The sequence below is a fragment of the Ipomoea nil genome, unplaced genomic scaffold (genome assembly GCF_001879475.1).
Source record: "Ipomoea nil cultivar Tokyo-kokei standard unplaced genomic scaffold, Asagao_1.1 scaffold3030, whole genome shotgun sequence".
Taxonomy (NCBI): Eukaryota; Viridiplantae; Streptophyta; class Magnoliopsida; order Solanales; family Convolvulaceae; genus Ipomoea; species Ipomoea nil.
This window is the reverse complement of record NW_017619458.1, coordinates 3886902-3958990: the sequence shown is the minus strand read 5'-3', so window position 1 is coordinate 3958990 and position 72089 is coordinate 3886902. Positions and strand designations below refer to the sequence as shown.

The following is a 72089-nucleotide window of genomic DNA, read 5'->3' as shown; positions in this document are numbered from 1 at the left end:
CTGCCCAACTTTGACGCCACCGGCAACGGGCAGCCGGCGGGCAGACGTCTGCCCACCGGGCACCCGCTGCCCGGAGGTTCTTCATTGGCGGGCAGCTGGCGGGTGGCCCTCCACCCGCCGGCCACCCGCTGGAATTTGCCCACTTTGGGACTTCGGCTTCCCCGTTTGATGTTACCTATATTGTATTTCAACGCGTTGGAGTGGGTTACCAGCATCATTCCCTGAACAGATATATTTTGCTTTCAGGCACAGATGATTAGCTTCCGGAGCGCGCTAGAAGAACTTGGATTAGATAGATAGTTTTCCTTTCGGCCTGCATACCATGATGATGTATTGAAGATATTTAGTTAGTTTAGCCTGTGCATCTGAGTTCTCCAGCTCAGATGTGGCATAGCACCCCACACTCTTATGTTTAGTAATGCTCTGTTTTGGGATTTAATGAGAATTTACCTTTACTATATAAGTTTCAAAAGTTTCGAAAATCTGGGGTGTTACATATGGTATCAGAGCCTAAGTTTGACCCTAGGATAAGACTCTTAAGACCATACTTTAGGACATTAGGCTTGGACTCTATGTATTTAGGTACATAGGATACAGAAATCATAGGACACGCGGTGAGATTGTGAGTATACCCATTATCACATAACCCTCCCTCACTCTACCCTTCATTTAATTTAAAGAACTTCCCCCTTCGCTTATCGCATCAAGGTAAGGGTGCAACACTCTAACCCGACATTACTATAAACATTGGCTCAGTAGATCAGTAGCGTGGCACCAAACAGAAGACAATCAAGAACTCCGGAACCCGCCACACACGATCCCCTGGCTCAAACTCTACAGCAACTAACCCAAGTCGCCCAAGCACTGAGCGACGTAGCTCTCCGCAACAACAGACCACCCCCACCAAACACAAACTCAAAAATCGCCCGACAAGTTTCAAATCATCGACCACCCACTTTCTCAGGAGAAGAAGATCCCGCAATCCTTGAGGAATGGATTCGGATCTTCGGCAAGATTCTATGGTTGGTAGAATGCCCAGAAGAACGTCGTGTAGAGATAGCCTCATTCTACTTCGGGCACGAGGCAGACCTTTGGTAGATCCACGAGGGACCCACTTACAGACAGGAACCAGGGTTCAACTGGGAAAACCTAAAAACACGACTGCTAGAACGATTCTATCTAGCACACGTAAGAGCATCCATGCACGAAGAGTTCCTCCACCTAAAACAAGGAACGACTACCGTCATGGAATACCATAAACGGTTCCTCAAACTGGCACGCTTCGCACCAGAACTAGTCCCCACGGAGGCAACCAAAATAGAAAGGTTTATATCAGGCCTTAACTTCGAAGCCCGAAAAGCACTAGTAGTAAGCGGACCCCGGACCCTCAACGAGGCTTACTCTAGTGCCGCCAATCTCTATCGAATCCAACTACTACAACGTGGGGTTCAGGAACAGATTCGAAAAAGGAACACAGGAGGGGGAGCACCCGCTATAAAAAAAAAAAAAAAAAGAAACGTCGCTAACACAAGACCAAGCAATCCAGCCGGCCAGAGGCCACCCCTAGGAAACAACGAAGCTAATACAAGGAGCTTCCCTTGCCAAAGATGCAACAAAGACCATAGAGGCAAAGACTGCATGGGAAACCCCTGGCGATGCTTTAACTACGGAGGAGAAGGACACAAGTCCTTCCAGTCCACCCAACCCTCGAACTCGCGTCCTACAGTCATGGGCCAACGCGGAGGCACAAACAATCAAGGGAATTACGTGCCCCCGGAAAGGTGTTCGTCATGAGCCGCACACAAGCTGAACTCGAGGACGAGGGCAACCTCGACGAAGGAAACACGGCCCCAGGAGACAAAGATCCCGCAAACCCACCAGAAGAAAACCAAGGAGACGAGTTCTGTTTAGGATGACTAGCGAATCCCCTGTAACCACCCTCGTAGTAGAATTACTTGTTTAGATTAGCTACTTCAGAATTATTATAAATAAAGAAGCAAAATCAAAATAACTTAGCATAAAGAAAAAGGACTAGACTACCCCGAAAACCCGCATCAACAACAAGAAGGAAAAAACCAAGGAATACACAACAAAGGAAATTAATGTTACTAATGGGAATTGAACCATAAACCTTATACTTATAAAACCAAATCCTTAACCACTAGACTATGAGTGTTTCTTGAAACCTCAAGGGAGCACTCCCTTCTTAAACCCCTACAAATCCCTAAAACCCACAAAATCCCCAAATCAAAAACCCTTCTTCTTCTTCCACACTCCCTCACACTCCCTCTCTCTCCTCCTTTATCCCCACTCCACACCGCCGTCAGCCACCCGAAGCACTTCACCCCGCCGGCGACCGCTATCAACAGCCACCGCCCGCCACCCGGCCAGCATCACCACCCTGTGCGCCTGCCGTCGACGCCCCGGAAACCGCCGACACCGCACCCGGCCGCGACCCGCTGCCATGCAGCACCCGCAGCTCGACCGGCCACACCCCACTGCCGTACGCCGCCCAGGCCAACCGCTCCCCCTCGCCGTCCAAACCCAGCAGATCGCCGCCCCATCGCCGGAAAATCTTCGCTGGAGCTTCGCCGGAAACTCGCCGGAAAACATCATCACCAAGGGAAGAAACACCACCACCTAAGGAGACCTCGCAATGCTGAAAAAGCCCGTTGACATCCGAACCCTGGAATGGAACGACGCCGATTACACGATAATCGAAGGTAAAGCCCTCGAACCCGACCAATTCTCTCCAGAGTTGGTCGATATACTTAAGTTTCAAGGACTCTTGGATACGTATCTCACCATCGAAGGGGATACATACCCCGAATTGGTGAAAGAGTTCTATCACCATTTGGTAGCCGTCAAGCGGGGTGATAAAGTGGAAATCACCACTAAAGTCCGAGGCAAGAAGATCATACTCTCCGAAGGTCGCTTGGCCAAACTCTTGAGACTGACCACCACGGGTGTGTCAGACTACGACCGGAAAGGGTGGATCGGTACCCAAGACACGGGGTGTAACACCCCGTGTTATGGCCTTTAATCCCGAATTAATTATTTAATTAATCCCGTTAATAATAATTAAAAAGGATTTAATTTGGTTAGGGTTCCCTTTAATTAATTAATATGGTCCACCATGGACCATGGACCCTTATCCCTAAACCAAGCCCTTAGTCCTATAAGGAATAGAATTAGTAAACCCATACCATTCAAACCCTAATTTGGACTCCTATATATATATATATATATATATATATATATATATATATATATATATATATATATATATATATATATATATATATATATATATATATATAAGGACATAGGAGGCACCTAGAAGTCACACCACAGTAGATATCACTACACAAGAATTCCCAAGGGACTCCCCACCACCAAGCCTAGGGAGATCAAACGGATGGAAATCTTAGGGAAGAACCTTAATAGCCAAGGGAGGATTAATTAAGGCTAAGAGGTAACCCATGTCTCAAAAAAACCTATTTTCCTTACTATATTCTCCTTCTTTGGCTCCCTCTATATGCTTGTGTCTTGATGAATTCCTTTATGATATTCGTAATATTATCTTGTTGATTGATGTGATGATTTTGTGTTTGATCTTGATGTTAAAAAGAGATTCTTGATATTTATGTGATGATTCTTGATGATAAAGATAAAATATGATTTTGATGATTTGGATGGGATTAGAGCCCTAGGTTGGGTTGGGAATTTGTATTATGATGTTCGTGGTTTATACTTGGGAGGGAATTCGCATCTTCGGGCGTTATTTATGTTTAGAAGTCATGTTAAGATGTTATTCAATATGATTCTTGCTTTTGATCCATTAAATGCCTACATGGTGTCGTTATTTACGTTTAAAACTGCCTAAGCATGGTTTCGGGTTCCCCAAGGGATCCCGGGACGCGTATTTGATGAAAAGAGTCAGTGGGGGATAGGTGGGGGTAGGGGTACCGCCACCTACCCGCTGCCCGAGAATTACCGCCAGGCAGCGGGCAGACGCCTGACCGCCGGCCACCCGCTGCCCGGAAGATCATCGCCGGCGGGTGACCCCCACCCACTGGCTACCCACTGGTCCGTTACCCACCCTAGGTCCTCGGCTTCCCCGTTTGATGTTCCCCATTCCCCGTGGTGTCCCAACGGACCCCGTTTGTCGTGCTTGAGTCTAGTTTGATGTTTTGGGTGTCATTCGTAGGATAAAAGAGTCTTAGGAATTGCATGCTAGTGAATCGGTAACCCGTTGGCCTAGGAGAAGAATGCATGAACCCCTTAGGACTACTCTTAGTATGTGAATGATCACACGTAAGTTTATTTATTCACATCCCCCTTCCCAATGTGTTATTATGTGCTACGATGTGTTATGTGATGCATGATTCCCTAATTTGGTTGCGATCAAATTGGCTATACGGGCAGTTGGATGGGTTGAGAACCATACCAACTGTTAACCAGGCCGGTTGCGATCAGTCAGGTATATAAATATTATATAGGGCTGCGGTCCACCGTTTGGTTGTGACCAAACGTTTTGCATGAGCTGCGGTTCATAATCTGGTTGTGATCAGAAATACACTTTTGGGCTATAGCCCACGAGCCTCGTGTGCAGATGGTCCACCAACTGGACGTGCCAGCGGTGTGTAGGGCTACCAGCCTGAGGAAGGCTATAGCCCACCGAATGAGTGATCAGGCGGTGTATAGGGCTATGGTAGGCTGCGATCCACCGAATGAAGGGCCAGCGGTGTGTAGGGTCGTAGTCTCCGAGGATCTTCGCCTACCGACTGAGTCCCTCAGCGGTGTGTAGGGCTTGATTCGTTACGATCTACCGACTGCGCTCGTCAACGGTGTGTAGGGTCGTAGTCCCCAAAAGAGGATCACAGTCTACCGACTGAGCGCGTCAGCGGTGTGTAGGGCTGTGATCCGCCGTCGAGCTTTCGGCGGTCTGTACGGTTGGTTGCGATCAACCCCTTCATGCTGCGGTATGAGGTAGGGTGCTGCGGGGCCTGCTATACGCACTAACCCTCATGTCCGGGGTATGAGATTGGTCCCGTGGCGCCACCAAGGTATGCTTGTGTGATTTGAATGATGATTTGAATGATGAGTGAATGATGATTGATGATGACGTGGATGATTTGAAATTAAATTGTGACCATAGATACATGTTTTTAATGATGTTGTCTCTGTATAACTGTTTATCATGATTGAATGTGCTTATCCCTATTTGCCGAGTCTATCCCTGGATTTAAAGCTAGAGTCCCCTAAGTATATCTCTTCCTGCTTCAAAATGGTTTTCGTATATATATATATATATATATATATATATATATATATATATATATATATATATGCTAGAGATCCGGAGCGTAGATTAGTTAGTTTTCCTTTTCGGCCTGCGTGTCATGATTATGTATTGACATTGGTTTGAGGTTGTTTAGTTAGTTTAGCCTGTGCATCTGAGTTTTCCAGCTCAGATGTGGCATAGCACCCCGCACTCTTATGTTGATTTTGGGATTTAATGAGAATTCACCTTAATTATATAAGTTTTAAAAGTTTCAAAATTTGCGGGTGTTACAGTGGAGGTCCCTCTAATGCTTAACGCGTGCTTTGTCTATCATTTGCAAAAAGGGGGGTATTTGTGATTGTGATGGTGGTTGAAGTACCTTCTGGCCCTGTCTGGGCATTTTTTTTTATGAAGAAAGGGTCTGATCTATGTCTTTATCCAGCACGGGTTGTGTGCTGAAGTTTTTATGGGTTGTAATCAAAGAATATTTTCTTTTGCTATAACTGTTGCCAGTACTGGCTCTTTTATTATGCTCTTCTCCATCTTTACTTGAGATATTTTATCTTTTAGTTGAGTTTTTTTGCCAAATAATAGCCAAAGGGAGAGTTTGTTAATGTTTTTTTTTCTTTAAGAAAAACCCCAACATATAATTGGCAATATTTTTATGGCAAATTAAGATAGGGTTTAGCTTGGTGTCTGTTTGTCCTTGAAGAGGACTGATTGATCAGTAAACTCAACAGACGCACCTCTAGATCAAGCCACCGAAGATCTAATAAAGGAAAGTTTCTAAAAGCTGGAACGCGGCTATGAGATGATGGTTTTGGAAAGAATATCAGTGAATCAGCTTGAGAGGTATGGACAAAATCTTAAGATTTCTTTCTTCACAAAAAGTCCTACCATCTACAATCAGAGATATATTTGGAAAGTGTCCAAATCAAAGAAGTATATATATTCTTATTCGCTCAGAAGTTAGGTTTGCATTGATTGAAGCCGCAACACTCTTACTAAACAGAATAAACATCTCTAGTTGTCATGCCTCTTCTCAATACAATAAGTTCTTGGTGATTACGAAGAAGAACTTGAGAAGTACCAACGTTGCTTAAACAACAGGATGCGAAGATCACTCAGTTGTGGGAACAACGTGGGACTGCGTCATTGAAGCGGACTGCACCAGAGTTAGCTCTCCAATTGAAGGGATTTCATTGGACTTCTGAATGCGTGGCTCTCCGACTTCAACAATCCACTAAACCTTTGTAGACTGGGTACTGACCTTGTGTGGGGCACTTGGGTGAGATTGTTTTTTCTCTACCTTTGTACATTGGATTATGAGTTAGTGGATTGGACGCATCGGTGATCGTCCCCCAGACGTACATACACACTGTATCGAACTGGGTAAACAATCATATGTGTTGATTTACTTTCTTCTTTAATCTTCCGCATTAAGCTTTATCTGCCTCTCTAACTGAATGTTTGTTTAAACGAGAATCTAAATCAGTTAATCCTTGTTCAATTGCTAGAAACTAAATCATTATTCAGATTGAGAGAATATGCAAAATTACAAGTTTTCAGTTAGTAAACAAGTTTTCTAAACAGAAACAGAGAATGAAAACTAAAAAACTAGAAAAACAGAAAATAGAGAACAGTTTTCTATTGGTAAACAGGCCCTAAGTGTTTCTTTCCAAATGTGCAAAATGAAATGTAGTCTTGTTAGAGTAAGGCTTGAATACCAAGTAAGGATGGAAAGACTAGAATGCCCTCCCTTATTCAAAAAAGGTTAGGAAGACATCAAAAGGTTAGGTACAAGATATAAAGCTCAAGGTCTTTCCCTTTGACTAATTCAATTGACCAAGGGATTGGTCAATTTAAGTCCTCCAACTATTTAATTAGGAAATTAGGAAGGAATTTTACAAAGAAGGTTTAGAATTAATTATCTAATTAATTCCATTTTAAAGGATAGATTTTCGAGGTGTCACACCACGTGTCCCATCCACCTTAGAGTTGAGGAATGTCCCTACATGTCGGGCATTCTAGAATACGGTTAAGCTCAAATGGTGTACCATTCCTTCAAAAGTTTTTCTAATCTTAAGCCTAAGGAACAGGACACCCAAATTCTCTTCCACCCCTTCTTTTATCTCTTCTTCTTCCCTCTCTTTTCCAATCATTTTCCTCCTCAAACCCCCCTCATTTCCAATCTTTTCAACATAGAAGTCCACCCCCTCAACATAAGTAATGTTGCCAAAAGTGACAACATTAGACATTTTCAAACTACCCTTTTCAATTTTACCAACACATCCCTCATCATCACCATCAATACTTCTGATATGAACCTAGTCCAAGGTTCAAATAAAGATGGAATATTGTCTTAAGGATGCTCTCAAAACTAAAGATAGAGATGGATCAAAATACCTTAAACCTCATGAGAAACCCTTTGTCTCGAATCCTCAAAGACTTGGAAGAATCCCATTGTAGCTTCAAGTATCTCGATGATGCAATCTTCAATCAACTAGAGTCGGATCTAGTTTCCTTCGATTCAAGAACGAGTCTACGAATCTAAATCTAAGGTTGAAGAAAGGAAGATTGATTCGAGTCCACGAATCAATTTGCTAGTCGAGTCCACGACTAGCCACTAATTGAGTCTACAATTAGCCATAAGGTTTCTTACACAAGTGTAAAGAAAAACTTAAGAATTTTATTGAATTAAATCCTGCATAAAACTGGTATGGATGTGCCCTATTTATAGGTATAGGGCAGCATTGTAATCCTAAATACAATGGGAAAAAGAGTCATAAACCTAATCTAGAAAGCAAGTAAATAAAGTCCTATTTAGAAAGAGACTTAAGGAATCCTTTCTAAATACAAACTAGTGTTTTCTCTTTAATTCCAAACAATTTAAAATAATGATGACCACAAATAATAAAGCTGATTTGGGCCTTGGATCTTGTGATTGGCCCAATTTGTACTCTTAATGGATCTTCATTATGTTGGGCCGCATCATCCTCCCCTTCTTGAAAAATGATTCGACCTCGAATCTTCTAAACATTGTCTTCGATCTGTGACATCACTTGAAACGGGCCACTTATAATACTTTCCTCTATCGAATGGAATTTTTATTGGACTTTCTTGTTTCTTCCACCATTGATGCTTTAAGGATGTAGTTATGGGCCTTGTGATGAGCCCACTATTTACCCTTACTAGATTCTATGTGTACTGGTTCCTATTAACTTCTTACAAACATCATGCAAATCCTCACAAGAATAAAAAGACATACTATCAATAGAATCATCCTCCCTAGAATTAAAGCAAACATTATCACAAACATTGGCAATATCATCATATGGTTCACGGGAGTCATCTTTACTAGCATGCAAGGAAATATTTCCGTCACACAATTGAGCACAAGAATTTGCAAATATCATGACACAAGGAGGGTTAGAATTGTTACCACAAAAAGTGTCATCGATTGGCCTTTCATCCTCCCACACCACCTCGATGTCTTCATCACTCTCCTCTTCATTTTCTAGCCCCCTTTGGTTTTCCAATTCGTGGATCGGGACTTCTTCAAGCACCGGGGCTTAATCTAGCATGGGGTTATCCTCGGCCCTCTTTGGTTCTGGGCGTGTATCAACGCTCCTCAAAGTATGAGCTTGGGCCTCCATCTCCATGTTCTTGGTAAGCTCTTCCATCAAGAGGTTAAGAGTGTCCTCCACCCTCTTCAATGGTTGGGTGAACTTTTTCTCCATTTCTCTTTTATGGTTCCCTTGAGAGTAGGTGTGCCCTCTATGGCTTCATATGTAAAATTTTGGCTTTTCCTCTCAAGGTGCTCACATTCTTGATCAAAATTGTCATTTGGAGGGGTTGAGATTGATGGTTCTTCCCAATAGGAAGGGTAATTGGAATAGGATAGGTTCCTTTCTTCACAATAATATGGTGTGCGTGGGTATTGGGTGTAAGAATTTGGAGAGTATGTTTGGTTTGGACAAGAGGTATAAGATTGGAAATCATTTTGGCCTCTTTGTGAGAAATAATCTTCATTGTTCTCAAAATGGTTTGAAGAATAGGATTCGGGATTGTAATCTTCATAAGAATTGTAGGCATAGGCATTTTGAGAATATGGTTCTTGTGGTGATGGAGTGCAATAATGATTTTGGAGGTGAGGATTTTTGTAAGAATACGAATATGGTTGGGGTGGTGGTGGGGTATGTGTTTGATAAGGATAATAGCAAGGTTGGTAATAGAAGGATTCATAGGATTCATCATGGAAATCATAACATTGATAGTCATTTTCAAAGATTAATCTAGCATCAAAGCACAAGACAAGAGAAAGATTTTGCAACTAAAAGTAATTGCAAGTTAGCTTGATATGCAATTTCAATTCAATGTGCAAGAAGAGAAGAAACAACTATTCTAACACCCCGTGTTACGACCCCTAAACCAAATTAATTAATTAATTACTCACCCTAAAAAGGGAATTAAAATACATTAATTAACTAAAAAAAGGGTCCACCATAGTCCATGGGCCCTTATCCCTAAAGCCAACCATTAGTCTTATAAGAAATAGAATTAGCTAATCCATGCCACTTAGACCCTAACTGGGACTCTTAGATAAATAAATAGGGACATAGGAGGCACCTAGAACTCACACCACAATAACTTTCACCACACAAGAATTCCCAAGAATTCCCATAGGAGAAATCAAGAAAGAAGAAATCTTAATGGAAAAGATCCTTCATAGCCAAGGAATTTAATTAAGGCTAAGAGGTAACCCATATCTCAACAAAACCTATTTTCTTTGCTATGATCCCCTTCTTTGGCTCCCTCTATATACTTGTGTCTTGATGAATTGCTTTATGATATTTGAGATGTAATCTTGATTGATTGATGTGATGATTTTATGAGTGATCTTGATGATTAAAAAGAGGTCCTTGATATTTATGTGATAATTCTTGATAAATCTTGATGGTTCTTGATAATGAAAATAAAATATGATTTTGATAATTTGGTTGGGATTAGAGCCCTAGATTGGATTGGGGGTATTGTGATGTTCTAGATTTATATTTGGGTGGGAATTTGCATGTTCGGGTGTTGTTCGTGTCTAGAAGTCGTGTTAGGATGTGTTCAATGTGATTCTTGCTTTTGATCCATTAGTTGCCTATGCGGTGTCGTTAATTGCGTTTAAAAGTGTCTAAGCATGGTTTCGGGTTCGACAAAGGATCCCGGGACGCATATTTTGATAAAAGAGTCAGTGGGGGGTAGGTGGAGGTAGGAGTACCCGCCACCTACCCGCTGCCCGAAAATCACCGCCAGGCAGCGGGCAGGCGCCGGGCAGGCGTTCGCCCGCCGGCAACCCGCTGCCCGGGCGATGATCTCCGGCGAGCAGCCGGCGGGTGACCCCCACCCACCGGCTAACCGCTGGTCCGTACCCGCCCCGGGTCTTCGGCTTCCCTGTTTGATGCTCCCCATTCCCCGTGGTGTCCCAACGGACCCTGTTTGTCGTGCATGAGTCTAGTTTGATATTTCGGGTACCGTTTGTAGGATAAAAGAGTCTAGGAATTGCATGCTAGTTGAATCGGTAACCCGTTGGCCTTGGTGGAAGTCGTATGAATCCCTTAGGACTATTCTTAGTATGTGAATCATCACACGTAAGCTTATTTATGTGTCTCTCCCTTCCCAATGTGCTATTACGTGCTATTATGTGTTATGTGATGCATGATTCCCCAATTTGGTTGCGATCAAATTGGCTATATGGGCAGTTGGATGGGTTGAGAACTATCGCAACTGTTAACCAGGCCGGTTGTGATCGGTCAGGTATATAAATATTATATAGGGCTGCGGTCCACTATTTGGTTGTACATGAGCTGCGGTTTATTCTCCTGGTTGCGGTCAGTGATTCACTTCTTGGGCTACAGCCCATGGGCCTCGTTTGCGGATAGTCCACCGACTGGACGCGCCAGCGATGTGTAGGGCCACCAGCCTGAGGAAGGCCATAGCCCACCGACCAAGTGATCGGCAGTGTGTAGGGCTATGGTCGGCTGCGACCCACCGACTGAGGGCCAGCGGTGTGTAGGGTCGTAGTCTCCGAGGATCATCGCCCACCAACTAAGATCCTCAGCGGTGTAGGGCTTTCGCCCACCTACTAAGGTTCTCAGCGGTGTGTAGGGCTTGATTCACTACAATCCACCGACTCTGCTCATCAGCGGTGTGTAGGGTCATAGTCCCCGTAAGAGGATCACAGTCCACCGACTGAGCGCGTCAGCGGTGTGTAGGGCTGTGATCTGTCGTCGAGCTTTCGGCGGTCTGTACGGTTGGTTGTGATCAACCCCTTCATGCTGCGGTATGAGATAGGGTGCTGCGGGGCCATGTTAGTGCTATACGCACTAACCCGCATGTTCGGGGCATGTGATTAGTCCCGTGACGCCACCAAAGTGTGCTTATGTGTCTTGAATAATGATTTGAATGGTGATGATTTGAATGATGACTTGAATGACGAATAAATGATGATTGAATGATGATGTGGATGACTTGAAAGTAAACTGTGACCTTAGGTACATGTTCTTTATGATGTTGTCTTTATATAACTGTTTATCTTGATTGAATGTGCTTACCCCTACTTGTGAGTCTATCCCTGATTTTAAAGCTAGAGTTCCCTAAGTATATCTCTTCCTACTTCAAAATGATTTTCGTATCTCTCTCTCTCTCTCTCTCTCTCTCTCTCTCTCTCTATATATATATATATATATATATATATATATATATATATATATATATATATATATATATATACCTATACTGTATTTCAAACATGTTGGAGTGGGTTACTAGCATCATTCGCTGAACAGATATATTTGGCTTTCAGGCACAGATGAGTAAACACCGGAGCGCGCTAGAGATTCGGAGCGTAGACTAGTTAGTTTCCCTTTCGGCCTGCGTGCCACAATTATGTATTGACATTGCTTTGAGGTTGTTTAGTTAGTTTAGCCTGTGCACCTGAGCTTTCCAGCTCAGGTGTGGCATAGCACCCCGTACTCTTATGTTAATTTTAGATTTAATGAGAATTCGCTTTTATTATATAAGCTTTAAAAAGTTTCAAAATTTCGGGGTGTTACAACTATGGAATCACAAGGCAAAACAATGGAATGATGAAATAAACAACAAGATGGATTCACAAGGTAAAACAAATGGGCACAATGGATAGCAAGTAAAATAAAACGGGTAACCTAGAACTCTATTGACACACTCTTAGATTGTGATAGTAAGCACACTTCACTTGTCACTTATTGCCATCCCTGGCAACGGCGCCATTTTGATGAGTGTATTTTGTGTGGTGAGTGGATGGAATGAAGTGTAAACGGGAATTGGGGAACCCCCGAGTGTCGAACTCAAGGATGGTCGTTCGGAGCAAGTAAAGTGCAAGACAACCGTTGTCACAATGTCTCAACAAGAGTAAACTAGGTGCAAGATAGGAGAGTTGGTAATAAGGTTGTATGTACAAGAAGGAAACAAAAATAAGAAAATAAAGTAAAACAACTAAGAATGTAAAACGGGGATTTGGATGGGAAATGATTTGTGATCATGCATTCATTGGTCTAAAACTTGGGACAAAAGATGATGCAGAGATTGCATATGCTAAGGGAGAACCAAGGCACCAACATTAGGTTGCGTCAAACCTAAACTCTCATTCCCTACGTCGAGTGAGGCATTCTATCAAATAATTGGCGGGAGGTCTACTGTCTCCTCCCCTAAGCTCGCCCTCTTGGGTCATATGAAGGGGATTGCAAGGGCAAGACTAAGGAGAGTGCAACATCTTGCTAAACTCCCACTCTCACACTCATCTAAACATTTGGGTCCTTAATGGAAAGAGATCAATATGCACTCCCCTACAACATAGGCATTCAAGGGCAATCCATACATCAAATCTCATCATATAAACCATACTAAGCATGAATACATAATTAACAAATCAAATCCAAGCAATCTAAGCAGTCATCATCATTGCAAGGATAGCAAACACAAGATTAAATCTGAAATAATAAACAAGGAAGAAATGTTACCCAAATCTTCAATCTATTGTGCAAGCATCCAAGAGTTCATCAAATGTACAAAGGTAGAGAATAGAAATCTCACCCAAGTGCCCCACACAAGGTAAGTACCCAGTCTACACTGACTTAGTGGATTGTTGAAGATGGAGAGCCGTGCATACAGAAGTCCAATGAAATCCCTTCACTTGGAGAGCTAACCCTGATGCAGTCCACTTCAATGACGCAGTTTGACGTTGTTCCCACAACTGTGTGATCTTAGCTTCCTTTTCGTTTAAGTAACGATATTTCTTCTCAAGTTCTTCATCATAATCAACAAGAACAAATTGTCTTGAGAAGCGTCATAAAACCAGAGATTTATTCTCTTAGTGTATGTCTGAGTGTTTCTTTCTTCTCAAAAGCGTAACCCTATTTCTTGATCGAATAAGAGTACTTATAGATCCCATATACGAACACTATACATAGATATCTCTAATTGTAGATGGTAGGACAATATACGAAGAATGTAATCTTAAAGATCCGGTCCATACCTTTCCAAAGGAGATACGCTGATCTTCTTTCCAAAACAGACTTTTTAAAAACGCGTTCTGCAAAGACGAAACATCTTCGTAAAACAGATCTTCAGTGTCAATCCCTCTGATGTTGAATCTGATCAATCAGTCTTCTGTAGAACAAACAGACCCAAGCTAACCCTATCTTAATTTGCCATAATAATATTGCTAATTATATATTGGGGTTTTGTTGAGCAATTAAAACACTAACATATATCAAAATGATACTATAGTTGTGGTGAGATGAAACTGTAGTGTATATAAAATGAAACTGAATAACATTTCACATATTTGAGTGTATATTGTGCAATGAAGTTGTAGTTATATCCAAATGATCATATAGTTGTGTTTTAATGAAAATATAGTGTACATAAAATAAAATTAAATAACATTTTCACATAATTGAGTGTATAAATATCGAATGAAACTGTAGTTATATCGAAATGAAACTGTAATTGTGTTGAACTGAAACTGCAGTATATACAAAATGAAACTGAATAACTGAGTTACTTTTTGCGGAACGGCGCGAAACGAGTGTCGTTTCTTTTCATTAAACAAAACGGCGTCTTTTTGAAACTCGGTGCATAATCAATTATGCACTGCGGTGCACGATATAATTTGCCGACAAGAAGGTGGTCGTATTCTCCCGTGGGAAGAAGGCCCGGCTGAGAAGGCGTGGCTCGCCTTCTTGCCGGAGAAATCCGCTTACGACGGCGTTCACATCTTCAAATTTGTTAACGTTTCGACCCAAGAATAAGAGTATTTCAGCTACGCAATCACGCTCGATCCCTCCGATCTCCCATATTTCACACGCGAAGAACAACTTCAAACTTCGTCTCGCCGGGTGGAGATTGGACCTCCGAGGCCTTCTGTTCGTCACTTACAACGGCACCGTGATTGTCGATGCCAGCGAGTGCTACGGTTACGAAAATGAAACTCAGCAATCAAAAGGCTGCCAATTATAGCAGCAACCCAACTGTAGGGGCGGCGGCGGTCAGACGTTCAAGGAAAGATCTGGGAGTTTCGTGAATTACACCAGCGAACAACCTAAAACATTCACGACCCACAATTCTAGCGCTAGCCTCAGTGACTGCAAAGAGACTTGCTGGAAGATCTGTGACTGCGTTGGCTATGGAAGCTATGGTGATGAGTGTACGTACTGGAGAGGAACATCTCTGCAATTTCAACAGGACAACACCGGTCGAACAGTTAAGTATGTTTTAGACCGTCCAGTCCAAGGTAACATTGAATTATAACTTGTACATTGGACTTATATTTATTTTTTGATTGAGGAAAACCGCAGTCAGAGTATGCACTGTGTAAATCATGTGATGTTAGCGGAGTTGATCGTAAATTCACCGGAGGTAATCCGAATGTTATCGTAGTGGGTTACAAGGTCGCCAAAATTTTTGTGACCTGCAATAACAAGTCATTAACTGGTTGTTCGCCTTCAATGGAAAATTATGCCGGGCAACCATGTGCACCATGCATGGTGCACACGGTTGCAAAACGACGTCGTTTTGATTTAAAACGATGCCGTCCGACTTTAAAAAAAAAAAATATATCATTTTCGATTGCTGTTAACGGCGTTATGCTGTGCATAATTTGAACTATATATCCAGAATTTATGAACTATATATCTAGAATTAATAAACTATATATTCAGAATTAATGAACTATATATCCACACCGGTTACTGGTACTCTGTTTTGGCTTATGGCAGTTCGCTGCGTCTGTGTATTCAGAATGAATGAACTATATATTCAGAATTAGTGAACTATATATCCAGAATTAATGAACTATATATCCAGAATTAGTGAACTATATGTACATAATTAATGAACTATATATCCAGAATTAGTGAACTATATATCCACACCGGTTACTGGTACTCTATTTTGGTTTATGGCAGTTCGTTGCGTCTGTGTATTCAGAATTAATGAACTATATATTCAGAACTGATGAAATATAAATTTAGAATTAGTGAACTATATATCCATAAAATGTATAATACCTGAAGAAGTAGACCTTAGTTGACAATGGTGAGAAAAAAAAATTGATTGGTGGAGTTAAACGGTGCCACTAACGGCACCGTTACTCCACCATAGTGAAACGGCGTCGTTCGCAACCGTGTGCACCATGCATGATGCACACGGTTGCACAACATAACGGTTGGCCTTCAATGCATCAAAATGACATGTTTATAAGTCTAATTGCAACTTTATAATGTTTATGGCCTTAATTGACTTTATAGGTAAAATTTGAAGATTTATTTAACCCTTTTTTTTTTTTGTAAGAATTAAGGGTATTTTCGTTAAAAGCCCAAAACGTCAATTTGAAACGCTACAAATTGTAAGGTTTTAAATTTTGACGATTTGGAGCAAATTCGTTGCTTCAAACCGCCATTTATCAAACACAATTTTTAACATTTTGACCATGTCAAAATGCTGAAAATTGTGGCTCCGTTAAAATTTTTATCTGTCAATTACCAAACAAACACAGTAAGCAAAACCATGAACAAGGTTTCTTTTCTGTAAAGTGATACAATTCCAACAAGAAATAACCACAAGGAAATTTACAGTAAAAAGTAATAGAAAATTGAAAGTTGGAAACAATGAACACTATGGTGTATTGGGTAAAAGGGGCTCTATAGATTCTTGATTTCTATTTCTGCCACTCAAGAGTGACAAAATCCAATAAATAGCTCCAGCAGAAAAGAAGCTAAAGAACCAAGCATTGTTGTAAATTTCAGTGAACACCCTAGGAATGGACCTCAAAACCCCAACATTCTGCAAGAAGCCTGGAATCACAGGCAAAATCCCAATGACCAAAGCCAGGAATGCTGCAAAATTGTATCCATTGGAGTAATAGTATTCCCCTTTGGGATTCAAAGAGTATAGCTCCTTGATCTTTAAATCCATTCCCTTGATGAGATAATAATCTGTCAAAACTATGCCCCCAATAGGCCCCAAAAGAGCAGAATACCCCACCAGCCATGTGTACACAAAGCTCTCACTTGACTTGAGCAGCCTCCATGGCTGAAAAGCAATCCCAAGCAAAGCTGTCAACACTGCCCCTCTCCTGAAGGTGAATCTTGAAGGGCTAAGGTTAACCAAAGCGTTAGCGGGTGCGACAACGTTTGCAGCTATGTTTGTGGTGATTATGGCAAGGCTGATTCCAAGAATTGCAACAATCATAGTCCAGAACCCACCAATTTGTCCCAGGAGCTGAATGGGGCTGGAAATCACTTCCCCAAAGATCACTTTTGTTGAGGATGTCACTGCTAGACCTACAAATGTGAACAGCCCCATGAAAACTGGGAGACCAGCTTGCCCAATCACCTGATCTCTCTGGGATTTTGCATATCTTGTGAAATCAGGGATGTTCAGTGCTAAAGTTGCCCAGAAGCTAATGTTGGCTGTTAGGGAAGGGAAGAAAAGAGACCAAAACTGTGAAGATGTGAGCCTAGAGGACAAAGAAAGCATGTGGCCAAACCCACCAGCTTTCACATATGACCAAATGAGAAGGCAAGAAGTGAGTGCCATCAGTATTGGGGCTGAGTATTTCTCTACCTCTCTAATCCCATCAATCCCATTCCACACAAATCCCAACTGGGCTAACCAAAATGCAATAAAACATGCAAATTCAAGAGGAGAAGTGCCCAGCCATGTTAAAGGTTGAGAGAGTGATGATTCCTTTATGATTCTTGGTAAGAGCAGGAAAATGGCTTCCCCACCAATCCAAGTCTCAATCCCATACCTGTTAGATTAAAAAAGGCAATAGTGGTTTATTACTCACAAACTCTAATCATTCTGTTCAACAAAACTACTTAATAAATTCAGTTACACTAAGTAATTAAGGGTCAATTATATTAACATAGTTAGCTTAACAGTCTATTTTAACTTATTTCACAACTATTAGCTGTTTGACTTGATTAAACAACCAATATAACTATATAAGTGTTTTATTAATTAATTTTTTGTAACAGTTATTACTCCAAAATATCAAAATTCCAAAAAATTGCTCAGAACTGTTTTTTCAATCAGCTTTTTTAGAAAGTCATTTTGCATATAATAAGCTATCAACTCACACTATTTTACCAACCATCTTTCTACAATCAACTAGTACCATCAACTAGTCAAATCAATTAACACAATCAGCTAATACTACTTACCAAACACACCCAATACAAAATATATACTATCGGGAAAATCCAACATTACCATCCACATCCAACCAGTGCCCGCAGCAAGGTGGGGATGTGGGCCCCACGGATTCCGAAGGAGGACCGTGCCAGCACCGGAAAGGGAACGCCGTAGCGCGTGCCGGCGTGACCGGTGAGGACTAGCGCCACCATTGTGACCACATTGGCCACTACGACGGTGGCGATCCCTTGCCACCACGCCATGCCGAGATCGACTAGGCTGCCGGCGAGGTAATACGTCGGCACGCCGACAACCAGTCCAATCCACAGGCTGGCCATTTCCCAGCCGGAGAACGTCCGCTCCGCGGACGTCGTCGGCCGGAGGTCATCGTTGGCGAGAGTGGGATCTGGGTCAACGACGAGAGCATCGTCGGCAAATTGAGATGTGAACTGGGGAGGTTGACTTGATGGGGACGCCATGGGAGTAGTGGTGGGCTGACATGCTTTTTTGAAAGAACGGCGGGCTCCTTGTTCCGGTGTCGAAATCAATTTGGTAGGTGTAATGGTTTGGAAATGGCGTTTGGGTTTGGAGAAAATTGCAGGGATAGAGTCACGGTTGGGTTGATGAAGATGAAGATGGAAGCTGAGACATTTCGAGACCATGCTTCTTAAAAGAGATTCAGATTTGGGAAGATTCTATGGGATCAGTTCAGGCAATTAGAGATAGAAGATGAGTGGTCGCCTATCGCCATAATATTCTTGTTCAATAAATTAAAAATTTAGGAATAAGATATGTAGTATCAATGAGATTACTTTGATTTTATACTTGGCTTTGGATATGAAGCAATCTCTAGGCTTACAATCCAGTCACTGTGTTTAACAGTGAAAACCTTGGATACATCCATAACACCACCCAACTCCACCTGTCTATTTAAAATGGTAACAGAGATGTTATCACATTATATAGCAGTTGGTAATAAATACACTTGTGTGATACTATCTCAAAAATAATCGTGTGACGAGACAGATCAATATGAAAATGTTATATTACTTATAAGGAAAAATGTAATACGACAACAAATGAGATTACTTAATTATTAAAAAATATTAATTAATTAATTATTTTTAAAATATTCATAATTTCACCATCAAAATTTGTTCATATGACCACCTATTTAAAAGGGTAAGGAGATGTCATCACATTATATAGTAATTGGCAATTAACAAACTTGTGTGAGACTATCTCAAGCACAACCGTGAGACGAGTCAGGTCAATATGAAAATGTTATACTTATACTGAAAACTATAATATTAATTATGAATAAAATGTCTGTTACTTATATGGAAAAATGTAATACTTTGGATGACAAACATCAAAAGTATTACATTTTCCTTTATAAGTAATGTTGGCAAGTGTTTGTTACTCATAAGAAAAAAATATAATACTTTTAAGTAAAAATGTACGCCGTAATACTTTTAAATCAAAATATAAAAGTATTACATTTTTCTTTACACTTTCAATATAAGTAAGAAACATTTCATATCTTATTAATATTGTATCTACAAACTTAATTAGAGCCAACAAAGTTAGGCCACTAACGGGAACTAAAAAATGTTGGTGTAATTATTATGTATAAAAAATAAGTAGTACCCACTTGACCGAGTAATTAATGGGTCAAGAACCCGACCCGGACCACCAACAAACACCTGACCCGGTAACACTTAAGAGTCCAACGGGCAAAATGATTACTACACTCATTCAAGGCAGAAAAATAAGTGTTCGACTCCTCATTATAATGTAACTGTTACTTACCGTTAGGGACTTAGTTATAAGTAGAGGGTTCCTAGCTGAGCAGAGAGACGTTCTAATTCTGTACTGAAACACATAACAATACAACTTGTTACTCTTAGATTATATTCTCCGGTAACATATTTACCGTCACCACTTAATAATCTTATTAAATTAAATAAATTAGTAATTATAACAAAAAAAATACATATACATTTATTTAATTTACATTAGATGTCTACAATGCATTTATTCAAAAAAAAAATTATTCATTATCAAAAATTTAAAAAAAAATATTAGTTATATTGTTTTTATTTTCTACAATGTAAAGATTCCTTACCTTCAAATTTATTAATTTATTATATTAACTAGATTGTCCATTGTTTTCTTTTTGCACTATCTTGTAATTAAATATCAAAGTTATAATACAAACTAATGTTATATATTTATTTATCAAGTACTTTATTAATAACATTGAAAAAAAAAATAAAAAAATAACTTGAAGTCAAAGAGGGCATTCAAATAACCTAATAAATTGAAGTGGGAAACTTCCCCATAATATCTCTGGACTATATCACAGTTGTTCACTTTAAAGGAAAATCGTATATTTTTATTAAGATAATTTAAAATGATGTATAAAATTTTACTATCTTATCTAAATCTTATTCTTTAAATAAACTAGAAATTTCCTTATTCACAATAACTCATTAAACAATAATGGTTGAATCCAAAGTACCTTGAACATAATAGGTAAAGGACTGATATATTTTTATGCTGATAATAATATGTAAATGGTAATTAGACAATTATCTTACGTAACTACATTTAAAACTCATTATTAAAAATATCAATGTAGGGCAATAGAACACCGTGATACATTTGACGTATTGAAAAGATGTCGAGACTAGGATAATGTTGCAATTAATCTTGCAAATCCAAAAAATGAATAAATTTCAAAAATAGTCAACGTTGCCGCATCCATTGATCATGTATGCAAAATATTTATTGTGCATCCCAAGGCCGGATTTTTAGCTGTGCAAGCTGGGTTACCGCACAGGGCCCCAATTTTTAGAGGAGCCCCAAAGTTTAGAGGCCCAATATTTCATTTTTACCTAGCTAGTTTAGAAATAAAATCTAAACGTTTTCAATTAGCCTTAAAAAGGCTCCATGAAGAAATGGTAGGAATATGTGTTTATTGTATTTTAACTTAGAGGTTTAAGGTTTGAAACTTGCATGTTGCTCTAGCTTTGGACATTTCCTTATTTTTTTAAATTGTAATTTATGCCGTAATATTTTTTTTTTTTGGCCTTTTCTTTGCGCACAGTAACATTTTACCACCTTATTATTATTATTATTATTATTATTATTATTATTATTATTATTATTATTATTATTATTATTATTATTATTATTGTTATTATTATTAAAAAAATTACGGTATTAATTTTAAAGATTTTGATTTTGGTAAGGCCTCATTTATTTACCTGAATCGGGTCACAAAAATCTAAAAGTCAGTCCTGCCTTTAAATATATTAAAACTAATATAAATTTACAATTTATTTCATTTTCTAGACTCAACATGCTTGGATTAAAGGCAAAAGTAGCATCAAACCTTGACATCAAAGGTTTATGCACAAAGTGACAAACTATTTAACTGCATGCATTGTGGTGAAAATGTAGCGGTAGGTACTCCAAGGTTAGTATCAATTCAACAACAACAAAAATAAAAAATTATAAAAAACACACGCACACACACACAAAATCAAGTACTACACTTATTCATACTAATTCCAAAAAATATGAACATAAAAATGAACATATGTAAAATAGATGCGAAAATTGCTGATGAAACTGGACATATTGCGGCATCAGTATTCAGACTATACTTGTAGAGTCATTGTTATTACTATCAAATATACAAGTTATGGAACTAGAACAAGCGGTACTACTCATTAACCTTATATAAATATAATAAATATTAATATTTTGTTCAATACTTTCACATGAGAATCTACGACACATCTCACAACATGTAAAACATGTAAGGAAAAAATTATCACTACCAAATATCAATAGACGCTTGCAAGATCAAGAGTTCATAGTACAACTAAGATCCTAGTCGTATACACAACAAGGCAAATCCACAGCTTTCTACGCCATAATCTCATTGTATGGCGGGCACTGCCCTCTATGCTACCACCAGTAATCCTATTGCACAAGACACACTACCAATAAAAAAGAAAAGGACAAGTACTGAAGAAGATGACAATGACAATGTTACCCAAAAGTGAATTAAGAAGATTTAGAGAAATTCAAACCAAAAAGTAATATTTATTTAGACTATTATATCGTTTTTAGACTAATTTAGACTAGCATTTTTACAAACTTGCAAACATTTATTTTAATGACAATTATAATCTATCTCTCATATACTATCTTGCATTCAAATACTTTAAATTGTCTATTTAAATAAAAAAAATTCAACATTCAACAAATACTTTGGGCATTATCACATTCGCGCAATGCACATGAAAAAACTAATTTTTCGTATAAGTATTAAATTTGATATTGACCATGGCGCATGAACAAGGATCCGTGAAGCTGTCTAACACAAGTTTTTGCTAATTAAAAGGCAAAAAAATTTGTGTGATAAGTCGGGTAAATATGCAAATGTAATACTTATAACAGATGTAGTACTAAATAATAAATAAAATATTTATTACTTATACGAACAAATACAATACTTTCAAAAGAAAAATACAATACTTTTGAAAATTAAATTTGAGCATTACATGTAGAAATGTAACTATAACTATAATTAAAGAACTAAAAGAGCAATAAAATCTATTTTTAAATAATATGTATGTATAAGAAAGATTTTAGAATTAAATATTATTTTTTGAACTAAGCTAAGGAATTACACGAAGTTGTATAATTTTTCATGCATATTATATATTATTATTAGTTTTTTTACGCACTTTGCGTGAATGAGATAATGCCCAATGATTATTTTTAAATAAATATTTCAAAGTATAGGGGATTCATCATGCAATGAGATTATGATGTAGGAAGCTTTAGATTTGCATTGCTATGTATATGATTGCATGTGATTTTAGTTGTAATATGAATTCTTTATCTTACAAACACCTATTGATATTTAGTAGTGGTAGTTTTTCCCCTACATGTTTCATGTGTTGTGAGATGTGTGTTGTAGGTTATTATCATGTGGAAGTATTGAACAAAATATTAATATTTATTATATTTTGTATAAAATACATGTATTTAGTCGGGCTAATTATTTGACCAAAGTTTATATTAAATTTTATATTATATATATTTTTAATACATTTTAACATATTCAAAATATATGTTTAACAATTATGTCAACTCTAATTGGGATGAGGTTCGAACCTAAGACCTTTCTTATATAGATTGATGAGTATGTTCAGAATAATAAATCGTTAACGGAATATTCCGTTACAAAAGTTTATACTAACGGAATTTAGGGTTATTTAAGGGAAGAAAATAATATAATAGAGGGTAAATAAGGAAAATCATTAAAAAAATACTAAAAGCAAAATAATATGAACCATTCATTTTAAGAAACATGTACTACTGACATGTTTTTTTTTTTTTAGGTTCCAGTTAAGGGCTTAACATTATTGTCTCTTATTAGATTTGTAGATTACTGCTAATATATAATTTTGAAAAAAATGACATTTTTTGTTTTTGAGTTATATTATATTCTTAGTGTAGACTCAATTCCTTAGTAATTTGAGACGTAGGAGCCAGTGGTGTATTCAATCAAGATTTTTATAGATTTTCAAATAGTTTTAAAGTGATAGATTTTAAATGATTTTCATAAAATCTTTTTATACTTTTCTAAAAGTTTTTAGACTTTCATTAACTTTGTATGAGTCTATAAAAGTCTGTAAGGCAAACATTTATAAATTTTTTAAAAACTTTTTCACATTAAAAAGTCTATAAAAATTATTAAAATTTTAAATTGATTACACCATTACAAACATTTCATAACTTTTAATAATACATTATTTATAATTTGTTATTCTTCATAATGGGAGGAGAGAATTTTTTAAAATATATTTATAAGAGTCTTTTAACTTGGCTCCAAAACAGATAAATACATAAATGGATAAATTAATTTTATGCCTTCTCAATCACTCGAAAAAAAATAATCTTATCCCTAAGCTAGATTTACTTTCCTTAATATAATGGAATTAGTTTTCTAGATGACCCAAACTTTCTTAAGTCAAAGATTACACCAAACGGGTGAGAATTATTTTTTCACCTCTTAAATTCCCAAGAAAATTTGATCTTGCATATCAAACGCCCTCTAAATTCAAATTGTTAGCTTAGTGCAAGTGATAAAACTAGCACATATACCAATTCTAACTAAAAATATGAATTCATTAAACATTAGATGAGTCTGATAAGTATGGCAAAGAATTAATACCTTCCAAGATCTCTCGAGTATAGTGGTTCCGCCACCTATGGTCCTAAACTTTCAAATCAACCCTCTGGGATCCTCCATGTTTCAAAAATGACCTGCGTTAGTCCTGGCGTTAGTATTTGCCGTTTGAGCCGTGAAATGCGAGGACATTATAGACATTTCACATTTTTCTCACCCAAAACAATTCATTTCGCCTCTGCCCAATTCACTTTCTCAACGGGGTAATTTAATTAATTACTTCTCCAAATTCCTCCTCTTCGTGTTCTTGATTTTCTGCAGGTTCCATTCAGTTTCTTGCTAATTCTCCATCTTTTTCTTTTTGTTTTTTTTTTACAACCTCATTTTATCTGGATTTTGTGGTAGATGCAGTCGAGATGCCGACATAGGACTACTATGATTACATCATCGTCAAAGGTGGCACCGCCGGTTGTCCACTGGCAGCGACATTGTCGAAGAGATATAAAGTTCTAGTTCTTGAAAGAGTCAGCGTTCCGTTTGGAGATCCCAATTTGATGACCCAAGAGGGGTTTCTCGCCAACTTGTCAGAATTCGACACCTTTGATTCCCCTGCTCAGCCTTTCATCTCCGACAATGGAGACCCTAACGCACGCAGCCGCGTTCTCGGCGAAAGCAGCCCCATATATATAAACGCCGGTTTCTACAACAGAGCTGATGAGAAATTCTATGGAAACTCCGGGATTAACTGGGATTTAAGTCTTGTGAACTAGTCAACGAGTAGGTAGAGAGGGCCATCATGTTTTGGCCAGAGCTCAAGAGCTGGGAATCGACGGTGAGAAATGGGTTACTGGAAGCCTGAGTGAACCCGTACAATGGATTCTCGTTACACCATGGTATTGGCACCAAGATTGGCGCGTCCACCTTCGACAACTCCGGCCGCCGCCACACGTTCTTGGCACCAAGGGTTAGGTTGGGTGGGGTAATTTCGATTTTAGAAGGAGATGGTTCATAATGAATTGTTTTCGGTGAGAAAAATGTGAAATGTCTATAATGCCCTCGTATTTCACGGCTCAAACGGCAAAGACTAACGACAGGACTAAGTAAAGGCAGGTCATTTTTGAAACATGAAGGATCTCGGAGGATTGATTTGAAAGTTTAGGACCATAAATAGCAAAATCACTATACTTGAGGGACCTTGACTGATATTAACTCTTATAGCAAATTAACTAGTATAATATAAAAAATGTGCCAACAAGAAACAGTAGCAACATCTAGCTAGTTGTTGTTTGCAACAATAATAAATTTTTTCCATCATTCTTTATAGAAATGTCTGAAAATAAAAAGAAGAAATCAAAAGTATATGAGTATTAATGAAAGTTTTGAAATATATCATAAAATTTGATAGAAATAGATGAAAAGTTTGTTTGGTTTAGATAGAGAAAAAAAGGTTTGTAGATAAAATTGAAAAGTTTGGGGTTAGAGGGTTGGATTTCAACTATTTATATTTGTGAAAGAAAAATCTATAAAAATCCTATTATGATAGGATCTATAAAAGTTAATAAGTTTTTGAATACCAATAGACATTTAAAGACTTTATAAAAGTTTGAATCGAATACTAGTATACTTTTAAAGAAGTTTTAAAACTATGAATCGAATACCGGTAAACTTTTAAACAGTCTTTAAAAGTCTATATCAAATACCACAAAACTTTTAAAGTCTTTAAAAGTTTATAAAAGTCTGAATTGAATACACCCATGTAAATTTTATTCATCAATTTTTTCAAAGTGGCGTTTTTTAGTTTCTAACCAAAAAAAAAAAATTTGTTAGCTAAAATTTTTAAAATTCTAATTTTATAACGTTAATTTTGTCATTTAAACATCAATCTTGTTCTTACATGTTCTCTTATTGCTTGATCAATGTCATTTTCAGCTTGAGGAGTGCTCAACTCTGTCTAGTTGAGATCTAATAAAATGTATTAAACCTTTTCCAGATTTGCGGTCCCTTGTGTTAAAAAATATTGTGTATTGGGTAAGACTAGAGAATATATAGAAAGAATGTTGATACTTAAATGACAAAACTAACCTTATGAAATAAGTTTTAATTTGTTTGAAAATTTTCATAAGAGCTATTGTACCTGAAAGTCTCAAACTACCTTAGAAATGAGTCCATACATTCAAAGTAAAACTTAACAATCAAATGTGATATTTTTTTTTCCATATTTTTATCATACAAAATAATAAGGTTAGTACTTTGATTTGGTTTTGGATCTTGCAGCAACGTGACAGTTCATGCATCCATTATAATAATCGATTATTTTATGAATAATTAAAATCACTAATATTTAAGTGCATATTGTCAACTTCCATTGTTATCACTCACCAGAGGAAAAGGATTATTTAAAATTATATTTAATTTTTTTTTCTTACATCATAATGTGACGTTCAATTATTATATGTTAAATATTTGAAATTGACTTTCTTTTTTCTTCCCTTTCTATTTAGTCAGTGGAAATGAGTGAACAAAATATATATTTCATAATAAAGTGTTTTACATTTCCAGGAAAAAGAAGCAAAAATCAATGGTGCAGTTGGTATGTCAATAGTATAATTGTCGAGGATGAAAATGATGTTATAGTATATTATGTGCAATGAATTTCACCTCCTATAACTTCAATTTTTATTTATTATTTAAACGCGGTCCTGGAAGCGGTTTGGTGAAGATATTTGCGAGTTGGTCCTTGGTGGATACAAAGTTGACAATAAATTCCCCAGAAGCGACCTTATCCCGAACAAAATGAAAATCTATTTCAACGTGCTTAGTTCTGGCGTGAAATACTGGATTGGCACAAAGATAGGTGCCGCCAAGGTTATCGCACCACAGAGATGGCGGCTGTGCGGAGTGCAGCCCAAGTTCTCGAAGTAGTGAAACAACCCAGGTGACCGCAACCGAGGCATCGGCTAAGGCTTTATATTCTGCCTCAGTTGACGAGCGGGCCACTGTGCGCTGCTTCCGACAGAGCCAGGAGATGATGTTGTCTCCTAAGAACACTGCATACCTGCTGGTGCTCTTCCTGTCGTGTGGACATCCTGCCCAATCAAAGTCCGAGAAAGCATGAATGGCCGAGGAAGAAGAGGGGGAGAGACGCAAACCATAACGTAGAGTTCCCTTGACGTACCGCAACACCCGCTTCGCAAGGCCCCAGTGGTCGTTAGTAGGGGAATGCATAAACTGACAGAGGCGGTTGACAGCGTACCACAGATCCGGACGCGTGATCGTGAGATACTGTAGGGCGCCAACAATACGGCGGTACTGAGTCAGATTGTCATATGGCTGGGATGCGGAACTGTTAACGTGAGAAACCATGGCTGGTGTTGTGAGTGGCTTACAGTCTGACATACCAGCCTGATTTAAGATATCAACCATGTAACGTTTTTGCGAGAGGAGGCAACCACCATCAAGTGCCAGTGTCTCGATGCCAAGAAAGAATCCCGGAGTCCCGAGATCACGAATTTTGAAGGCCGCGGAGAGACGACGAAACATCATATCTAGTAGAGGTGTATCATTTTTTAGTCTTTTTTTTTTTTTTTCTTCTTGGTAATAGAACCACAAGTCTTGTGAATTTTTATGAAGTAGACTGTGCTTATGTACTAGACTTAAGGTTTGCCAAGAAGTAAACTAGTGATCTTTTCAATTGCACTTTTTTGAATTTTGCAGTATGTAAACTTATGTATTGATAACAGTTTTATTACCAAGAAGAAAAAAAAAATGATTTTGAGTCATTAATAACATCATTTTTATTGTCATTTAAACATATTTGTTGACGGATGACCAAAAAGGTGGTCATGTTACAATAATGCTAGGATCAATAGAGCTGTTTTGGAAAAAAAAAAAAAGAGACTAAAAGTGAAATGACACATATAAATCTAGAACCAAAAAAAAAAAAAAAAGACTTAACACTTAGAACTGAATTGATCAAAATGCTCTTGTATTTAATGTCATTTAAACGATTTTGTTGACAAATGATCAAAAATGATCATGCCACAATAATATTAGGACCAAAAGGGGATGCTTTTAAAAAAAATGACTAAAAGTGGACTGACACCTATAAATCTAAGTCAAAAAATGAAACTAACTCTACGAAAAAATATTTAATTTTTTTGAAATAAAAAATATTTAATTAGTATATTATTTCTTATAAAGTTATGTTAAAACTAATGTTGTAATTCTAGCTATTTGATATGTATCAAGACTATATATTTATCAGAGGGCAAATGTTGCATTCATGAGCAAATGTAATTAATAATAATAATAATAATAATAATAATAATAATAATAATAATAATAATAATAATAATAATAATAATAATAATAAAACATTCCAATTTTTTTTTTTTTTTTTTTTTTTTTACTACAATCTAACATATCCATAGTATCTGCTCAACAACAAGATGAGAAGAGAAATTCAGAATTAGATTAAACAGATAACTATTACAATACTAAAAGAGGTTTAAAAGACGTAAACCTCTCCTAACTATTACGCTAGACTAAACCACTTAACTAGGACCACATAAATAATTACATACTACAAAGGGAAATAATATAACATTATTGACACACCCCCTCAAGCTCAAGGTGGGTGTGCAACTACATTGAGCTTGCTACGCAGAGCTGTAAAACGCGGTCCTGGAAGCGGTTTGGTGAAGATATCTGCGAGTTGGTCCTTGGTGGATACAAAGTTGACAATAAATTCCCAATAAGCGACCTTATCCCGAACAAAATGAAAATCTATTTCAACGTGCTTAGTTCTTGTGTGAAATACTGGATTGGCACAGAGATAGGTGGTGCCAAGGTTATCGCACCATAGAGTTGGTGGCTGTGCGGAGTGCAGCCCAAGTTCTCGAAGTAGTGAAACAACTCAGGTGACCTCAGCCGAGACATCGGCTAAGGCTTTATATTCTGCCTCAGTTGACGAGCGGGCCACTGTGCGCTGCTTTCGAGAGAGCCAGGAGATGAGGTTGTCTCCTAAGAACACTGCATACCCGCTGGTGCTCTTCCTGTCGTGTGGACATCCTGCCCAATCAGAGTCCGAGAAAGCATGAATGGCCGAGGAAGAAGAGGGGGAGAGATACAAACCATAATGTAGAGTCCCCTTGACGTATCGCAACACCCGCTTAACAAGGCCCCAGTGGTCGTCAGTAGGGGAATGCATAAACTGACAGAGGCGGTTGACAGCGTACGACAAATCTGGAGTGGTTTGTTTCCAATCCAACAATTTGTCCAGAACTTCATCTCTCTCCCATTTTTCACTACTCTTCTCGCCCCTTTCTCAAGCAACGGGGCAGCAGCACAAATCCCTTTCCAAACATTGGAATCATGTCTTTTCCTTCTCATATTGGTGACATAAGCCCCATTCTTCATGTACTTTCTCGTAATTACCTAAGCCCATGTTTTATTCCCTTCTGTAAGTGTAAAATTATTTACACATTAAACTTATTGGCTATTTTATTTAGTAGTAGCTTTATTAGTTTTTAATTAAAGAATTTAATTAGAGTTATTAGTGTTAATTCTATTTTGGACCATGTGATATTTAAATGTGTGGATGGCATGCCTTGGAGAATGAAGTCTACGTATGAAGGCTTCAAAGAAATAAAAGAATGTGGCTGAGGTTATTCGAACTAGGAAAATGGCTACATTTAAGGATCACAAAATGAAGCACAACATCTGCTATAAAAGGGTGCTGTTCGAAAGAAGACATTGCTGAATTTGGAGATTAATATACTCAGCACACATCTGATTTGCAAAGCTTCCTATTTTAATATGTTTTATTATTTAATTCTTAAGAATATTTAATCTGTACTACATGATCAGTACGTGGTACTGCTGAAGCATCTGGTGAAGATTGTTCGGGCATTCGTGTGTCAGTCCTGGATAGGTGTTAGAAAGAGTGGTAGTGGTAAAGGCTGGAGGCCATTTGTATTTACGTCTTGTAATACTCCTTTTGGTGAACATCTATAGTGGATTGGGCAGACGTGGGTTGCCCCGCAGACGTAGGAGAAGGAACGAGCCACCTTGCACCGAATCGTTAGAAGTGGGGAATACAAGAACGAGGTTCGATTCAAAGAGAAAGATCAAGGTGAGAGTTTAGGTTCAACTGTAACACCCCCTAAAACCAAGCTATTTAAAGACTTAAAACATGCAGATAACTTAAATCAAAACACCAAACACAGCGGAAGACTGAAAGATAAGATGTATATAAAACGAGGAAACGGGGTGCTATGCCACGCTCACCCAAGGGTGAACGCACAGGCTAAATCTGCATTGTTTAAAATCTACAACCATCCAACAGAGTACTATGTCTATATTGGCTCACAGGCCACAAAACACAATGGGGAAACTATGCTAGCTGGCACTAGACCATGCACTCGTCTAAGCATCACCTGAAAGAAGCATATAAAACATGGGACGACGCCCGGTCAGCGAATAATGCTGGTAACCCACCAATACATCTGAAATATCATACATAGGTAAGATATAAGTTTGTAAAACCATTTTCGAAATGGAATATATATATATATATATATATATATATATATATATATATATATATATATATATATATATATATATATATATATATATAAGTCAAATACCAAGAGTAATAGTCAACACAAGACTCAACACTCTCAACAAGAATACGGGAACACATCCCAAGACTACAAAGAACAACAACGACTCACAAGAAGTCTCAAGGTACAATCTATCATCACACAATAGATTAATATCCGACATGCGTAACTCAAGGAATAAAGACACTGCACACGGTAACACATGCCAAGGCAACACATGCCTTTGTGACTACACACGTCACGAGAAGAGAACTCACAACAACGGCTACACAAGCCCTCGTGACATCACCCATCACGAGTTGATATGCATTCCTTATGCCCGGTTCCAACCTTATGGCTACCCCCAACCTTATGTCTAGTTCCAACCTTTACCTCCAGGACCCTGTACACTAAGTCCAACCTTTTCACTCCGAGGACTGTCGTCCCTTCTCCAACAGATCTCCAACAGAACCACCGATTTCATAGTACATGAGGGTACCAATCACACACACGGCAACACATGCCACCCAAGAAATACGTGAACCTTACACAAAGGTCACAACTCAATAATCACGTCATGGCCACCACGAGGACAACTGCAATACCTTGGTGACTAGTGTCCCATACCACTAATCGTGCAATCCAGGTAAAGCCACACACACATCACACCACAACAGGAATCAATCAACGGATCACAACGAAGATATGAAACCATACTCAATCAAGGAATGGATCACAGTCCAACAACAACAACGATGAATAACACAAGTTATCATCACCCATTAGGAAGGTACAAACAACACACACACTAGCATTTAAACACCGAACTAGCATGCTTATCAAACGGGTAAACCAAACGTAGTTCCGAAGAACACACAAGACTCATCACGGTTCAACGAAACACAAAGTTGAATACTTAGCACGATTCAAGACACCAAAACCTACATGGATTCCTACCATATAGTTCTAGACATACGAAACATCAAGAAGACGCTCAAATAGTTCCACAAAAGAACATCGGGAAGTCAAAAGACCAAATACCGAGTCAAAAGAATCACGGGGAACAAATCCCCCAACATCCATACAGCGTTTCCCGCGGGTGGACCCACGGGTAGGCTCCTACCCGCGGTTCCGCCCGCGCGTACATAACCCACAAGGCCCTTGTACCCCGCAGGTAGGCGGCGGGTAGACCCCCTGCCCGCCGTTCCACCCACGGGTACACCCTGTACCAAGATAAATCCCTTCAGGGATTTTCATCTCCAAACCCAAATTCAAGTCCAAAACATGCCAAATCTCACCAAATACAACAAAATGACTTGAATCAAAGGAATAGTCAAGCAATGGCATACAAGAACCCTAAACACAAGCTCTAGATATGCATTTTCACAAGACAATGCATAAACACTCACATTTCATAGCAAAACACATGTAGAATCCAAGAAATAATCACATAGGTAAGCAAAATAGATTCTGTAGAGCATGGGTTACCTCTTGTAGACCAAAAACCTTCACTTAACACCGCACCATATCAAAGCTCACCTTCCAAACCCACTTCAAGAACACACCAAAAGATCATAAAGATCCCATCTTTAAGAAAAGACACCTAAGAAAACACTAAAAACGCAAGATGAACATGGATCTTACCCTCCTAGATGCCCAAATGTATGAAAGGTAGAATCTTAGAGACAACTCTTGAAGTCTTAACAAAGCTTCAACTTGGCTTGGAAGAAAAGCTACCCACCTTTTTAGAGAGAAGATGGAGCTAGGATTTGGAAAATGTAAGGATAAAAATGAGGTGTTCTTACTAGGTTAGGTTATAATACTAACACAAGGTGAAAGGTCAAGAATACCCTTACTAATACGGAAAGGTGCAAGGAACAAGGGAACTCCTTACAAAGCTCAAGGTACAACTTTGACTATGGGGTTGACTAGTCAATTACTAGTCCCCGACTATTAAATTTCAGGAATTTAAGGAATTAAATTATAAATCGAAATAGGATTAATTAATTAATTAATCCCTTAACTGAATTTGGATTTCGGGGTGTCACATCAACAATTCAATGACCATGTTGATTAAGGAGAAGAGAATTGTAAACGAGGTTACAACTTAGGGAGTAAGGAATCAAAACGGGGTTTATGGAAGTTGAAAAGGATTTCCCCACAGAGGGTATCCGGGTTAAACTCAAGGAAAAATTTTATTAGGAAGGGAATCAAGATTTTCAAAGTCACAACTTAGAAAAGATGAGGTTGAAACATTGAACAGAGTTGAGTCAAGAAGGAAACAAGAATGGGGTTTGAAAAGATAGGAAGGATTTCTTGAAAAGGGGCAAGGGATTTGACGAGGGTAAGAGAAGAAAATCGGTTTCACGAGGTAAAAGGGTTCACGACTTCCGGCGAAACTTTGGCTTGACGATGATCACTACACTTGATGAACAGAAGGCTCTCTACCTTGAATCGGACGCGTCTTACTCTTAGACCTTGCTAGATTCCTTCATAAGCTGAAGTCACTGCTGCCTTGCACAAGATGATTTGGAATGAAACAAGAACAAGGTTTGGAAGAAAAGGATCACTTGGCAAAAAGGGTGATTGGATTTGTCTAGGGACAAGAAAAGGTTACAGAGGGTCAAGGGTGACTCTCGAACAAGCTGACACCTGAAGCTAACATGCAAGGAAGGGCACAAAGACAAAGGAAGGTGCAGCAAAAAGGGTACAAGAGCTTACTTCAACGGTTCCCACTTGCATTTGTCTCACGACTGCGGATCTTGCCTTGCCGAGGTCCCGACTTCGTACACAGGTCTTGGATGCTATCTCCACTTATTCCATTGTTGCTCCCACTTCGAGACTTTCTTCCCGACCGGGGCCTCACACTACTAACTGGTTCTAGGTCCGCTGGAGTCTTCTTCATAGTCCCGCACTCAAAGGACCGGTGACCCTTCTTGCCACAAGCAAAGCACTCAACCGGATTCCCAAGACAGTCCACGCCGGGGTGGGCACCTCTACACTTCTTGCAAACTGAGCGCCTTCCCTTAGCCTTGATCTTCTGGATTGGCCGGGGAGACTTACCTCTCTTAGAGCCATCTCTTTGAAAGCTTCCTATTGATTCGGCATCGGTAGCCATCAAACTCTTAACCACAGGTGCAAAACTTCCTTCATGCTTCTCCTTTCGCTTCTCCCAGATCCCTTTCTGAACTTTCTAAACTCGGTAGGGGCCGGTTGCACAAAGGTAGGCCTCCTTGACATGCGCAGGATATAACCGCTCACGTAACTTGACCTTCAGGTCTTCCCAACTGAACTCCGGATCTTGCCTACAAGCTGGACTTTCAAGCATCCACCACGAGTCCGCTCCTTGCCGAAGATAGAACGCAACTAACTCCACCTGACGATCCTCCGGGCAAACCACAGCTTCAAAGATCTTGTCAAACATCCGGATCCACTCGTCCAGCACAGCAGGATCTTCTTCACCGGCGAAGATCGGGGGACTAAGACTTGCGACTTGGCGCACTACGTCGCGATTCCCATTCTGAAGAGGGTGGTTGTTGTTGAGAAGGGCATTGCTCAGCTTCCGGGTGATCTGCGTCAGTTGATGAAGGCCTTGAGCTACCTGATCACTGGTGACTACTTCTGAAGACCTTGCACGACGTCTCGATGGTGCCATCCTTGACATCTACAGCAACAGCACGATGACGGAAGGAAACTTAAGACCCGCACCCTTACCTGGTGCCTTAACTAAAGAGAACCAAAGCTAACAGGAAAACAAAGCACAAGAAGCACAACAGAAGACAACAAGAAAGCAGAACAATCTAAAAGCAACACACAGCTCACCACGCGTCCTAAGAGTCCTAAGCCTAACACTTAGATTCTTAAGGTCACTTTAAGGTCTCAAACCACCCCCTAAAACCATGCTATTTAAAGCCTTAAAACATGCAGATATCTTAAACCAAAACACCAAACACAGCGGAAGACTGAAAGAGGAAATATATAAAACAAAGGAAACGGGGTGCTATGCCACGCTCACCCAAGGGTGAACGCACAGGCTAAATCTGCATTGATTAAAATCTACAACCATCCAACAGAGTACTAAGCCTAGATTGGTGCACAGGCCACAAAACATATAAGGGAAGCTATACTAGCTGGCACTAGATCGCGCACTCGTCTAAGCATCACATGAAAGAAGCATATAAAACATGGGATGACGCCCGGTCAGCGAATAATGCTGGTAACCCACCAATACATGTGAAATATCATACATAGATAAGATATAAGTTTGTAAAGCCATTTTCAAAACGAAATACATATATATAAGTCAAAAACCAAGAGTAATAGTCAACACAAGACTCAACACTCTCAACAAGAACACGGGAACACATCCCAAGACCACAAGGAACAACAACGACTCACAAGAAGTCTCAAGGCATAATCTATCATCACACAATAGATTAATACACGACACGCATAACTCAAGGAATAAAGGCACAACAAACGGCAACATATGCCAAGGCAACACATGCCTTTGTGACTACACATGTCACAAGAAGAGAACTCACAACAACGGCTACACAAGCCCTCGTGACATCACCCATCACGAGTTAATATGCCTTCCTTATGCCCGGTTCCAGCCTTATGGCTACCCCCAACCTTATATCTTCTTCCAACCATTACCTCCAGGACCCTGTACAACCAAGTCCAACCTTTTCCCTCCGAGGACCGTCGTCCCCATCCGCCAACAAACCGCCAACATAACCTCCGATTTCATAGTACACGAGGGTATCGATCACACACACGGCAACAGATGCCTCGGCAACACATGCCTCCCAAGAAATACGTGAACCTGACACACTGGTCACAACTGTAACACCCCGACATTTTAAAACTTTTGAAACTAAAATAATAGAGGTAAATCCTCATTAAATCCCAAAACATAACATAAGAGTACAGGGTGCTATGCCACACCCGGGCTAGAGAACTCAGGTGCACCGGCTAATTAACTAATATCCTTGATAATGTCAACACATAAGCATGGCACGCAGGCCGAAAGGGAAGACTATCTACTCTATGCTCCAGGTCTCTAGCGCGCTCCAGTGTCTACTCATCTGTGCCTGAAAGACAAATATATCTGTTCAGCGAGAGATGCTGGTAACCCACTCCAACGCGTTGAAATATATTTTATGTATATATATATATACGAAAACCATTTTGAAACAGGAAGATATATACTTAAGAGACACTAGTTTTAAAATCAAGAATAGACTCGACAGATAGGGATAAGCATATTCAATAGTTATAGTCAAGCATATAAGGATACTAGCATATATCCTATGGTCACAAATTCACTTCATCTTATTCACGTCATCATTCGATTCGTATCTCATCACACAAGCATACTTTGGTGGTGCCACAGGACCAATCGCATGCCCATACATGAGGGTCAGCGCATATAGCTCTGACACGGCCCCACAGCACCCTTCCTCGTATCGCAATACGAAGGGGTCGATCGCAACCGACTGATGAACCGCAGCTCATCATAATGTTTGATCGCAACCAAACAGTGGACCGCAGCCCAAGAGTAATCGTCTGACCGCAGCCAGGAATATGAACCGCAGCTCATGTAAAACGTTTGATCGCAACCAAACGGTGGACCGCAGCCCAAAAGTGATCATCTTACCGCAGCCAGGAATATGAACCGCAGCTCATGTAATACGTTTGATCGCAACCAAACGGTGGACTGCAGCCCGGGAGTGTAATTCTGACCGCATCCAGCTTCTGAACCGCAGCTCAGGAATAACCAATTTGATCGCAACCAAATTGGGGTATCATGCACACATAACACATAGCAAGCACATGCAACTCATATTAACACATTGGGAAAGGGGAGAAATCGTATAAAGAAACCTATGCGTGGTCATCTACAAACTAGGAATAGTCCTAAGGGGTTCATACTTCTTTCACCTAGGCCAACGGGATACCAATTCAACTAGCATGTGATATATATAAGACCCATTTATCCTACGAACGGTACCCGAATCATCAAACTAGACTTAGGCACGATAAACGGAGTCCGTTGGGACACCGCGAGGGTCGGGGAAACATCAAACGGGGAAGCCGGAGTCCCGAGTTGGACAATTTCCAGCGGGTAGCCGGTGGGTGGAGGACCACCCGCCGGCGACAAGTCTCCGGGCAGCGGGTGCTCGGCGGGCAGTCGCCTGCCCGCTGCCGGCGACGCCCTTCTCGGGTAGCGGGTAGGTGCCGGGTCCCCCTACCCTCACCTACCCCCCACTGACTCTTTATCAAAATAAACGTCCCGGGATCCGTTATGGAACCCGAAACCGTGCTTAGACACCTTTAAACGCAATTGATGACACCACGTAGACAATTAATGGATCCAAAAGCAAGAATCATATAGCACATATCCTATCATGACTTCTAAACATAATCAACACCCGAACATGCGAAATCCCACCCAATTATATCAAGAATAACACAATACGAAATTCCCAATTTTGACCTAGGGCTCTAATCATATTCAAATCAATAAAATCATAGTTCATCTTTTAATTACCAAAATATCAAGATTCATCAAGAACACCACATAATCATCAAGAACCTCTTAACATCATCAAGATCATCAAGATCACACATAAAATTATCTCACAATCATCAAGAACATATCATCAATATCATAAACGATTCATCAAGACACAAGTATAGAGAGGAGGCCAAAGAAGATTATTATAGCAAGGAAAATAGGTTTTGTTGAGACATGGGTTACCTCTTAGCCTTAATTAATTTCGTTGGCTATGAAGGGTCTTTCTTTAAGATTCCTTCTTTCTTGATTTCTCCTAGGGGGATTCTTGGAACTTCTTGTGTGGTGGGAGATTATTGTGGTGTGGGTTCTAGGTGCCTCCTATGCCCCCTATTTATATACCTAAGAGTCCCTAATTAGGGCTAGTTCTATTCCTTCTAGGAATAGGGGGTTGGGTCTAGGGATAAGGGCCCATGGACTATGGTGGGCCTTTTCCCAATTAATTATTGGAATTTAGTCCTTTCTTTTGGTAAATGATTAAATGATTAATTGGTTTTAGGGGTCGTAACACGGGGTGTTACAACAACTCCATAATCACGTCATGGCCACCACGAGGACTACTGCAATACCTTGGTGACTAGTGTCCCATACCACTAATCGTGCAATCCAGGTAAAGCCACACACACATCACACTACAACAGGAATCAATCAACGGATCACAACGAAGATATGAAACAATACTCAATCAAGGAATGGGTCACAGCCCAACAACAACAACGATGAATAACACAAGTTATCATCAACCAACAAGAAGGTACAAACAACACACACGCTAGCATTTTAACACCGAACTAGCATGCTTATCAAACGGGTAAACCAAACGTAGTTCCGAAGAACACACAAGACTCATCACGGTTCAACGAATCACAATGTTGAACACTTAGCACGATTCACGACACCAAAACCTACATGAATTCCTACCATATAATTCTAGACATACGAAACATCAAGAAGACACTCAAATAGTTCCATAAAAGAACATCGGGAAGTCAAAAGACCAAATACCGAGTCAAACGAATCACGGGGAACAAATCCCGATCGTACACCAAAGTGTACCCCGCGGGTGGACCCACAGGTAGGCCCCACCTGTGGTCCTGCCCACCGGTACATACACCCACATGCACCACGTTCCCGTGGGTGGGGCAGCGGGTAGGGCTCTGCCCGCCGTTTCGCCCGCGGGTACACTCTTGTGCCCAAAATAATCCCTTCGGGGATTTTTAACTCCAAGCTCAAATTCAAGTCCAAAACATGCCAAAACTCATCAAATACAACAAAGTGACTTGAATCAAAGGAATAGTCAAGCAATGACATACAAGAACCCTAAACACAAGCTCTAGATATGCATTTTCACTAGAAAATGCATAAACACTCACATTTCATAGCAAAACACATGTAGAATCCAAGAAATATTCACATAGGTATGCAAAATAGATTTTGTAGAGCATGGGTTACCTCTTGTATTCCAAAAACCTTCACTTAACACCTCACCAAGCTCCTACCAAAGCTCACCTTCCAAACCCACTTCAAGAGCACACCAAAAGATCATAAAGATTCTATCTTTAAGAAAAGACACCTTAGAAAACATTAAAAACACAAGATGAACATGGATCTTACCCTCTTAGATGCCCAAATGTATGAAAGGTAGAATCTTGGAGACAACTCTTGAAGTGTTGGCAAAGCTTCAACTTGTCTTGGAAGAAAAGCTATCCACCTTTTTAGAGAGAAGGTGGAGCTAGAATTTGGAAAGTGTAAAGAAAGAAATGAGGGTGTTATTACTAGTTTAGGTTACAATACTAACACAAGGTGAAAGGTCAAGAATACCTTTACTAACATGAAGGGGTGTAAGGAAACAAGGGAACTCCTTACAAAGCTCAAGGTACAACATTGACTTTGGGGTTGACTAGTCAATTACTAGTCCCCGACTATTGAATTTCAGAAATTTAAGGAATTAAATTACAAATTGAAATAGGATTAATTACTTAATTAATCCCTTAATTGAATTTGGAGTTCGGGGTGTCACAAAGTTTCTGTTGAAACTTGATTTCGATATCAAGACGTAATAATTCTAAAGTGAAATAGTTGAAATTAAATATGTGAACTTATAAAACTAATTTAGAAATAATACATAACATAAATGACTCAAATGATTTTTAATATTTTTTATTTTTAAGGCTATGGACCAGGCCAGTTTTTATTTTTATTTTTGGATCGGGCCAAGCCTATTCGAACTTTAATTGGAATGGATTGCCTTGGTCCAAATAATAAACAGGCTAGTGGCGGGCTAAACCAGGCCCTCCCGTTTGACACCTCTAAAAGTCTAGATGTAGCTTAGACATCGCACTAGTTATACTTTACATACTCCTAACATATGCCATTTAATAAAGGATGGAATCACCATAATCTGTACAGTTGAGGAGAAAACCAGTCAGCGGAGTTAATTAATGTATTAAATTCATATTCACTAAATTAGTATGATTTACAAGATACATTTAAGAAAGGAAAGTTTTTATGAAATTTAGACAATTATTAATTGCTCAACCCAAATTTTCAAAATTCTGCAAATATTTCATCAATTAGTTAGAAACTCATTAATGCATAATCCCTATAAAAAGCCTCCAAACCAAACGTATTCTTCACATCATTATATTCTAAATCATATTAATTAGAGACTGATGGAGCAAAGTAGAGGACTTGGTGATTATAATCAATCATTTCCGCCGGGGAGGAGGTCGAGAGTAGTGGACTACCATGGCACTCCTCTTCCCCCGAGAGAATGCCCTCGTTGTCAGTCCAATAACACCAAGTTTAGCTATTTTAACAACTACAGTGTGAATCAACCAAGATATTACTGTCGAACATGCAAACGCCATTGGACCCACGGTGGCGCTCAACATGACATCCCTATTGGTGGTAAGTCCCATAAGGGAAAGAGATCTACTAGGAGGCATGAGAATCAAAGGGTTCAATTGGCTCCACCATCACCACCTCAACTGCAACCACTAAGTCCATCAGCAATTGTGGCTCCACCAGCTTCCATTTCTCCTATGGTTCCTCCAATGATGACACCATATCACGCTAGTGGTGGGTTTTTTCCCCTAATGGTGGAGGAAGAGATAGCTCAACCTCACAAATTTGAAGCTGAAAATGGGTACCTCAATTGGGTAAACCCATTGAACATCGTGGACCAAACCTTTCTCCAGCTTACTACTATGAATTCTGATTCATGTATGGAAAATTTTCATTTGAAAAATAGTGAGGCTAGCTCGTCTAACGTTGTACCATTAGATGCATCGGTGGGGAAGATTTCCACCACCAATGAAGGCACAAATGTTAGTTGGGATTCATCATTTGTGGACGTAGATGAATGGCTAAACATCCCAAGCGACTTTAGCCCGTCAGTGTGATGATGAGCTATTAAACTAGTCTTTTAATAACCATTTATGATATTTGATTTCTTAATTTTCTGTGTTGGTAATGAAAGTACCAGGATGTAGACGCATTTGCAGTCATTGATATTTTTTTTCACCGTACACTTCACAATGGGCCTCCACATCTTTTTCTATGTGAATGTTGACATTTTCCACATGCATCTCCTCCATCCATGTCCTTATACATTGCACCGAAAACAAATTTTGTTGAAAAATCCGTTATAGGGAAATCTAGTCTTAATGGGTTCCGAAGTTATTAAAGGTGTTTCTTTTACCAAAGTCCTTGATTGAATGTTCGTTGTATCCGTAAAGCCTAATCTTACTTTGTTGTGATTGTTTTCACAGGACTAAAGAATTTCATTCAAACTGTTAGCAACCGGTGTTCAACATTCTTGCTTGTTTCCCCAGATTCCCTAACTCGCTTGACAAAAAAAAAATCTCTTGCCAATTTATCCTTTAATTTAGTTGTGAGTTGTTTAGTACTAGATTTCAAAGTATAGTTTTCATTTTCATGGAAAACAATATTCTAAGCTAAGACACGTTTTGTGTACTTACCTTGCCCTAGTTGTTACATATATCAGCATACATCTATTCAAGCTCATTTTCTTCACTATCTAAGGGGATCTCATCATCTAACATACAGTTTTCAAGACATGTTTTTCTACTTTGAAGCAATTCCATCTCTCAATTGGTTGAGGGAAAGAACTCTTTGGCGAATGCCGACATATGTTTTCATAGAAAGCAAAAAGTTGTGTTGGTTCTGAGTGTTGCATTGTACTTACTTCCCAAGGGGTCACCCATCCTGTGTTTGGGGTCACCCATCATGTGATTGTTGTAAGTCAAGCACGCTTAACCACATAGTTGTTTGACTGTCTGGTTGTCATATCATATTTAAAACCAATTGGTGATAAGTAGGTGAACATTAACCATTTAACCACATCCCTCCATGGTAAGCCACAACGCTGCGTCTCAAATTGAGAAAGGCTTAACTCAGCTAACCCAACCGACACCTAATAATCCCCCTCCCAACACCTATCGCAACCTTTGAACACCAAGCCCAGTTACGCAGCATGCATGACTGGGTCCTTAGCCTCCACGCCTACTAATCCTACTCCCGACTAGACTTGGCCCGACCTACGCCCACATCCCATCTGCGACTGGACTCGGCTTTTACCTCACCATCGACTCAAACTCATAACCTCGACTCTAATACCAATTGATGGATTTGAGCGCTGCATAATGATTCCCAATGAGTCACCCATCTTGTGATTGTTGTAAGTCAAGCACGCTTGACCATATTCTTTGGCTATCTGGTTGTCATATCCTACTTAAAATCAATTCGTGATAAGTAAGTGGACATTAACCACTTAACCACATCCCTCTATGGTAAGCCACATCGTCACGTCTCAAATTGAGCAGGGGTTGAACTCGGCCAACCCGGCTGACGCCCAATAAGTTGTTTGTTTGTGGGTCAAACTTACCTCATTCAGATTCCTCATCATCGCTCCACATGAGGGTGAATGATTTCTTTCCTCGATTGTTTTCACACTCAGCCTGCATATGCCCGTAGCCACCACACTCGTAACATAGTACCCCCTTGAGCTTGAAGTCTTGAATTGCTTCTATTGGCTTTGGTGTGTAGCTAGTCCCATCTCCTTTTTTATTATTTCCTTTAAACTTCCTGTTTCCTCATGATTTGTTGAATATCCTGTTGAATTTCTTGGTCAGCATCGCCACAACCTCATTCACGTCAATTTTTGAGTCTGGGCTGGGTTTTGATGTAGTTTCTCCAAAGGCAACTCCTTTGGTTTTCTTCTGGTGGTCTTCTCCTTCTTCCATTTCAAGCACAAAAGTATGCAAGTTCCGCATCAGTGCGTCAAGTCTAAGTATTGTGAGGTTTGTTAACTACTTGATCACTATATCCTGCATTTTGATCCTTGGAGGTAACGACCTTAGGACTTTTAGTACCAACTTTTCTTCTTCAGTTGGTTCACCCAAGTTATGTGGCTTATTTGCCAGATTTTTTATATGTGCACTAAACTACGATATCGATTTAAATCCAGTCATTTGCAAGCTTTCATATTTGGTCATGAGCATATGCAATTTGGACATTTTGACTGATCCAGTACCTTTGTAATGAGTCAACCAGGCATTCCATGCTACTTTGACTGAATCAATTTTGGAGATGAGTTCAAATTGATCATGACCCAAGGCACTATGAATAATATTTATGGATTGGTTGTTTGCTGAGGCCCTTTTTCTTTCATTTGTTGTCTGCTAGTGGTTTTTTCTTTTCCTCATTTTGTACGAACATCGTGGGTTCAGTCCACCAATTTTCATGATCGTCCCTACATTCCTCATCTAGAGATCTAAGGAACACCCTCATTCTAGTCTTCTAGTGATGAGAACTAAATGAATTGTATTGAATAAAAGTAATAACAAAAGTGCAGATTATATGTATATATAAAGAGAGAGTCTAAGGGAGACTGGATAGGGAATCATAATTGTAACACTCGCGATTTTACCAATATTTTTAAAAATTAAATTCCAAGATAAACAACTAATCATCAAAACAATCATAAAGCGGATGCTATTAAAAACCGAGAAGGCATTATGCCACACCCATAAACCATGGGTGCACGGGCTAAATCTATCACAATCATTAAACATAACATAAGTCTAGGCACACAGGCCACTGCTCTAGGCACACAGGCCAACAAAAGCAACACATCTAACCACAGGAGCTACACTATCTAGAGTCCACATCTAGCGCGCTCGTCATCTACTCAAAACCTGTAAAACATAGGGATAACACCCGGTCAATGAATAATGCTGGTAACCCATCAATACGCGTTAATTAACATAGTATAGATAGATATAATTAAAAGCGTTTGAGACTGAGGAATACAGTACATAATCATTTCAAAGCCAGAAGAAGATCAACATCAAAGACTCATCACACTCTCAACAAGAACGAGGATCATCAACCTCAACAAGACCACAAACCACAACAACAAAAAGGTAACATAACTCTAGATGCAACGTACCATTCACAAGGTACAGTTCATCAAACACATGCTCATAAGCAAGGGAATCACACAATCATATAATCATTTCAAGTTCCAACCTTATGCGCGGTTCCAACCTTATGGCTACCCCCGACCTTATAGCTAGTTCCAACCTTTACATCCAAGTGCCACCCTATACTTTAGAGTCCAACCTTATTCCGCCAGGGACTGTCGTCCCCACCAATCTTTACCACCAATCAGAACCGTATTACCACTGATCTCATAGTACACGAGGGTACTGTAAAGTCACAATATTACCACCGATCTCGTGAGCAAATTAAATGTAACACCCCGTGTTACGACCCCTAAAACCAATTAACCATTTAACCAATTATCCAAAGAAAGAATTAAATTACAATAATTAATTTGGAAATGACCCACCATAGTCCGTGGGCCCTCACCTCTAAAACCCAACCCCTAGCCCTAAAAGGAATAGAATTAGCAAGCATATAGTATTTTAGATCCTAATTAGGACTCCTAGGTATATAAATAGGGGACATCAGAGGCACCTAGAACCCCCACTACAATAATCTCTCACCACACAAGAAGTTCCAAGAATCCCCTTAGGAGAAATCAAGAAAGAAGAAAGCTTAAAGAAAGACCCTTCATAGCCAAGGAATTAATTAAGGCTAAGAGGTAACCCATGTCTCAACAAAACCTATTTTCTTAGCTATGATCTCCCTCTAGGCATCCCTCTACATTCTTATGTATTGATGATTCGTTTATGATATTGATGGTGTGATGTTAATAATTGATGTTATGCTTTCTTGGGTAATCTTGATAATCTTGATGATGGAAAGAGATTCTTGATGATTGGGTGATATTCTTGATAAACCTAGATTCCTAATAATTGTGTGATATTCTTGGTAAATCGTATTGTTTCCTAGTGTTAAAAGATGAATTACGTCCTTGATGATTTAATTGTGATTAGAGCCCTAGGATGTAACGTGAAACTCGTATGATGTTATTCTTAATGTATTGGGTGGGAATTCGCATGTTGGGGTGTTAATTATGTTTAGAAAGCATGATAGGATATGTTCCGTATGTTTCTCGCTTTTGATCCGTTAATTGTCTACGTGTTGCCATCAATTGCGTTTTAAAGTGTCTAAGCATGGTTTCAGGTTCCACAAAGGTTGCCGGGGCGTTATTTGTGAAAAAGAGTCTGTGGGGGGTAGGGGACCCACCACCTACCCGCGGCCAGGAGGGACGTCGCCGACAGCGGGCAGGCGACTGCCCGCCGGGCACCCACTGCCCGAAAATTTGCCACCGGCGGGCAGCCGGCGGGTTACCCCTCACCCACCGGCTACCCGCTGGAAATTACCCCACCTCGGGATCCCGGCTTCCCCGTTTGATGTTCCTCCGACCCCCGTGGTGTCCCAAAGGACTCCATTTATCGTGCCTAAGTCTAGTTTGATGTTTCGGGTACCGTTCGTAAGATAAATGAGCCTTATATATTGCATGCTAGTTGAATTGGTATCCCGTTGGCCTAGGTGAAAGAAGTATGAACCCCTTAGGATTATTCCTAGTTTGTGGATGACCACGCATAGGTTTCTTTATACGTTTTCTCCCCTTCCCAATGTGTTAATGTGGGTTGCATGTGCTTGCTATGTGTTATGTGTGCATGATACCCCAATTTGGTTGCGATCAAATTGGTTATTCCTGAGCTGCGGTTCAGAAGCTGGCTGCGGTCAGATTTACACTCTCGGGCTGCGGTCCACCCTTTGGTTGCGATCAAACGTTTTACATGAGCTGCGGTTCATATTCCTGGCTGCGGTCAGATGACTACTCTTGGGCTGCGATCCACTGTTTGGTTGCGATCAAACATTATGATGAGCTGCGGTTCATCGGTCGGTTGCGATCGACCCCTCCGTGTTGCGATACGGGGCAGGGTGTTGCGGGGCTGTGTCAGAGCTATATGCGCTGACCCTCATGTATGGGCATGTGATTGGTCCTGTGGCGCCAACAAAGTGTGCTATGTGATGAGATATGGATGGTTTGATGATTACGAATGTTATGAAAGTGTGACTATAGGATACATGCTAGAAAACCGTATATGCTTGATTATGACTATTGGCTGTGCTTATCTCTATCTGTCGAATCTGTTCCCTACGCTTGTGAATTGTGCATTCTTGATTATGACTGTTGGTTGTGCTTATCCCTATCTGTCGAGTCTATTCCCTGTTTTGAAAACTAGAGTCTCTCAGGATATATCTTCATGCTTCAAAATGGTTTTTCTTATATCTATATATATGCCTATATGTATTGTATTTCAACGCGTTGGAGTGAGTTACCGGCATCTCTCGCTGAACAGATATATTTGGCTTTCAGGCACAGAGGAGTAGACACTGGAGCGCGCTAGAGTCTTGGAGCGTAGTAGTACATAGTTTCCTTTCGGCCTGCGTGCCATGCTTATGCATTTACATTATTGAGGATATTAGTTAGTTAGCCTGTGTACCTGAGTTCTCTAGCTCAGGTGTGGCATAGCACCCCGTACTCTTTATATTATGTTTTTGGGATTTAATGAGAATTTACCTTTATTATATAAGCTTCAAAAGTTTAAAAATTTCGGGGTGTTACATTAAAGCTCAATAATATTACCACCAATCTCAATCATTATCACACACAGTCGTCATCATCATCAAGAAGATTGAGGCTCATCAATAGCCCAATCGAGTATCAACAAAGGGTAGAACGACTTGTACAAGATCACATCATAAGAATCAATCAAGAGACTTTAATGAAGACATGAAGCAATACTCAACAACAATGGACTATAGTACATCATCAAAATGATTGACAACGCGAGTTGCCAACCCCAACAAGAAGGAATAAACCACACATACTAGCATACCAACATCAAACTAGCATGCTCATCAAATGGGTAAACCAAAATGGTTTCAACGAACCTTCAAGACTCATATTAGCCCAACGAATTGAATCACAAACTTGGACCCTTAGCACGATTCAAGACGCCAAATCCTAACATGGATTCCTAACACATCGTTCTAGACATACGAAACATCAAGAAGACTCACAAATAGCTCAATAATCCAACAACGGGAGGTCAAACCACCAATACCAAGAAGAAAAGAATCACGGCGAACAAATCCCCGCACCTTCAACAATTGTTCCCCGCGGGTGGTGCTACGGGTAGGCCCCCACCCATGGGCCTGCTCGCGGGGTACAACACCCACGACAACCTATTCCCCGCAGGTGGGGCGGCGGGTAGTGTAACACCCACGAATTTCAACAACTTTTAAAACTTAATTTAAAGGGATTAACAGTCTAAACATCAAATAAGAAAAGCGGAAGCTAACTACACAATCCGGGAGATGTTATGCCACACCTACACAACAATAGGTACACAGGAAAATACTAACCACTAAACAGTCTAACAAATCAACTACTTAGGCTCATAGACCTCAACAACTATTAAAGGAAGAGATCTAATCTATCTACACCGCGCTCTCCAAATCAACTACTTAGGCTAACAAATCAACTAACGCGCTCTCCAAATCTACTCAACCTGTAAAAGATAAGGGATAACACCCGGTCAACGAATAATGTTGGTAACCCATCAACACGCGTTAAGTATCATAATATATACATAGATATAATCAAAAGCGTTTGAAACTGGGAATACAGTATATATCATTTTAAAGCCGAGAGAGGAAACATCAATGGACTCATCAATCACTCACAACAAAGGTCAAAGACCAACATACTCAACAAGACAATAGAACCACAAGCAACAAGCTCAACAACAAGGTACAACATGCGACACGCAACGGAGGATTCACAATAGACATGCTCTTAAGCAATGGAAGGCAAGATTCACACCATAACGAGTTCCAAGTCCACATAGGACACTATCACACCAAGTCATATACCGTGGCGTCAGCACCACGGCTCGATTCATAGTGGATCAGTGTGGAGGGCTCCAAATCATCAACAATCATGCTTCACGTGGTCATCGCTATGACCCGGATCACATGCAAGTGTCTTCGCAATGACAAGGACCACAGCCCAATGGAAATAGAGCTAGCAACTTTAAGTATATACACCCCCTATTGAGATTCCAAGCTCAACGGGTTAGCTACCATCTCTGGCAACGGGGATAAGTTTCCCATGTTACCCACAAGTAAAGTATCCAAACGGCCATCCGGAGCTTCACTACCGGTCCGTTCACACATAAGTCCCCACACTGTCCACTTTACCAGCTCAAACATCTCATCACATAAATCCATCATCAAAACAAGAGTCAAAACACACGGAATCTAGAGATACAACAACACCTAGATTCCACACAGTGTGTACAACCATGGATACCACATCTGTACCTTGGAGATTAAGGTCCCATACCCTTAATCGTGCAATCAAGGTACAACCAATACTCATGTTTTCATCATAGGAATCAATCAATGGATCACAACAAAGATATGAAACCATACTCAACAAGGAAGGATTACAATCCGACACGAACGATGGTCAACACATGTTGCCAACCTCAATAGGAAAGAACAAACCACACACACTAGCATTACAACATCAAACTAGCATGCATATCAAACGGGTAAACCAAAATAGTTCCAATGAACCACAAAGACTCAACATCAATCCAACGAATCACAAGGTTGGATCATAAGCACGATTCAAGACACCAAATCCTAACGTGGATTCCTAACTCATCGTTTTAGACATATGAAACATCAAGAAGACTCACAAAAGCTCAATAATTCAACAACGGGAGGTCAAAACATCAAATACCAAGAAGAAGGGATCACGGGGGACAAATCCCCGCAATCCCAAACATGTTCCCCGCGGGGAGAACCACGGGTAGGGCTCCACCCGCGGGTACACCCTGCACCCAAAATTTCAGCATTCGCGAAAAATCACTTTTTAGGCCAAGTTCAAGTCCAAATGACCACAAATCTTCCACACAACAAAGATATGACTTGAACCAATGAATAACTCATAAAATAGCATTCAAGAACCCTAAAATACAAGCTCTAAAAATGCATCACCACAAGACAATGCATCAATCACTCAAACAAATCAAGAATGTCACATAGAAGCCAATAATCATTATTATCAAGTGAAAATAGGTTTTGTGTAGCATGGGTTACCTCTTGTAGACCAAGAGCACCTTTTTCAACCTCAAAGCAAGACCAAAGCTCCACTAGATCAACCTAGCACTTCACCCACCACTAGATCTTCTACAAACTCCCAAAACCCACAAGGTAGAAGAAAGATTTAGAGAAAAGATGGGGGAATCTTGTAAGGAAAAGGTAGGGAAGGATAGATCTTACCATTCCTAGCCTTGTAGTGTTGGAAAGTTGGAATCTTGGTGGAAGACTATGCAAAGCTTGGAAGTTCCCTTTTTGGTTTGGAAAGCAAGCTAGGATTCTTTTAGAGAGAGGTTGGAGAGTTTTTAGAACATTGGCTAGCATGGAATGAAGACAAGAGGTCTTGCTAGGGCAACATGAGCACCTCTCGTTAGTGAAAAGACCAAGTTACCCTTACTAAGGTTTGGATGAATAAGGGATTGAGGTACAACACACAAGGCACAAGGTACACCAAGAAGACTAGTCAATTTCTAGTCCTTCGACTATGAAATTTCAGGATTTTAGGAAGAAATTACCAAGGAATGCTAGGATTAATTCCTTAATTAATCCCAATTAGCATTTAGATTTACGGGGTGTCACAGGTAGGCCACTGCCCGCCGTTCCGCCCGAGGGGTACCACCTGTACAACAATTTTTCCCTTCGGGGAAATTCATCAACAAAGCCAAGTTCGTGTCCAAAACACCCAAAATCTCACACACAACAAATATATGACTTGAACCCAAGAAATAGCCAAGCAATGGCATTCAAGAAACCTAAATACAAGCTCTAGACATGCATCTTCACAAGATCATGCATCAAATCTCACAAATCACATCAAGAACATCAAGTAGAAGCCAATTATCATCATTTAAGTAAGAAAATAGGTTTTGTATAGCATGGGTTACCTTTGTAGCTTAACAGCGTCTCCTTTTCACCCTCTTAAGCATTTTCTTAGAGCTCATCTTCCTCACCAACTTCTTGCACAAGCCAAAACACAAGAAAGATTCTAACTTAGGTAAAGACACCCAAAAGATGGCTAAAAACACTAAAAATCTATGAACCTTACCCTTTCCTATGATTGGGAAGACGAAAGTAGGAATCTTGGAGAAGGATATTGCAAGGCTTGGAGGTTCTCCTTTTTGCTTCAAGAATAAGCTAGGTTCTTTTAGAGAGATGCTAGAGTGTTTGAGACTAAGGCTTTGAGTGAGGAATGGATGAAATCTCTTGCTAGGGATAGCTTGAACAACAATTCATGGGTGAAAGGTCACTTTTACCCTTACTAAGGTTAGAAAGACAAGGGGGCAAGGGCACAAACCATAAAGCACAAGGTACACTTGATGACTTAAGTGACTAGTCAAATTCTAGTCCCTCGACTATTAAATTTCAGGATTTTTAGAAATGGATTCGCAAAGAAAGATTGGATTAATTCTTCAATTAATCCCCAATTAGTATTTAGATTTACGGGGTGTCACAATAATCTAACTCAAATATATAGAGTCCTAATACTCCCCCTCAAGCACAAGGTACAGTAATGACTTGTAGCTTGTCTCTAAGAAAAGAAAAACTAGGGCCAAGTAGAGCCTTAGTAAAGATATCTGCCAGTCGATCCTTAGTCGAAATAAAAGCAACCTGTATATCTCCATTGGCAACTCTGTCTCTAACAAAGTGATAATCAATTTCTACATGCTTTGTCCGATCATTAAAAATAGGATTTGCACAATTTCACACATGTATATAGCACCAAGGTTATGACATCATAGCTTCGGAGTAGACACACCGGTTACGCCAACTTCACGCAGCAGAGAGAGAATCCAAATTACCTTAGCACAGACATCTGCTAGAGCTTTATATTCAGCCTCAGTAGATGATCTAGCAACAGTTCTTAGTTTCTTACATACCCATGATATAAGATTGGTTCCAAGAAAAACAACATAACCAGTAGTTGACTTACGATCCTCAAGGCAGCCAGCCCAATCAGAATCAGAAAAAGCATGTAAATCTCTAGACACTGACTTCCTTATTCGCAGATCATAAGTAACAGTTCCCTTTACATACCTCAATACACGTTTCAATTGCTCCCCATGAGAGACCGTAGGAGCATGCATGTGTTGACAGAGTTGATTGACCGTAAGATATTGTAAAGCTCCAGCCAAACTCCTATACTGTGTAGCATCATCATATAAGTCTGCATTAAAGACAGTGGATTTCGAAACAGATATAGGAGTGGCTAAAGATTTAAAGTCTGTCATGTCAGCACATTTTAAAATATCTGTCATTTATCTTTGTTGAGAGAGCAAAATTCCATCATCACACTTAACAGTTTCAATCCCAAGAAAGAAATCAGGTTCGCCAAGATCCCTAATCTTGAATTCAGATGCCAATTTTGCTAGTAAAGTACTAACAAGATTCTGATCATTGCCCATTACAAGAATATCATCAACATATACTAGAATATAAATGAAGCCTGAATCTTGCGAGTAGTAAAATAAAGTTACATATGTTTTTGAAGCTTTAAACCCTGCTGACATCAGAAACGCATGCAAGCGATTAAACCAAGCTCTAGGAGCTTATTTTAATCCATATAGAGAGCATTTTAACATGCAAACATGATTAGGAAACTGTTTATCAATATATCCAGGTGGTTGCTTCATATAAACAGTTTCATATAATTTCCCATTCAAAAAGGCATTGTGCACATCAAGCTGCTTAACAACCCAACCAGAGGATATAACTAGAGAGAGAAGTAACCTGATATTAGTGGGTTTTGACCACTGGACTGAAGGTGTCAAAAAAATCCTGACCAGGCACTTGATTAAATCCTTTAGCTATTAACCTTACTTTGTAGCATTCGATTGACCCACCAGCTTTCCTTTTGGTGCGAAAAACCCAATTACACCCAATAATATTCATATCAGATTATGATGGAACAAGATACCAAGTTTCATTCTGAAGAAGCACATTAAACTCTTCATCCATTGCCTTGCGCCACTTATCATGTTTGTAACACCCCGAAATTTTTCAACTTTTGAAGCTCATATAATAAAGGTAAATGTTCATAAATGCCAAGCAAACATAAGAGTACGGGGTGCTATGCCACACCTGAGCTAGAGAACTCAGGTGCACAGGCTTACTTCTAGAATCCCCAAGGTATCAATACAAAAACATGGCACGCAGGCCGAAAGATAAACTATCTACTCTATGCTCTGAATCTCTAGCGCACTCCAGTGTTTAATCATCTGTGCCTGAAAGCCAAATATATCTGTTCAGCGAGAGATGCTGGTAACCCACTCCAACGCGTTGAAATACAATACATATAGGCATATAATAAAGGTAATATCTCATTACATCCCAAAGTATATCATAAGTGTACGGGGTGCTATGCCACACCTGGGCTAGAGAACCCAGGTGCACAGGCTGTCTAACTAATATCCATTGAAACACGAAACATAATATGGCACGCAGGCCGAAAGGGAAACTACTCTACTTCTACGCTCCAGTGCTCTAGTCCTCTGTGCCTGAAAGCCAAATATATCTGTTCAGCGAGAGATGCTGGTAACCCACTCCAACGCGTTGAAATACAATACATATAGAGATATATATAGATATACAAAAACCATTTTGAGCATGAAGATATATCCTACGAACTCTAGCTTTTAAAACCGGGGATGACTCGACAGATAAGGCCAGACACGAGCAACAGTTATAACAAACATATGCAGTTCACAACAGATAAGGCAGATAAGGCAAAGCATAAACAATAGCCACAACCCAACATAAACAATCCCCAACATAGATCCCATAGTCACATCCCCCAAGACACTCATGATCACCACTCATCCATATCACAACAAATAGCACACTTTGTTGGCGCCACAGGACCAATCGCATGCCCATACATGAGGGTCAGCGCATATAGCTCTGACACGGCCCCGCAGCACCCTGCCCCGTATCGCAACACGGAGGGGTCGATCGCAACTGACCGATGAACCGCAGCTCATCATACTGTTTGATCGCAACCAAACAGTGGACCGCAGCCCAAGAGAATGTTATCTGACCGCAGCCAGGAAAAAGGACGAACCGCAGCTCGTATAGAAACGTTTGATCGCAACCAAACGGTGGACCGCAGCCCAAGAGTATCAATCTGATCGCAGCCAGCTTCTGAACCGCAGCGCAGGATAACCAATCCGATCGCAACCGAATTGGGGTAACACACACATAACACATAGCAAGCACATGCAACCCACATTACACATTAGGAAGGGGGAGAAAACGTATAACAAAACCTATGCGTGATCCATCACTTTCTAAGAATAGTCCTAAGGGGTTCATACTTCTTCCACCTAGGTCAACGGGATACCAATTCAACTAGCATGCAATATAATAGACTCATAAACCTACGAACGGTACCCGAAACATCAAACTAGACACAGGCACGATAAACGGAGTCCGTTGGGACACCACGGGGATCGAGGGAACATCAAACGGGGAAGCCGAACTCCCGAGTGGGGGAATTTTCCAGCGGGTAGCCGGTGGGTGGGGGCCACCCGCCGGCTGCCCGCCGGATTCTACTGTTCCGGGCAGCTGCCCGCCCGCCGGCCACCCGCTGCCGGGCGGTGTTTTACGGCCATGGGTAGGTGGCGGGTCCCCTACCCCCCACCTACCCCCCACTGACTCTTTTCATCACTTTTCGCCCCGGGAACCGTTGTGGAACCCGAAACCATGCTTAGACACTTTACAACGCAATTAACGACAATTCGTACACAATTAACGGATCAAATACGAGAAACGATCGGCACATAACCTATCATGCTTTTCTAAACATAATCAACACCCAAACATGCAATTTTCCCCCCCGATAATCCAAGAATAAGATCATACGATACAACCTAGGGTTCTAATCACTTTTATATCAACAAGAATACGGTTCGTCTTCTAATTGCAAGATTCGGTAAGAATAACACATAAACATCAAGAGCATCACACAATTATCAAGAACGACACATAATCATCAAGAACTCCACATAATTATCAAGAACACCATAGTTATCAAGAATCTCCCAATATCAAGATCATCAAGATCCCTCATGGGATCATCACATCAAACATCAATAATAATCATCATATCTCGCCAATACACAATAATATGGGGGAAACCCTAAGGGGGAATCATAGCTATGAAAATAGGTTTTGTTGAGACATGGGTTACCTCTTAGCCTTAATTAATTCCTTGGCTATGAAGGGTCTTTGTTTAAGCTTTCTTGCTTTCTTGATTTCTTCTAAGGGGATTCTTGGAGCACTTTGGGGTGGTGGAACGTTTATTGTGGTGGGGGGTTCTAGGTGCCTCTTAAGTCCCCTATTTATATATTTAGGAGTCCTGGTTAGGAACTAATATTATAGGCTTGCTAATTCTATTCCTTTTGGAACTAAGGATTGGGTTTAGGGATAAGGGTCCATGGTCCATAGTGGACCATATTAATTAATTAAAGGGAATCCTAATCGTAGTCTGAATAGTAAAAGGCCTACCTCCATTATTCCTAATAGATAACTAGGTCGAGGATTCCTAATTAGAATCTGAATAGTAAAGGGTTTACTTTCTTTATTCCTAATAGGCTTAGGACTCTAATTTAGGCAAGGGTCCACGGTTCATGGTGGACCTTTATTAATTAATTAAAGGAAACCTAACCGAATTAAATCATATTTAATTATTATTAACGGGATTAATTTAATAATTAATCCGGGATTGAAGGCCGTAACACGGGGTGTTACACTCTCCCCCCCTTACGAGAAGCTTCGTCCCCGAAGCTTTGAAATCATTGCAGGGTTAACGAGTCAAGAGAAGAACCGTGGTCCTATAGAGAAGGTATTCCACGGGGAAATTGTATACTTGCACGTCTATGTGTGTTGGGTTTTTGGGAGCGATTAGGTTTTACAGGGCTAAGAGAGTGGGTTTCAAACTTGAGGACACGGTGAATTCAGGAATTAGGATCAAGTTTTCGAGGTTGCAACTTAGGTTGTGAGGTTGCCACTTGTATGGAATCGTTAAAACATGGGATTGAGAATGGGGTCTGAAGGGTAGAAAGGGTTTTGAAATAAGGAAGGGGCCGATTTTCCGAGGGAGGGAAAGGAATTCGGCTAGGATGGGTTAAGGTTTCTCGATCCCAAGTGAATAATCTGGTTAGATGCTTTGATCACGATGCGCCGACGAGCTGATGATCCTCCTTCCTTGGTGTTGGTGCTTGCTTGACTTTAAGATCCTTGTTAGACCTTGCTTCCCAGGCTAAGGTTTCATCCTTCTCTTCTTTCTTGAGGGAATTTCTCGTGGTGATTCAACACTTACTTCTTTAATGTGCCCAAGGTCTTGACCGAGTTGGGTCAACCAAGCCAATCTCTTAGGGCGCATTTCCCAAATTCTTTCCAAAGTCTCTTGGGAGTCGATGGACTTTGGGTTGAATTTCTCTTCTTATTGAATTTCATCTCCTCTTTAGTGGATGAAATTCTTAGTAAGACTTCATGTCTTACCCGAGGTTCGGCATTGTTGTGCCCTATTTGTGTTATTTTTAATGATGAAGGTGTCCTTGCGTGCCCTTTTCCTTTTAAAGCGCAGTCGGTTACCAAATCTCGTTGTGGGATGACTCGGCGACTTTACGAGTCACCTCATCTCCTTGTAGGTCCTTAATGACCCTTGAAGTCTTGATGCGAATGTGTTCTTCACCCTTTTGCTTAGCACCATGGCCTACGTAGTTCTTGATTCCATACAACTTGTAAGGAGTCCTCTGATTTGCTCGAACGATGTCCATGGTTTGGAGGAGTCCCGGTCCCTCCTTAGCATTTTGACTTTTAAGGTTTTCGTGGGTTCTTAGTACGAGTTCCCAACTCGCCTCCTTGGTTTGCGCAATCCTTTACGCCAAACATCCCTAGTCGGTTGTATCGAAGGATTAGATTTCAATTACTCGTGCAATGTAATTGATTGTGATTTCCCGATGGTGTCTCGTGCGTCAAGGTCTTTTACGTAGGACACTATGTTTGGGTGGTCCATGGTTCCTTACCCAAGACTCACATTCCTCAATCGAGGCACACATGTACGCCACAAATCAATAAAATGAGGGGTTAAGAAATCAGCACATTGTACCAGCGGGCGCGAGGTGGGCGGTCGTCCGCCTGCCAAGCTCCTGCCAAGGACCCGCCAAGGTCCCGTCAAGGACCCGTTGGGGACCCGCGGGAAAGTGACTAGGAATAGTCAATTCCTTCGGAAAAGACCCCAAAAATGCACAGATTCATGTCCTGACAAGTCCCATGCCCTTGTGCACAATTAAAGGGACTTGGATACATAGGATGACCCATCGTACAATGTTCATTGATCCTTAAGCACGAGTTCTAGAGGTAGATATACATACATATACATATCTATGTTTTCTTGGTCTGGGTTTAAAGGGGTGTAAGGAGTGCAAGGGCTAGGTTTCAAAGTCGAGGGGCGGATAGGGTCGATGTCTCAAGGTCGTAATACAGGAAGGAAGGTTGCCACCTTGTACGGGTTCGTCTGTAATGAGGGATCAAGAGCGAGGTTTGGAGTGATAGGACGGATTCTTTAACGAAATGGTACTTGATTGGCAAGGGGAGGGAAAGGGGCTAAGGACTCTTGGCTTCGAGTGATTATGCCTGTTTGGGGCTTGGTTGTGGCGTGCAGACGAACTGGTGATCCCTTTTCCTTGGCTTTGTTTGATTCTAAGATTTTCGTTTGATCTTCTCTTCCCGTGTCGAAGTCCCCTTCGTTTCTATGGCTTCCAGGGGAATTCTCGTGATGGTTTCCGTGCACGTTTCCTTCGGATGTCCAGAAGTCTGGACCCAGTTGGTTTAGTGGGTCAAACCCCTAGGTCTTGACTCCTAATCCTTGCCGAGGGTTCTTAAGGGTAAGGGGGATTTCGGGTTAGTCTTTCTTGTTCTACTGGGTTTCGTCCCTTCCTTGGTGGATGAAATTCTCAGCAAAGATTTATGTCCTCCTCGAGGTTCGGCCTGTTGCACCTATTTGACGATGTTTTCTGTAGCGAGGGCCCCTGACACATTGAACGTATTTGTTTGCCCGCTCTTGTCAACGTATGGCGTTCTTCGGTGGCGTACGTACAGGCTATGGTTTCTCGTGAAGCCTTCACGGTTTTCGTGCAAGGGTGGGGTGATACGTATTCGTAACCTCCACCTACTTCGCCGATTCCTATCTAACAACTTATTTTAATATTGAATCAATGAATGTTGGTTCTTCACGCCCCTGGGCAGGGTAAGGGCCTTATGCTGCTCTATGGTTTTTAACAGGGTTTCCAAACGGAGTGGGGATATGAACTTAGAGTTAGGGCGATAACAATTTAGGGTTTCCGAGGGTTTGGGTTAAGCGCAACAAAGGGTGAGCAAGGTCATGACGGTTGCGAATTTGCTCTTAAGGTAATTAAGGATTCGGGGTGGGAGTTTTCAACAAATAGGGGTATCAAGATGATGGGGTTTCAGGGCGGATGATATTTTAAATTGGGGTGGTGGGGTCGCAGGGTGTCGCGATATACTTACCTTGCACCCAAGGATTCGACTAATGGTGTCGTTCCTTCGCTACTTTAATAGGTGTCCTAGTTCTCCTTTCGGTTTGTTGTAGCCGCAACCCGGGTTTGCCGAGATAAGGCAACTTGTCGGAAGGTGCATGTCATTTGTCTGACTCGGGGGTTATCGTGGTTACCCTGGGTTGGTGCGTATTGCAGTCCGTCCCTTTTAGCAGTCCTGACTGTAACGCCTCTTTTTAGTAGTCATCCAAATCTTCATTTTCTTTAGTCAGGGTCCTTCTCAAGTCTTTTGACGGGAGTTAGGACGAGGCGATTTATCGGGTAAGTGTACGTTACCCAGTTGTGGAAGTAAACTTATCTATTCGCACCCTTACCTGGTGTGGTAAGCGTAGGGGGAGGTTCCTTTAAGTTAGAGAGGGATGAAGTGAGGGGAGGTTATGTGTAGGTTTCACAATCTCACTGCGCGTCCTAAGATTCCTGGATCCTATGTTCCTAAGTACCTAGAGTTCAAGCCTAGTGTCCTAAAGTCCGGTCTTAAGAGTCTTATCCTAGGGTCAAACTTAAGCTCTGATACCAACTGTAACACCCCCGATTTTCAAGACATTTTAAGCTTATATAATAAAGGTAATATCTCATTACATCCCAAAGTATATCATAAGTGTACGGGGTGCTATGCCACACCTGGGCTAGAGAACCCAGGTGCACAGGCTGTCTAACTAATATCCATTGAAACACGAAACATAATATGGCACGCAGGCCGAAAGGGAAACTACTCTACTTCTACGCTCCAGTTCTAGCGCGCTCCAGTGCTCTAGTCCTCTGTGCCTGAAAGCCAAATATATCTGTTCAGCGAGAGATGCTGGTAACCCACTCCAACGCGTTGAAATACAATACATATAGAGATATATATAGATATACAAAAACCATTTTGAGCATGAAGATATATCCTACGAACTCTAGCTTTTAAAACCGGGGATGACTCGACAGATAAGGCCAGACACGAGCAACAGTTATAACAAACATATGCAGTTCACAACAGATAAGGCAGATAAGGCAAAGCATAAACAATAGCCACAACCCAACATAAACAATCCCCAACATAGATCCCATAGTCACATCCCCCAAGACACTCATGATCACCACTCATCCATATCACAACACATAGCACACTTTGTTGGCGCCACAGGACCAATCGCATGCCCATACATGAGGGTCAGCGCATATAGCTCTGACACGGCCCCGCAGCACCCTGCCCCGTATCGCAACACGGAGGGGTCGATCGCAACCGACCGATGAACCGCAGCTCATCATAGTGTTTGATCGCAACCAAACAGTGGACCGCAGCCAGGAAAAAGGATGAACCGCAGCTCGTATAGAAACGTTTGATCACAACCAAACGGTGGACCGCAGCCCAAGAGTATCAATCTGACCGCAGCCAGCTTCTGAACCACAGCTCAGGATAACCAATCCGATCGCAAACGAATTGGGGTAACACACACATAACACATAGCAAGCACATGCAACCCACATTACACATTTGGAAGGGGGAGAAAACGTATAACAAAACCTATGCGTGATCCATCACTTACTAAGAATAGTCCTAAGGGGTTCATACTTCTTCCACCTAGGTCAACGGGATACCAATTCAACTAGCATGCAATATAATAGACTCATAAACCTACGAACGGTACCCGAAACATCAAACTAGACATAGGCACGATAAACGGAGTCCGTTGGGACACCACGGGGATCGAGGGAACATCAAACGGGGAAGCCGAACTCCCGAGTGGGGGAATTGTCCAGCGGGTAGCCGGTGGGTGGGGGCCACCCGCCGGCTGCCCGCCGGATTCTACTGTTCCGGGCAGCTGCCCGCCTGCCGGCCACCCGCTGCCGGGCGGTGTTTTACGGCCATGGGTAGGTGGCGGGTCCCCTACCCCCCACCTACCCCCCACTGACTCTTTTCATCACTTTTCGCCCCGGGAACCGTTGTGGAACCCGAAACCATGCTTAGACACTTTACAACGCAATTAACGACAATTCGTAGACAATTAACGGATCAAATACGAGAAACGATCGGCACATAACCTATCATGCTTTTCTATACATAATCAACACCCAAACATGCGATTTTCCCACCCGATAATCCAAGAATAAGATCATACGATACAACCTAGGGTTCTAATCACTTTTATATCAACAAGAATACGGTTCGTCTTCTAATTGCAAGATTCGGTAAGAATAACACATAAACATCAAGAACATCACACAATTATCAAGAAAGACACATAATCATCAAGAACTCCACATAATTATCAAGAACACCATAGTTATCAAGAATCTCCCAATATCAAGATCATCAAGATCCCTCATGGGATCATCACATCAAACATCAATAATAATCATCGTATCTCGCCAATACACAATAATATGGAGGAAACCCTAAGGGGGAATCATAGCTATGAAAATAGGTTTTGTTGAGACATGGGTTACCTCTTAGCCTTAATTAATTCCTTGGCTATGAAGGGTCTTTGTTTAAGCTTTCTTGCTTTCTTGATTTCTTCTAAGGGGATTCTTGGAGCACTTTGGGGTGGTGGAACGTTTATTGTGGTGGGGGGTTCTAGGTGCCTCTTAAGTCCCCTATTTATATATTTAGGAGTCCTGGTTAGGAACTAATATTATAGGCTTGCTAATTCTATTCCTTTTGGAACTAAGGATTGGGTTTAGGGATAAGGGTCCATGGTCCATAGTGGATCATATTAATTAATTAAAGGGAATCCTAATCGTAGTCTGAATAGTAAAAGGCCTACCTCCTTTATTCCTAATAGATAACTAGGTCTAGGATTCCTAATTAGAATCTGAATAGTAAAGGGTTTACTTTCTTTATTCCTAATAGGCTTAGGACTCTAATTTAGGCAAGGTTATTAATTAATTAAAGGAAACCTAACCGAATTAAATCATATTTAATTATTATTAACGGGATTAATTTAATAATTAATCCGGGATTGAAGGCCGTAACACGGGGTGTTACATTAGCACAGACGACGGTCATAATCAAGCATATACAATTCATAAGCATAGGGAAACAGGCAAGGCAGAAAAAGATATGCACAGTTAATATCCATAACCCAACATGTACGATTCCCGACATAAATCCCAAAGTCACATCCCAAGACACTCATAACAACAACTCATCCATATCTCATCACATACCACACTTTGTTGGCGCCACAGGACCAATCGCATGCCCATACATGAGGGTCAGCGCATATAGCTCTGACACGGCCCCGCAGCACCCTGCCTCGTATCGCAACACGGAGGGGTTGATCGCAATCGACCGATGAATCGCAGCTCATCATAGTTTGATCGCAACCAAACAGTGGACCGCAGCCCAAGAGTATGTCATCTGACCGCAGCCAGGAAATATGAACCGCAGCTCATGTAGAAACGTTTGATCGCAACCAAACGGTGGACCGCAACCCTATATAATATTTATATACCTGACCGATCGCAATCGGCCTGGTTAACAGTCAGTATGGTTCTCAACCCATCCAACTGCCCGTGTAACCAATTTGATCGTAACCAAATTGGGGTATCATGCACACATAACACATAGCAAGCACATGCAACCCACATTAACACATTGGGAAGGGGGAGAAAACGTATAACAAAACCTATGCATGATCCTTCACATACTGAGAATAATCCTAAGGGGTTCATACTTCTTTCACCTAGGTCAACGGGATACCAATTCAACTAGCATGCAATATATAAGACTCATACAACCTACGAACGGTACCCGAAATATCAAACTAGACATATGCACGATAGACGGAGTCCGTTGGGACACCACGGGGGTCGGGGGAACATCAAACGGGGAAGCCAAAATCCCGAATTGGGGTGGAAACCAGTGGGTAGCCGGTGGGTGAGGATTCACCCGGCGGCGGCAACTATTCCGGGCAACGGGTGCCCGGCGGGTAGCTGCCCGCCCGCCGGCTGCCCGCTGCCGGCGTTGCCCAAATAGGCCGCGGGTAGGTGGCTGGTCCCCTACCCCCACTGACTCTTTTTCACCAAAAACGCCCCGGGAACCTTTGTGGAACCCGAAACCATGCTTAGACACTTTCAAACGCAATTGATAACACACGTAGACAATTAACGGATCAAAATCAAGAAACACACGGCACATAACCTATCATGCTTTTCTAAACGTAATCAACACCCAAACATACAAATTCCCACCCAATCTACCAAGAATAATACCATACGAATTCCACGATATAACCTAGGGTTCTAATTATTTTTAAATCAACAAGAACACAATTCATCTTCTAATATCAAGATTCGGTAGGAATATCATATAAACATCAAGAGCATCATATAATCATCAAGAACACCAAGAACACCATATAATCATCAAGAATCTCTTATCATCAAGATTACCCATGGAATCATAACACCAATCATCAAGATCATTGTAACGAATCATCAACACACAAGAATATGGGGGAAATCCTAAGAGGGAAATCATAGCTATGAAAATAGGTTTTTTTTTTGAGACATGGGTTACCTTTTAGCCTTAATTAATTCCTTGGCTATGAAGGGTCTTTCTTGAAGCTTTCTTCTTTCTTGATTTCTCCTTGGGGAATTCTTGGAACTTCTTGTGTGGTAAGGGATTATTGTGATGGGGGTTCTAGGTGCCTCTTAAGTCCCCTATTTATATACCTAGAAGTCCTAATTAGGAACCAATATTATAGGCTTGCTAATTCTATTCCTTTTTGGGCTAAGGGTTGGGTTTTAGGGGTGAGGGCCCACGGACTATGGTGGGTCTTTTCTTAATTAATTATTGTAATTTAATTCTTCCTTCTGGGCAATTGGTTAATTGATTAATCGGTTTTAGGGGTCGTAACACAGGGTGTTACACTCTCCCCCCCCCCCCCCCCTTTACGAGGGGCTTCGTCCTCGAAGCCCGGTGTGTTAATCCATTCTTTCACCCCTAGGCATCCCGCATCTTGGCCTCCCGGTTAGGAATGTGGCCCCACGTTTTGCCTTAGCTGGGGTAGGCTGGATTTCTGGTGGTGTTGTGATAGGAAGGTTTTGGGTCTACCTCGGTCCCCTGCTCTTAAGTTGGACGCGCCGCGAGTGCCCAAGGTGGCCTCGATTGCTACCACCCTCTGATCTAGTGCGCGTGTCGTACGGATTAAGGATGAGAACCCTTCCTCCATGATTTGGTTTTGCCAGTTGAGTTGTGCGAGTATGCGCTCATTGATTGAGTCCTCGTTTTGCTCCCTTGGGTTCCCTCCCGATTGTGGGTGCAATGATGGGTTAGGCTCGTCCTCTTCCTCTTGGTCCTCATTTCCCTCCGGACCCCCACAATCTTGCATTGCTCGTTTGAGCTTTTTGTTCGAAATGTCCAGTCGGTCGACCAATTCTCTTCGCTCCTCCTCGGGTTCTAGGCAAATTTCTTCGAGGGTGAGGTAATGTCCCCCTTCAGTGTAGTAGATATCATTGCGGCGGAGGTTCAGGGCGTTAAAGATCATGCCGTTTGCGGTCTTGACCTTAGTGTGGCTTAGGTCTACCCCCTTTTTCTCCATGATCCAACTTAGGATCATCCCGTAGGGTAGGCTAAGTCGGTTGCTTGTTTTGCAAAACTCCATGTGTTTTAGCATGAGGGCCGGCAGGTTGAACTTGATTTTGTGTTTCAAGAGATAGGCAAAAAGTGCACTCTAAACTCCCCACGTCCTTGCTCTTATTGTTTGTGGGCAAGAGGCTATCGGTTACAATCATAACCAATATCTTTTGCTCCGCCGTTAGCCATTTCCTATTCGGTCGTGTGGCCGAGGTGAATCCTTCCTCTTTCCCGAGTAGGTACCCGAGATAGTTTTTGTACCCCGTGCTTTGGGTATCAATCCACCCCTTTCGGTCGTAGCTTGACACACCCGTGGTGGTCAATTTCAAGAGCTTGGCCAGGCGGCCTTCGGAGAGTATAATTTCCTTGCCTCGGACCTTGGTGGTGATTTCTAGCTTATCACCCCGTTTGGTGGCTACTAGATGTTGATAGAATTCTTTCACCAATTCGGGGTACGTATCCCCCTTGATGGCGAGATACCTATCCAAAAGTCCTTGGTGATTAAGCATATCAACCAATTTCGGAGAAAATTGGTCGGGTTCAAGGGCTTTACCTCCGATTACGGTATAATTGGCGTTGCTCCGTTCCGAGGTACGGGTTCCGAGGGGCTTTTTCAGCATCTTGGGTTTTCGGCTAGGTGGTGTTTTCCGGTGAGCCTCCGGCGAAGCGGTGGTGAGGTTTTCTGGCGATGCGGCGGCGGCGGACTTGGTTTCGGCGATGGCTCGGCGAGGGGGCGGTGGTCCTTGGGTCGGGCTGGCCGTGGTGGTGAGTCGAGGCAGTGGGGGTGCTACAGGCGGGTGACGGGAGACGGTGGTGTTGCGGGCTGCTTCCGGGTGGCGGCGGTGTACGGTGGGGCGCTGCCTGGGCGGTCGTCGGTGGCTCCGGCGGTTGACGGCGGCCGGCTGGGCTGCTGGTTCGGCATTTTGGGGCGGCGGGGAGGCAAGATGGGAAGGAGGAGTGAGGGAGAGGAACGTGGGAGAAGGAGAGGAAGAAGAAGAAAAAGAAGGTTTTTTGATTTGGGAATTTTTGTGGGTTTTAGGGATTTGTAGGGGCTTTAACAAGGGAGTGTTCCCTTGAGGTTTCAAGAAACACCCTTAGTTTAGTGGTCAAGACCTTGGTTTTGTAAGTGGGAGGCCAAGTGTAACACCCTGTGTTACGACCTTCAATCCCGGATTAATTATTTAATTAATCCCGTTAATAATAATAATTAAATTTGATTTAATTCGGTTAGGTTTCCTTTAATTAATTAATAAGGTCCACCATGAACCGTGGACCCTTGCCTAAATTAGAGTCCTAAGCCTATTAGGAATAAAGAAAGTAAACCCTTTACTATTCAGATTCTAATTAGGAATCCTAGACCTAGTTATCTATTAGGAATAAAGGAAGTAGGCATTTTACTATTCAGACTACGATTAGGATTCCCTTTAATTAATTAATATGGTCCACTATGGACCATGGACCCTTATCCCTAAAATAAGCCCTTAGTCCTATAAGGAATAGAATTAGTAAACCCATACAATTCAGACCCTAATTAGGAGTCTTAAATATATAAATAGGGATATAGGAGGCACCTAGATCTTTCACCACCATAATCTCTCACCACACAAGAAGTTCCAAGAACCCCCTTAGGAGAAATCAAGAAAGAAGAAGGCTTAAAGAAAGACCCTTCATAGCCAAGGAATTAATTAAGGCTAAGAGGTAACCCATGTCTCAACAAAACCTATTTTCATAGCTATGATTCCCCTCTTAGGATTTCCCCATATTATTGTGTATTGATGATTTGTGATATTATTATTGATGATTGGTGGGATGATTCCATGGGTGATCTTGATGATGAGAGATTCTTGGTAATTATGGTGTTCTTGATGATTATATGACGTTCTTGATAATTATATGGTGTTCTTGATGTTCTTAATGATTATATGAGGTTCTTGATAGTTATATGATATCCCTACCGAATCTTGATTTTGGAAGATGAATTGTGTTCTTGTTGATTTAAAAATAATTAGAACCCTAGGTTATATCATGGAATTCGTATGGTATTATTCTTGGTATATTGGGTGGGAATTTGCATGATTGGGTGTTGATTATGTTTAGAAAAACATGATAGGTTATGTGCCATATGTTTCTTGATTTTAATCCGTTAATTGTCTATGTGTGTTATCAATTGCATTTGAAAGTGTCTAAGCATGGTTTCAGGTTCCACAAAGGTTCCCGGGGCGTTTTTGGTGAAAAAGAGTCAGTGGGGGGTAGGGGACCCGCCACCTACCCGCGGCCTATTTGGGCAACGCCGGCGGGCGGGCAGCTGCCCGCCGGGCACCCGCTGCCCAGAATAGCTGCCGCCGGCGGGTGAACCCTCACCCACCGGCTACCCGCTGGTTTGTACCCAATTTGGGATTTTGGCTTCCCCGTTTGATGTTCCCCGATCCCCGTGGTGTCCCAACGTACTCCGTCTATCGTGCCTACGTCTAGTTTGATATTTCGGGTACCATTCGTAGGTTGTATGAGTCTTATATATTGCATGCTAGTTGTATTGGTATCCCGTTGACCTAGGTGAAAGAAGTATGAACCCCTTAGGATTATTCTTAATATGTAAAGGATCACGCATAGGTTTTGTTATACGTTTTCTCCCCCTCCCCAATGTGTTAATGTGGGTTGCATGTGCTTGCTATGTGTTATGTGTGCATGATACCCCAATTCGGTTGCGATCGGATTGGTTATTCCTGAGCTGCGGTTCAGAAGCTGGCTTCGGTCAGATTTACACTCCCGGGCTGCGGTCCACCGTTTGGTTGCGATCAAACGTTTCTACATGAGCTGCGGTTCATATTTCCTGGCTGCGGTCAGATGACATACTCTTGGGCTGCGGTCCACTGTTTGGTTGCGATCAAACTATGATGAGCTGCGGTTCATCGGTCGGTTGCGATCGACCCCTCCATGTTGCGATACTGGGCAGGGTGCTGCGGGGCCGTGTCAGAGCTATATGCGCTGACCCTCATGTACGGGCATGCGATTGGTCCTGTGGCGCCAAGAAAGTGTGTTTATATGATGAGATATGGATGAGTTGTTGTTATGAGTGCCTTGGGGTGTGACTATGGCATTTATGCTAGGGATTCGTATATGTTGGTTTAGGGATATTTATTGTGCTCATCTTTATCTGCCATGCCTGTTTGTAAACTGTATATGCTTGGTATAATTGTAGTCTATGCTTAGCTCTATCTGTTGAGTCTATCCCCGTTTTAAAAGCTAGAGTCTCGTAGGATATATCTTCATGCTTCAAAATGGTTTTCGTATACCTATATATATCTCTATATGTAATGTATTTCAACGCGTTGGAGTGGGTTACCAGCATCTCTCGCTGAATAGATATATTTGGCTTTCAGGCACAGACGAGTAGATCACTGGAGCGCGCTAGAGATTCGAGGCGTAGTTTATATAGTTTCCCTTTCGGCCTGCGTGCCATTTACATTATTACGGAATTTAGTTAGTTAGCCTGTGCATCTGAGTTCTCCAGCTCAGGTGTAGCATAGCACCCCGTACCTTTATGTTTAACAATGCTCTGTTTGGGATTTAATAAGAGAATACCTTTATTATATAAGTCTTTAAAAGTTTTAAAATTTCGGGGTGTTAAAGTTGGTATCAGAGCCTAAGTTTGACCCTAGGATAAGACTCTTAAGACCGGACTTTATGACATTAGGCTTGAACTCTAGGTACTTAGGAACATAGGATTCAGGAATCTTAGGACGCGCGGTGAGATTGTGAAACCTACACGTAACCTCCCCTCACCTTATCCCTCTCTAACTTAAAATAACTTCCCCCTACACTTACCACACCAAGGTAAGGGTGCAGCACACTGACCCATCGATACAATAAATATTGACCCTGAAAACCAGCAGCATGGCGCCAACAAGAAGACAGTCAAGGATCCCACACTCCTCGAAGAATGAACCCGAACCTTCAACAAAGTCCTCGGGTTAGTGGAATACCCAGAGGAACGCCGCGTAGGGATAGCCTCATTCCACTTCAAGACACGAGGCTGATCTTTGATAAATCCACGAAGAACCCACTTATGGGCAACAACCAGGGGTTCAACTCGGAGTGCCTAGGGGCACGGCTACGGGGACGATTCCACCCCGCACCTGTAAGGGCAACCATGTACGAGGAAAATCCTCCACCTAAAACAAGGGATGACCACTGTAACACCCCGTGTTACGGCCTTCAATCCCGGATTAATTATTAAATTAATCCCGTTAATAATAATTAAATATGATTTAATTCGGTTAGGTTTCCTTTAATTAATTAATAAAGGTCCACCATGAACCGTGGAACCTTGCCTAAATTAGAGTCCTAAGCCTATTAGGAATAAAGAAAGTAAACCCTTTACTATTCAGATTCTAATTAGGAATCCTAGACCTAGTTATCTATTAGGAATAAAGGAAGTAGGCCGTTTACTATTCAGACTACGATTAGGATTCCCTTTAATTAATTAATATGGTCCACTATGGACCATGGACCCTTATCCCTAAACCCAATCCTTAGTTCCAAAAGGAATAGAATTAGCAAGCCTATAATATTAGTTCCTAACCAGGACTCCTAAATATATAAATAGGGGACTTAAGAGGCACCTAGAACCCCCCACCACAATAAACGTTCCACCACCCCAAAGTGCTCCAAGAATCCCCTTAGAAGAAATCAAGAAAGCAAGAAAGCTTAAAGAAAGACCCTTCATAGCCAAGGAATTAATTAAGGCTAAGAGGTAACCCATGTCTCAACAAAACCTATTTTCATAGCTATGATTCCCCCTTAGGGTTCCCCCATATTATTGTGTATTGGCGAGATATGATGATTATTATTGATGTTTGATGTGATGATCCCATGGGGGATCTTGATGATCTTGATATTGGGAGATTCTTGATGATTATGGAATTCTTGATGATTATATAGAGTTCTTGATGATTATGTGTTGTTCTTGATAATTGTGTGATGCTCTTGATGTTTATGTGTTATTCTTACCGAATCTTGCAATTAGAAGACGAACCGTATACTTGTTGATGTAAAAGTGATTAGAACCCTAGGTTGTATCGTATGATCTTATTCTTGGACTATCGGGTGGGGAAATCGCATGTTTGGGTGTTGATTATATTTAGAAAAGCATGATAGGTTATGTGCCGTCCGTTTCTTGTATTTGATTCGTTAATTGTCTACGTGTTGTCGTTAATTGCGTTGTAAAGTGTCTAAGCATGGTTTCGGGTTCCACAACGGTTCCCGGGGCATAAAGTGATGAAAAGAGTCAGTGGGGGGTAGGGGACCCGCCACCTACCCACAGCCGAGAAACACCGCCCGGCAGCGGGTGGCCGGCGGGCGGGCAGCTGCCCGCCGGCGACCCGCTGCCCGGAACAGTATCATCCGGCGGGTGGCCCCCCACCCACCGGCTACCCGCTGGAAATTCCCCCATCTCGGGACCCCGGCTTCCCCGTTTGATGTTCCCCCGTTCCCCGTGGTGCCCCAACGGACTCCGTTTATCGTGCTTATGTCTAGTTTGATGTTTCGGGTACCGTTCGTAGGTTTATGAGTCTATTGTATTGCATGCTAGTTGAATTGGTATCCCGTTGACCCAGGTGGAAGGAGTATGAACCCCTTAGGACTATTCTTAGTATGTGATGGATCACACATAGGTTTTGTTATACGTTTTCTCCCCCTTCCTAATGTGTAATGTGGGTTGCATGTGCTTGCTATGTGTTATGTGTGTGTGTTACCCCAATTCGGTTGCGATCGGATTGGTTATCCTGAGCTGCGGTCAGATTGATACTCTTGGGCTGCGGTCCACCGTTTGGTTGCGATCAAACGTTTCTATACGAGCTGCGGTTCGTCCTTTTTCCTGGCTGCGGTCAGATGACATTCTCTTGGGCTGCGGTCCACTGTTTGGTTGCGATCAAACACTATGATGAGCTGCGGTTCATCGGTCGGTTGCGATCGACCCCTCCGTGTTGCGATACGGGGCAGGGTGCTGCGGGGCCGTGTCAGAGCTATATGCGCTGACCCTCATGTATGGGCATGCGATTGGTCCTGTGGCGCCAACAAAGTGTGTTATGTGTTGTGACATGGACGAGTTGTGATTACGAGTGTCTTGGGGGATGTGACTATGGGATTTATATTGGGGATTGTTCATTTTGGGTTATGATCATTGATTATGCTTTGCCTTACCTGCCTTATCTGTTGTGAACTGCATATGCTCGTTATAACTGTTACTTGCGTCTGGCCTTATCTGTCGAGTCATTCCCGGTTTTTAAAGCTAGAGTTCGTAGGATATATCTTCATGCTCAAAATGGTTTTCGTATATCTATGTATATCTCTATATGTATCGTATTTCAACGCGTTGGAGTGGGTTACCAGCATCTCTCGCTGAACAGATATATTTGGCTTTCAGGCACAGAAGATTAAGTCACTGGAGTGCGCTAGAACTTAGAAGTAGATAGTTTCCCTTTTGGCCTGCGTGCCACGTTTACGTATTTACGCTTTGAGGATATTAGTTAGTTAGCCTGTGCACTTGGGTTCTCTAGCCCAGTTGTGGCATAGCACCCCGAACGATTGTATTTATATCTTGGGATTTAATAAGATTCTACCTTTATTATAAGTTTTAAAAGTCTTGAAAATCTGGGATGACTCGGCGACTTTACGAGACACCTCATCTCCTTGTAGGTCCTTAATGACCCTTGAAGTCTTGGCGCGAATGTGTTCTTCACCCTTTTGCTTAGCACCATGGGCTACGTAGTTCTTGATTCCATACAACTTGTAAGGAGTCCTCTGATTTGCTCTAACAATGTCCATGGTTTGGAGGAGTCCCGGTCCCTCCTTAGCATTTTGACTTTTAAGGTTTTCGTGGGTTCTTAGTACGAGTTCCCAACTCGCCTCCTTGGTTTGCGCAATCCTTTACGCCAAACATCCCTAGTCGGTTGTATCGTAGGATTCGATTTCAATTACTCGTGTAATGTAATTGATTGTGATTTCCCGATGGTGTCTCGTGCGTCAAGGTCTTTTACGTAGGACACTATGTTTGGGTGGTCCATGGTTCCTTACCCAAGACTCATATTCCTCAATCGAGGCACACAAGTGCGCCACAAATCAATAAAATGAGGGGTTAAGAAATCAGCACATTGTACCAGTGGGCGCGAGGTGGGCGGTCGTCTGCCTGCCAAGCTCCTGCCAAGGACCCGCCAAGGTCCCGTCAAGGACCCGTTGGGGACCCGCGGGAAAGTGACTAGGAATAGTCAATTCCTTCGGGAAAGACCCCAAAAATGCACAGATTCATGTCCTGACAAGTCCCATGCCCTTGTGCACAATAAAAGGGACTTGGATACATAGTATGACCCATCGTACAATGTTCATTGATCCTTAAGCACGAGTTCTAGAGGTAGATATACATACATATATGTATCTATGTTTTCTTGGTCTGGGTTTAAAGGGGTGTAAGGAGTGCAAGGGCTAGGTTTCAAAGTCGAGGGGCGGATAGGGTCGATGTCTCAAGGTCGTAATACAGGAAGGAAGGTTGCCACCTTGTACGGGTTCGTCTGTAATGAGGGATCAAGAGCGAGGTTTGGAGTGATAGGACGGATTCTTTAACGAAATGGTACTTGATTGGCAAGGGGAGGGAAAGGGGCTAAGGACTCTTGGCTTCGAGTGATTATGCCTGTTTGGGGCTTGGTTGTGGCGTGCAGTCGAACTGGTGATCCCTTTTCCTTGGCTTTGTTTGATTCTAAGATTTTCGTTTGATCTTCTCTTCCCGTGTCGAAGTCCCTTCGTTTCTATGGCTTCCAGGGGAATTCTCGTGATGGTTTCCGTGCACGTTCCCCTCGGATGTCCAGAAGTCTGGACCCAGTCGGTTTAGTGGGTCAAACCCCTAGGTCTTGACTCCTAATCCTTGCCGAGGGTTCTTAAGGGTAAGGGGGGTTTCGGGTTAGTCTTTCTTGTTCTATTGGGTTTCATCCCTTCCTTGGTGGATGAAATTCTTAGCAAGGATTTATGTCCTCCTCGAGGTTCGGCCTGTTGCACCTATTTGACGATGTTTTCTGTAGCGAGGGCCCCTGACACATTGAACGTATTTGTTTGCCCGCTCTTGTCAACGCATGGCGTTCTTCGGTGGCGTACGTACAGGCTATGGTTTCTCGTGAAGCCTTCATGGTTTTCGTGCAAGGGTGGGGTGATACGTATTCGTAACCTCCACCTACTTCGCCGATTCCTATCTAACAACTTATTTTAATATTGAATCAATGAATGTCGGTTCTTCACGCCCCTGGGCAGGGTAAGGGCCTTATGCTGCTCTACGGTTTTTAACAGGGTTTCCAAACGGAGTGGGGATATGAACTTAGAGTAAGGGCAATAACAATTTAGGGTTTCCGAGGGTTTGGGTTAAGCGCAACAAAGGGTGAGCAAGGTCATGATGGTTGCGAATTTGCTCTTAAGGTAATTTAGGATTCGGGGTGGGAGTTTTCAGCAAATAGGGGTATCAAGATGCTGGGGTTTCAGGGCGGATGATATTTTAAATTGGGGTGGTGGGGTCGCAAGGTGTCGTGATATACTTACCTTGCACCCAAGGATTCGACTAATGGCGTCGTTCCTTCACTACTTTAATAGGTGTCCTAGTTCTCCTTCCTGTTTGTTGTAGCCGCAACCCGGGTTTGCCGAGATAAGGTAACTTGTCGGAAGGTGCATGTCATTTGTCTGACTCGGGGGTTATCGTGGTTACCCTGGGTTGGTGCGTATTGCAGTCCGTCCCTTTTATCAGTCCTGACTGTAACGCCTCTTCTTAGTAGTCATCCAAATCTTCCTTTTCTTTGGTCAGGGTCCTTGTCAAGTCTTTTGACGGGAGTTAGGACGAGGCGATTTATCGGGTAAGTGTACGTTACCCAGTTGTGG

The 72089-nt window shown here is 41.3% G+C and overlaps 5 protein-coding genes across 5 annotated transcripts; 1 reads left to right on the top strand and 4 right to left on the bottom strand.

Moving 5' to 3' along the window:
- Window positions 1–16374: 16374 nt before the first annotated feature.
- LOC109163680 (purine-uracil permease NCS1) lies at window positions 16375–18769 on the bottom strand. The gene is made up of 2 exons (XM_019312439.1): window positions 18095–18769; window positions 16375–17630 (listed from the first exon to the last, which is right to left on the bottom strand). The coding sequence occupies exons 1-2, from the start codon at window positions 18676–18678 to the stop codon at window positions 16493–16495; spliced, it is 1722 nt and encodes a 573-aa protein (XP_019167984.1). The 5' UTR covers window positions 18679–18769; the 3' UTR covers window positions 16375–16492.
- An 8140-nt stretch (window positions 18770–26909) lies between these two features.
- On the bottom strand, window positions 26910–27776 carry LOC109163560 (uncharacterized mitochondrial protein AtMg00810-like). Its single transcript, XM_019312311.1, has one exon. The coding sequence runs from the start codon at window positions 27774–27776 to the stop codon at window positions 26910–26912; it is 867 nt and encodes a 288-aa protein (XP_019167856.1).
- A 1372-nt stretch (window positions 27777–29148) lies between these two features.
- Window positions 29149–34493, bottom strand: LOC109163559 (uncharacterized mitochondrial protein AtMg00810-like). Its single transcript, XM_019312309.1, has 2 exons — window positions 34325–34493; window positions 29149–29477 (listed from the first exon to the last, which is right to left on the bottom strand). The coding sequence occupies exons 1-2, from the start codon at window positions 34491–34493 to the stop codon at window positions 29149–29151; spliced, it is 498 nt and encodes a 165-aa protein (XP_019167854.1).
- A 5597-nt stretch (window positions 34494–40090) lies between these two features.
- On the top strand, window positions 40091–40822 carry LOC109163558 (dof zinc finger protein DOF5.6-like). The gene has a single exon (XM_019312308.1). It carries the CDS (start codon window positions 40091–40093, stop codon window positions 40820–40822), a length of 732 nt encoding a protein of 243 aa, XP_019167853.1.
- Window positions 40823–42328: 1506 nt separating this feature from the next.
- LOC109163557 (uncharacterized mitochondrial protein AtMg00810-like) lies at window positions 42329–51268 on the bottom strand. The gene is made up of 2 exons (XM_019312307.1): window positions 50918–51268; window positions 42329–42400 (listed from the first exon to the last, which is right to left on the bottom strand). Exons 1-2 carry the CDS (start codon window positions 51266–51268, stop codon window positions 42329–42331), a joined length of 423 nt encoding a protein of 140 aa, XP_019167852.1.
- Window positions 51269–72089: the final 20821 nt, after the last annotated feature.

What these genes read in the sequence shown, in the direction of transcription:
- LOC109163680 (XM_019312439.1), bottom strand. Translation starts at nt 18,678, where the DNA reads ATGGTCTCGAAATGTCTCAGCTTCCATCTTCATCTTCATCAACCCAAC. An exon ending in GCACTGGTTGGATGTGGATG is followed by an intron (nt 17,631 to 18,094) that starts GTAATGTTGGAT and finishes TTAATCTAACAG; the next exon opens with GTATGGGATTGAGACTTGGA.
- LOC109163560 (XM_019312311.1), bottom strand. Translation starts at nt 27,776, where the DNA reads ATGATGTTTCGTCGTCTCTCCGCGGCCTTCAAAATTCGTGATCTCGGG.
- LOC109163559 (XM_019312309.1), bottom strand. Translation starts at nt 34,493, where the DNA reads ATGGCACCATCGAGACGTCGTGCAAGGTCTTCAGAAGTAGTCACCAGT. An exon ending in CGTAGTGCGCCAAGTCGCAA is followed by an intron (nt 29,478 to 34,324) that starts GTCTTAGTCCCC and finishes AAACCACTCCAG; the next exon opens with ATTTGTCGTACGCTGTCAAC.
- LOC109163558 (XM_019312308.1), top strand. Translation starts at nt 40,091, where the DNA reads ATGGAGCAAAGTAGAGGACTTGGTGATTATAATCAATCATTTCCGCCG.
- LOC109163557 (XM_019312307.1), bottom strand. Translation starts at nt 51,268, where the DNA reads ATGACAGACTTTAAATCTTTAGCCACTCCTATATCTGTTTCGAAATCC. An exon ending in GAACCAATCTTATATCATGG is followed by an intron (nt 42,401 to 50,917) that starts GTATGTAAGAAA and finishes GGGCATATGCAG; the next exon opens with GCTGAGTGTGAAAACAATCG.